Source organism: Phoca vitulina, unplaced genomic scaffold (genome assembly GCF_004348235.1).
Source record: "Phoca vitulina isolate PV1807 unplaced genomic scaffold, GSC_HSeal_1.0 scaffold19, whole genome shotgun sequence".
In the NCBI taxonomy this organism is placed as follows: domain Eukaryota; kingdom Metazoa; phylum Chordata; class Mammalia; order Carnivora; family Phocidae; genus Phoca; species Phoca vitulina.
In genome coordinates this window covers 25,712,150-25,773,750 of record NW_022589722.1, presented here as the reverse complement: position 1 = coordinate 25,773,750, position 61,601 = coordinate 25,712,150, and the positions used below count along the sequence as shown (strand labels likewise).

At 54.6% G+C, this 61,601-nt stretch overlaps 1 protein-coding gene across 1 annotated transcript; it reads right to left on the bottom strand.

Moving 5' to 3' along the window:
• Positions 1-23,088: 23,088 nt before the first annotated feature.
• On the bottom strand, positions 23,089-54,889 carry TAB1 (TGF-beta activated kinase 1 (MAP3K7) binding protein 1). The gene is made up of 11 exons (XM_032416328.1): positions 54,816-54,889; positions 41,113-41,249; positions 40,591-40,744; positions 34,148-34,234; positions 33,487-33,625; positions 32,423-32,536; positions 31,731-31,842; positions 29,572-29,716; positions 27,562-27,784; positions 26,330-26,492; positions 23,089-24,794 (listed from the first exon to the last, which is right to left on the bottom strand). Exons 1-11 carry the CDS (start codon positions 54,846-54,848, stop codon positions 24,587-24,589), a joined length of 1,515 nt encoding a protein of 504 aa, XP_032272219.1. The 5' UTR covers positions 54,849-54,889; the 3' UTR covers positions 23,089-24,586.
• Between the last annotated feature and the right edge of the window lie 6,712 nt (positions 54,890-61,601).

Here is a 61,601-nt window from a genome sequence, read left to right as displayed (position 1 = left end):
TAAAAATCATTCCCAGCTGGCATCACTCTAAGCACATCCCTGTTCCCTTTGTAACATCCTTATGACTCGCTTGCTTCAGGTATCCTGTCATTCCCTGCAAATCCCATCTATTCTACCCCAAAGGGTCAGCATCCTCTTCCCTACCTGCTCCTCCAGCTGACTCTCTGCCATTCTCTTTCCACTGTGGGAAAGGTTCCCAGTGGAACCCTCACACAGGCTCACCTCCGTCTCTCCCGCCTCTCCCCGTGCCTCTGCCTGGGTACTCTTGTCACCTGGAAAGGGCCATCTCAGAGACAGAGACACTTTCCTTGCCCCTGACTTCCCCAGGAGAATCTGCTCTTCCTCCCCTGGCCTCTCCTGCAGCAACTTGGGCATCCTTTGGCCCATGAGAAAGGCACTGTTTCAGGTCTGGCTTGCTCTGGGCGTCTTGGAAACCTCAAAGCTGGCCCATTAGCACCAAGCTGGGAACAAAATATTGTATCCGTCCATGTTCACAGCTCCCATCAAAGGGTGCCCAAGGTAACAAGACTGGGGGGCCCTGGAGCCTGGACTCAAACCTGGGTTTGCGGGACTCTCTCGAATTCATTCTCCATGCTGGGGTGCTCGCAGGGAGCAGCCAATGGCAGTCATCTCTCACCGAGTGTGTACTCTTTCTCCCTGTGACAATCTCCGGCTCCCAAGGCTATGAGCCAAGAAGGTCCAGATCAAGGCCTGAGCCACAAATATGCCTTTTTCATCCCTTGAAATTTTTTAATTGATTTGGGTGAACAGATAATAGCTACACACAGCACAAATTTGAAAATTATTGAAAGATGTCCAGTGGAAAGGAAGCTCCCAGCCCCAGCCCCAGCCACCCAATTTCCTTCATGACATCTTTTTTTTTTTTTTTTTGGATGCAGTTCATTTGATGTGAAGCCATTTTGTTGTGACCTAAAAACCAATCCATTACATTTATAGCTTGTCTCCCTTTTGGTTTTTTAAAATAAGGTGTGAGGGGTGCCTGGGTGGCTCAGTCGTTAGGCGTCTGCCTTCAGCTCAGGTCATGATCCCAGGGTCCTGGGATCGAGCCCCGCATCGGGCTCCCTGCTCCTCGGAAGGCCTGCTTCTCCCTCTCCCACTCCCCCTGCTTGTGTTCCCTCTCTCGCTGTGTCTCTCTCTGTCAAATAAATAAATAAAATCTTTTTTTTTTTTGTAAGATTTTATTTATTTATTTGAGAGAGAGAATGAGAGACAGAGAGCATGAGAGGGGGGAGGGTCAGAGGGAGAAGCAGACTCCCCGCCGAGCAGGGAGCCCGATGCGGGACTCGATCCCGGGACTCCAGGATCATGACCTGAGCCGAAGGCAGTCGCTTAACCAACTGAGCCACCCAGGCGCCCAAATAAATAAAATCTTAAAATAAATAAGTTAAATCTTAAAATAAATAAATTAATTAATTAATAAGTAATAAATAAAATAAATAAAATAAAATAAGGTTTGAAACCGATGTTTTCTCCTGTCCTTGAGCCTCCAGGCCCTGCCCGTGGTATGGACTGAAAAGTAAGGATCCGTGGGGAGGGTCCCACTGTTCGGGGATAAGCGGGTTCAGGAACCAGAGAGATCTGACTTGGGTCTGGGTCTTCATGTGAGTGGCTTAGCTCTTAGTTTCCTCATCTGTGAAATGGGGATAAGGAAGCCTCCCTCCTCAAGCGCCTCAGAGGGTGAAATGGGTCCCCGTACATAAGGCGCCCCCCTCAGGGCGTGCCAGCCAGATTGTCCAACTGGCACAGTGACCGCAGGGACACTGTCTCCCGAGCACCCTTAGCTGGGTCTGGGGGAGACACCCAGTAAGTATTTGCCAGGGGAAAAAAAATGATTAATGCCATTTGTGTGCATATTACCTGTCATTAAAAAAAGCAGTGATTGTTCATCTTGACCTGTCTGAAAATGGCCACTTGAGGAAAGCTGTGTTCCCAAGGCCCTGCTTCAGGAGGCTATACCCTGGATCCCTCACGAGAGCACCCGCACCCACATGTGGGTGCCCCTAAGACCATGCAGGGGTAAGGCACCCGCCAGGGCAGCTGGGTAGAGGAACAAGTGTGGGATTGCCCTGCCCTGCCTGGAGCTAGCTGGGTCAGACTCCGGGGGCCTGCTCACTGTGCTCCATCCTTCCCCCACCACTCCGGTCTTTGTTCTCCTGACCTTTCTGGATTCCAAGCTTCTTGTGAGGCCGCAAGGGAGTCAGCCTTGGTGGGGCCATACCCAAGTCAGCCTCCGCCTGCCCAGTGCACTCTGGCAGTCTCGACGAGTGGTGGGGGCTGTGTGTGGCCAGCCTGCCCTCCAGCCCCTCAGAGATGACTAGTGACTTGCTCAGTCACACGCAGAGCCAGCCCACCAGGCCCCACCTCTCTACCCTCCCAACCGCGGGAGCCCACCTCTGCGAGAGCTGGCCAGGAGAGGAGATAAGCCTATGTTTCTTCTCCAGCATTTAGAAAGGTCTGGCACACAGCAGGTGCTCAGCAGGTGGAGAAGCTGAACACTGGCGTGACTGATGAATCCAGCTCCCCTGTGTGTCCCAGTCACTTCGAGGCCCTAAGCCTCAGTTTCCTCATCCGTAAAATGGGAGTAATCACTGCCCAACATCACACTGGAATCTGGACCTTTCCAACTTCTCCCTCCTCACTCACTTCTTGTCCTACCTCTAAGCCACCAAAGAGGATGTAGGGGAGAGTTGGGGGCAGGGTGGGGGGGGGGCTTGGTAGGTGGCCCTCCTTCCCCGGCCCCTCCTCTAGGGCCTGACAAGGAAGCTGTGCAAGCCTGAAAGCTGAAAGAAGCCCAGATACAAGATTAGCCAGCCCAAGGCGGTGTCACCTTACAGCTCGGCAGTCCTCTTTCACCTGGGGCCCATTTGGCTCTGTGAACAATTGCTAGGTCTGTTGGCCCTTCCCGCAGCTGCCGCCTGGCCCGTGGGAGCCACATTCCTCCCGCCCTGGGTCATCTCCCTCCTGGCCCTGGGTCCCCGAGGTGAGGAGTCCCTGACCCCTGCCGAGGGCCAAGCTCCAGCCCTGCCAAGGCTCCTGGCAGGCAGGGAGCGCGGCGTGAGCTGGCTCCTAGCCTTCGGTGTCTTCATCTGCAGAATGGGCTCAAGGCTGGCTGCCTGACCGCATGTGGGTCGCTGGCAGGGCTATTCAGTAAACATCAGGTTCGCTTCCTTCTTTCTCCCCTGCTGGATGAAGTCACCAGACCGGCAGCCTGCCCTGCCCTCCCCCACCTGCACTCCCTCCACTCATCCATGAATGAGCCCTTCCCAGAAGCACACCGCAGGCAGCCCTCAGAAACGCTTGCCATTTCTCCAACATTTCTCAGCCCTGACCCTTGGCGTATCTTAGTCTTTCCGCCCAGAAAGCCTTTCTGGCAAATCTTCTACTCATCCTTCAAGACCCAACCCAGTGTGCCCTCCCCCCAGAGGCCACTGCGACTTCCGGTTCCCAGAGGGCTTGCTCACGCCCCATTGGGAGAGTACCCCCGTCAGGGCCTTTGCTGTCCCTGGACTCTGCCTGCAGTGCCCTTCCCAGCCCGTCCGCCCATCTCTAAGTACTCATTCCACCCATCCCAGCGTCCAGGGCAAACCCCATCTCATCCTGTGCCCAAGTGCTTCCAGAAAGGCCCCGAAGGGAGACCAGGATACCAGGCAGGAAGTGCTCAGGATCCCAGCCTCCCGGCCGGGCCTCTTTAACACAAGGATGAGATGGGGTTTGCCCTGACGCCTCGCTCAGTGCTGGGAGACAGAGGGCTCTAAGGCAGGGGTCCCTGATGGCTCCAGGTTTGTCTGGGCCAGGTCCCGTTGCCTGGGTGACCTTGGACAAGTCTTCTCTCTACAAGCCTCAGTTTCCACATGTGTTAAGTAGAGGGGATGGATTAGACAGGGGCCAGGAATCTCCTGAAATTCCCTGTCACATGGCATGTGCACGCGTGAGCATGTGGGAGTGCGCATCACACGTATAAACATGGGTGTTAGTCGGTGTACGCTTGGATGTGATCATGCACTTGCTTGTGTGAACGTGTGTGTGAGTGTGTGTGTGCGCGTGCATGCACATGCATGGTTCTCTGGGAGAGGGTCTCTGCTTGTTATTGGATTCTCAAAGGGTTCAAGCCCCGGGTGAAGGACTGCCAAGTTCTCCCGCACAATTCCTTGGTGTTCCTCCCTCAGTGGGGACTCCGGTCAGCCCTCCACGGCTCTGCCTCTGTCCTTGCAGTAGCTTCCCTGTTCCTGCTTCTGCTCCCTTCCCACAGAAGCGAACGGTCAGTGTGACTCTGGAAGGCACAAGTCAGATCACCTCCCACCTCCGCTCAAATCGCGCTGTGGCTCCCACTCAGCCAAAGTGAGGTCAGAGTGCTATGGGGGGGGTGTCACAAGTCCCCGCCTGGTCTAGGTTGGTGCCTCCCTGGCCCCCTTCCTTCACACTGTCCCCGTGCTCATCAACCTGCTATGTGGTGGCTGTTTCTTCCATCCAGACCTCTCTTCCCCCCAGGTACCCATGGGGCTCCTCCTTTTTCCAGTGTCAGTGCAAATGCAGGGCCTCCCCCAGCACCCTTTAGGGTACGGCTTTCCGATCCCTTTGTCTACTCTCTTTTCTCCATAACACTTTTTTTTTAAAAGATTTTATTTATTTATTTAACTGGCAGAGAGAGAGAGAGACAGAGAAAGAACACAAGCAGGGGGAGTGGGAGAGGGAGAAGCAGGCTTCCCGCCAAGCAGGGAGCCTGATGCGGGGCTCGATCCCAGGACCCTGGGATCATGACCTGAGCTGAAGGCAGCTGGTTAACCAACTGAGCCACCCAGGCGCCCCTCTCCATAACACTTTTGACCATCTAGCCTACAAGTTAACTTCCTATGCTTCTTGTTCTTTTGCTTGTCTCCCCCCACCCCTGCTCCCCAGAACATAACCCCTACCAGGACAGGGATCTGTCTGTCCTGCCCCCGCTGCTGTCACCCCAGCACCTGGCACAGCCTAGCACATAGTAGGTGCTCAATAAATACTGTTGCATAAGCTTCAGACCACCTCCTTCCCTGGCCCTCATGCGCAGCGTCTACTGTGGGGGGGCAGGGGATGGCGGGAACCCAGAGAGAACAGCACTGGCCTTCCAGGCAGGGGAGACCTTGAGACTGAAACAGTCCTCCTGTTAGGGCTGGGACCACTGCGTGGATGCAAATGGATGTGACCCAGGACGCCAGTCGCTCTTGGTACCATGAGCTGCACACTTAGCTGGGCCCTGGCAGCCACTCCTCGAAACTCGGGAGCCTGCTGTCTGCAAGCCCTCCTCCTTCCCCGGGCAGCCCCCACCAGCCCCACGTGCTGGATCCCCATGTGAGGAACAGAGCCCACCCGATGGCTGAGAGGCAGAGCCGGGACCTGGACCCCAGAGCCCAGTGCTCCGGCCAGCAGGCGCCCGATTCCCTCTGCGTCTTCTCCCTCACGGCAGCCAACCCCACAGAGAGAGGAAGGCGAGCACATGGTGGGGCGGGGTTATAGCCACTCACTGATTGGGAGCCCACTGTATGCCTGCCTCTGGGCTCCAGGCTGCCGCGAGCAGAGAGGAACCAGACTCTCTCCCCTGCCCCCAGGGGGACCCCGACCAGTGGATGAGCCGGAAAGACAGCAGGGAGGCGGCCACACGGTCCAGCTAGGGGGCTGGGAGGGTGGAGGCAGCATTGGCCGGGGCTCAGAGGCTGGGGCAGATTTGGAAACACAGCAAAAGAGGGGAAAGGGCATCCAGGCTGAGGATGGATGGGGAAGGAACTAGTCATAGCTAGAAAGTGGGGGCGCAGGGTGCGTGGAGGGAGTAATTCAGCCTAAGGAACCCCCGCAAACTCCAAGGACACCACAGGTGCTGAGGGAGGTCTTGGCAGTGACCCCCACCGCAGCCCACGGCCAGCCCAGGAGGGGGGCCTGCAGGAGTGAGGCTCGGGGGCTGGGTCACAACCAGAGGTCACACCAGGGGGAGAAGTAGACACACCCACACCCGTAGGTGTGTGCACACACCGACGCATGCATGGAGCAGGCCCCCATCTGCTGGTGAGAGCACCCGCTGGGAGACTCCCTCCCCTTGTGTCTCACGCACATGCACCCCGGAGCCTGGTGCACACAGACCCACAGACACACTCCCTGTGCACACACACAGAACGCGCATCTACACCCACAAGCTCTGCTGGGCACTCCCCATAAACTCACAGGAGAACATTCCACAGGGCCACCGCAGGGAGGGCAGGGCAAAGCATGGCCCCCCCCAGAACCGCCCTCCTGCCTCCCAGCACCCTGTTTCACCCGGCCAGCACCTGCCTTGGCGAAGGGGCCTCGAAACACCATCAACAGAGCTGAGGCACGAGCGGAGCGAGCAGGTTCTCTTGTCCCTGTGACGGCCAGGAATCGGAGTAACAGGGTGCTGCTGGGAGTCTTGCTCAGGGTCCAGGCTGTGCGCTGGAGCGGGGCTGATGGGCGGAACTAGAGGAAGGGAGAAGTTCACCCACGAAAGGGAGCTCCTGTCAAGGCCTGAGGCTGTCGGAACTGCCCCGATGGGGTAGATTGAGCCTCACGCCCGTGACCTGGGAGGGGCCCCAAGGGCATCTCCCGCGGCGCCCAGTGCGCTCACGCCTGTGGGGGGGGCCCTCGCGGCACCGCGGCAGCCGGGATCCCGGGACAGCTTCGGTGGCTGCGAGAGATCCGGGCGCTGGGCCGGAACCGGTCAGAACAAGCCAGTTTCTTCATCGGCACCGCGGCCCTGCCGTGGCTCTACCACTGCTCCCAGGTTCTTTAGCGACTCCTCCCAGGACGGACGTTCCAGACCTTTCCACGCCAGCCGCGCTCCCTTTGGCCCGCCGTCCGCCCCTCGCCGGGGCCTGATTAGCACACACTCCGGAGGCCTCTCGCGGCCCCCGACGGGCCGTCCTCCAGTTTATGCAACCGGCTTTTGCGGTGGGGCTTCTGGCGCTGTTGCTCGCTTCCTGTGAGCTGCTGTGCTCGCAGCTTGGAGAGGTTCAGGTGCTCAAAAAATTCTGGTGTGAAGAAAGCTCAGCCATGTTATGGGATAAGACCGTGGATTAGAACACGGATGAAGACGGCAGGGCTTGAGTTCTGCTATCATCGCTGCTTTGGGCCATTTTCATCTCCCTATGCCTCAATTTGTCCTTTTGTACCAGGGGAAGAAGAAGTGTATCTACTGCGTGGGATTACTGTCAGGAGTAAGTTCAGACATGTTCAGTGCTTGGGACATAGTGAGTGCCATTATTACCACATACCACTATTACTGCTGCTCATAGGTGGTCAGTGCTCAGAAACTGGCTGTTCAGAGTCGTCCCCCCCCCCCGCCCCCACCATGACTTCCTTCTGGAATCTTCTAGTTGGGAGGGGTCTTTGAAAGCCCTGGAGTTCCAGCCCAGTCCATTGCACCAGTGAGAAAACAGGGACCAGAGAGGGGCTGGGGCCTGCCCGGGGCCATAAGAAGCTAGCTGCTAGCAGAAGAGCCCATAACCATGGCCTTCAACCATGGCAGTGCACATGGCCCAAGGCCCTGAGGCCCAGACCACTTGCCTTGGCTGGGCACTGCCGTTCTTCAGGATGTTTGACCCCTGCCTCTGGCCGGGACTGGGGCCGAAGAGGTCTGGGCCCCATGATGTGAAGAGACCCTGCCAGGGCTGGGACCTGTGCAGAAGAGACACCCTGCTTCGGGTACCTTCTCTGGAGGTCAGAGCACCCACCCTCAGCTTAGGATCAGGATCTGCAATGAGTCTAGACTTTGTAGGGCCTGCTGGCTTTATACCTTCTCGGGGGGATGTTGGTGGCATGGGCAGGCTGTGCAGAGAGCTGGGGTGGGAGTCAGGAGCCAGGGTTCTAGAACAGTCCACACCCCTTGACTCACTGAGTCACTTGTACAATGAGGGGCTTGGCCTTGGGAATTCCTCAAAGTAGATGGGCACCTCTCCCAGGTCACAAAGCCGATTCTCTGAACTTGTCCCCACAAGGCATGTCACTCCTGGCAGAGGACGAGGTAACTCAGGCCAGAGAAGCGGGATCATCGGGTGGGGGATGGTAGAGGCCATGCAACAGGTCAGGAAGGGGCCCAGCTGAGCAGGGAGCCTCCTGCCCAAGGGTCTGACTCTCCTATGGCCTTAAGTCTGACAGTGCAGACACATGACCCACACTGGCCCCTTTCATCCCTTCTGCCCTAGGGTGGCGTGTCCTGGCAGAGGGTGGGTAAGGAAGGCCGGAGCCCAGGGACGGAGGCCAGGGCTCAGTGTCCATGGGAGGGGATGTGCGGGTCAGACTGTCTTGGTGCCCACCAGGATTCCCAGCACCACTGCCCTGCCCTGCATGCCCCCTAGGAACTGCCGGACCACCTCCAGCCCTGCCAGGCACCCACCAGGGCTGCCAATGCTCCCTGGGGCTTGGAGTTTCCCCGGGGTACAAGAAAGAATCAGGATCCCCTGTGCCTTGCCGGAGGGAAGGTAACAATAGTGCAGCCGCTGGGGAAAACAGTATGGCAGTTCCTCAAAAAATAAGACACGGACTTATCATGTGATTCAGCAATTCCACTTCTGGGTACATAGACCCCAAAACTGAAAGCAGGGACTTAAACAAATATTGATGCACCCATGTTCATAGTATTTTTATTCACAATAGCCAAAAGGTGGAAGCAGCCCAAGGGTCCACTGATGGATGAACGGTCTGTGCATACATCGGAATATTATTCAGCCTTCATAAGAACGGAAATGCTGGGTGAAACTTGAAGACGTTATACAAAGCGAAATGAGCCAGTCACAAAAGGACAAATACTGTATGACTCCACTTACACGAGGTACCTAGAGGAGTCAAGTTCATAGAGACAGGAAGAAGGGCGATTGCCAGGGAATGGGGAATTACCTTAAACGGAATAGTTTCAGGGACACTGGGTGGCTCCGTCGGTTGAGTATCGGACTCTTGATCTGAGCTTGAGTCATGATCTCGGGGTCCTGGGATCAAGTCCCACGTTGGGCTCCGTGCTCAGCAGGGAGTCTGCTTCTCCCTCCCTCTCCTTCTGCTCCTCCCCTCGTGCTCTCTCTCTCTCTTTCTCTCCCTAAAATAAATAAATAAATAAAATCTTAAAAAGAAATTCAGGGTACAGTTTCAGCCGGGGAAGATGGAGAGCTCTGGAGAGGGATGCTGGCGAAGAGAGCCTGACATGTGAAGGCACAGCGTGCCACAGAACTGCGCAAGGTCGAGTTCGTGTGATGTACATTTTACCATAATGATTAGGAAAAGGAATTAGGAGGTGGGGAGCAGGCCCCGGGGGATGGGTAGAGCATGGGCTCTGGAATGGTGATTAACTCTGTGACCCCAGGCAAGGCCCTTGACCTCTCTGTGCCTTCAACTCCTTCGCGAGTGAAAGAGGACAGGCGTGCGCACCCTGGCCCCGGGTTGTCAGGAGGGTTTTGTGTGAGGGGCTGGACGGAAAGCGCTTAGAGCACGGCCCGCGCAGAGCGGTCACGCCTGCCTTTCTCTTTCCCCATTTCTTAGATGAGCAAACTGAGGCACAGAGAGGTAAGGAACTTTCCCAAGCTCACACAGCTCATGAGGGGCAGGGCAAGGACTGAACTCCAGAGCCCGTGCTGGGTGGCCACTGTCCTGTTCCTGAAGACTTCGGAGGGTGGAGGGAAGGATTTGCATGGCTTCCTCCCCAACAACCAGTGAACCTTGCTATCTGGAGCCAACATTTTTTCAGAACCTGTGAGGCCAAGCTGGGGTAAGGCTGCTGGGAGGAAGTTTCTCGGCTTCAGGAAGGCCCAGGGCAGGGCAGGGCAGGGCCGGTGGGGGGCAAGGGCCAGGCATTGTTCACTGCCCGCCCAACACCTCAGCAAAGCCCGGGCAGGGCCTGTCGAGAGTTGTCACCAACAAGAGGAGCAGGCCCGGCCTCATTCCCCACTGGGGCTCAGCCACCTTATCCTCGGGGGCTGGGGAGCAGGGCAGCTGGGGCCGGGGAGGAAAAGACCCAGAGGCCTGGAGAGAGAGAGAGGGCTCTGAGGCCTTCGGGCCCCTGGGCCTGGCCAGGGCCAGCCTCGCCTTCCCATCCCCCTGCAGCCAGGCCCTGGAGCTTCCTGGTCCCTCCCTCCTCTGCATCCCCAGGGGTCACCATCAACTGTCCCACGCCTGTCACACAGGAGTCCGACGGCAGGCAGTGGCCCACTCTAAGGGCAGGATCCTTGGGTGGAAGAATGGCTGCCAACAATTCCTCCCATCCCGGTAACTCGGCCACACAGTCCACCGTCTTGCCTCCCTGGTGTCTGGGTAGCCTGCGTGTGGGATGTGCGTTGACCAACAGGATGACTTGGAAGTGACTGAGAGATTTCAGGCCTAGGCCTTAAAAGGCTTTACAGTATCCATTTCCTCCAGCTTCGAAGCCAGAGCCGCAGAAGGAAAGAGGAGGACCCCACTAGAGAAAGGCCATGTGGAAGAAGCCCTAGAAACCATGAAGGGAGGAGAGAGGCCCTGCCCACCCCTGGCTGCCCAGCCAGCCCTGCTGCAGCCCCAGACCCATGAGGGAGGCTGGTTGGGCGCCCCATAGGACAATGCACGCAGTAGAGAAGAGGGGTCCCTGCCCAGCCCTCCCCAAACTGCAGAATCGTGAGCAAATCCATGCTGGTAGTTGCTTTGAGGCACTGGGCTTGGGGGTTGTTTGTTACTCAGCAATAGTTACCTGATACACTTCAAGTCATGAAATCTTGTTTCTGAAATCTTAGGATCATGGAGCATGTCAGACCAGGTTCAAGTCTTGCTTCCACTGGTGGTCTGGGCAAGGAACATCGCTTCTCTGGGACTTGGTTTCCCCCCAGACAGGGATACCTACTTGCACGGAACGGGGAGAGGACGCAGAGGGAATGAGCGTGGAGAATGGAACACGGGTTGGCCCAGAGGTGTTGGTCCTTTCTGCTCTGGGACAATCTGACACAGATGAGTCGGTGGTGGCCACCAGCCGAGGCCGAGAGGCTAACTGGAGGGATGGCACAGGGCATCTGCTGCCACACCTCTGCCAGTGCCACCAAACCCCTGCTGCCCACCTGTCCCCAGCTGGGGTCACCCACTGGGGTCACCTTCTTGGGGCAAGGTGTGGGCAGGCTCCGTAAGCCCACAGAACCCAGGGTAGTGGGAGCCTGCCAGCCCAGAGCAGAGTGCTACCCAACCCCCAGCTCCCCCCCCTCACTGGGCTCTCCCCCTCCTCCCACCAGCCCATTTCTGGCTTTCCTATTGGAGAAACTGCCAGAAAGTGGGGTGTGCCGTCCACCCCCAGGGGACTGTGGGACCAAATTTCTACACAGGAAGGGCTTGTGCAGGGTGGGGTGATCTTAAGGAAGGGATGTCTTTTTCTTTTAAGTAAGCTCTACGTACCACGTGGGGCTTGAACTCATGACCCCGAGATCAAGAGTCCCATGTTCTACCAACTGAGCCAGCCAGGCGCCCCAGGAAGGGATGTTTCTTAAACTGCCCTCTGTAGCGAGCAGGTCTACTTGGGGCTGATGGAGACTGGGGCGTTACCAAGACCCCCGAAGACCACCCTGGAGCTGCCACCACTGCTGTTCACAGATGGTCTGTCCCCAGTGGGGGGCCCACATCAACCTGCGTGCCCAGCTTTGCCCTCCCCATCCCCCTCCCCTCCTTCCCGTTGGCCAGGACACGCGCGCTGCTCGCTGTCTCCTGGAAGCTTTGTCCCCACATGCTGGCCTCGCTTTATCTCGTTGGTCATCTCTGCACAGGAAGGAGCCTGGGTGGGTGCCAGGGCTGCCTAAGCAGATTATGTCATTCACCCCAGGGGGGTGGGTGGTTCAAAGCAACTGGGTCCTCAGGCTAGCCCCTAGGGGGCCCCGGGGCCCTGAGCTATCTTCACAACCAGACCCCAAAGAGGAAGCAGAGGCCCAGAGATGGGGAGTGGCCTCCCCACGCCACACAGGAGGGAAGAGATGGAGCTGAGCCTAGAATCCCCTTCCAGCTATCCCCCCCCCCCCCCCCCCCCCGCCCCCAGAGCTGCTTCCTGATCACATTCTCGGCAGCTCACAGGAAATGGCTTCTCTGGAGCTTAAGGGAGGATGTGACATGGTCCCAACTCCCCACACCCCATTTCCAGGGGCCACTTCTCCTCTGCCACCGAGATTATCACCAACTTAAAAAACACTCATACCCATGGAGGACAGGTTCCCCACCACGATCTGCTCCTCCTAACACCTTGGGAGGGACCATCTCCACTTCATAGGTGTGGAAACTGAGGCACAGAGAGGTTCGGAGGACCCGGAGCTGGCGCGTACGGAGCCAGCCCTGATCTTCATATTGCCTGCTTTCTTTCTTCCTTTCTCTCTCTCTCTTTTTTTTTTAAAGATTTTATTTATTTATTTGAGAGAGAGAGCACGAGCAGTGGGGAGGGGCAGAGGGAGAGGGAGAAGCAGGCTCCCCGCCAAGCAGGGAACCCGATGCGGGGCTCCATCCCAGGACCCTGGGATCATGACCTGAGCCGAAGGCAGGCACTTAACCGACTGAGCCACCCAGGCGCCCCAGATCTCCTGCTTTCCTGCCCCATTCCCTCCAGCACCCAGCTCAGAGCAGGGAGTTTCTGCGAGCCACGAAGCCAGCCTTGTCTGTCCCCTCCACCTCCAGTCCTCCAGGCGCTAGGCCCCGGCCCCGGGGGCAGGAGGAGGCACCGAGGGTCACATGGCAGACCCTGAGGCCACAGAGGAACTGTTACGTGGACCCCTGGCGCACAGGGAGGTGGGCACGGGCCAGGCCTCCTACCTTTGGGTTTGCAAACACCTGTGAGATTTGGGTCTCCGGGGCTGGAGCTGGGATGACAGCCGCCTCGTTCCAGCTGCCCCAGGGGATTCTGGGCCCCGCTGATCCCTGCAGTGTTCTCTCCCATAACCTTGAGCCCATCCTGCAGGAGGAGACGCTGAGGCTCCGAAGCCACACCGTGTAATGTGACGACCAAGTGGGGACAGAGACCCGGGCACACGCCCCACGAACACCCCTCCAAGCTGCATAACCCTTGCCCTCCCTGAGGCTCCCTTCCCCTGCGGCCACACTGAGCGTGGCTTTCTTCTCACCCGGGCTGCCGGGTGGGCGAGGTACGAGGCTCATGGCAGGCCCGACCAGGCCCTCCTGAAGCGGGGCAGCCATCCCGGGAGGGGCCTGGATTGTGGACTTAGCTGAGGGCCCAGAGAAGGTGGCACAAGGACCCCTCCCCTGATTTCTTTTGTTTTCCGCCCGTCGCTTACTGCTGCTTGCTGTCATATGGTATACTCACTATTTCCTCGTTTGCTGTCTATCTCTCCCGGGGCAGGGCCGCAGCTTTGGTCCTCCACTGTGCGGTCCTAATGAGGAACCCGATGCACAGTTACTGAGTGAATGAGTGGCCATGGAGTAGGGCAGCGGGAGGCCAGTCCCAGAGGTGATGGAGGCAGGGCCAGGTGGAGTGGGGCTGGAAGAGGACGGATTCTGTCCAGGTGTGGGGGAGGAGGAAGGAGCTGGGGGGCCAACTCCCTGGTGGAATGTTTGATGGGGAAGGCGGTCCCCTTGGCCCACCACCCCTGACAGCTGGGCTCAGGCTGGGTCCCAGGTGTGACATCGCCGCTGGGGCCATGTCTCATCCCCTCAATATCCTCTGGGGCCAAGGCTGGTGCTTAGCCCCGAGATATGCCTGCCCCGCCCCATCTTCCACTCCTCAAACTCCAATCCCCCTTCCCCCTCCTCCTGGACGACTTCCTCGATTCTCCTGCTCCCCGCAACCTCCTGCCCACGAATTCCTCCTTCCTCTGTGCTTGTATGCACTCACTCGCTCACTCAGTTCTGAGACTGGCCCAGGTGATGGCCCCATGGGGATGCAAAGATGACCTCAAGAGACACAAACCTAGAAGCCAAGTCACAGCATTACTCAAAACCAGGCAATGCGTGAACGCTCTTTTAAAGTATTTCTCATGGATCCTGGGGTTGTCTTCAATCACTTTTATTAGAATATTTCTTAGTTATGCATAGACACAGAACCAGAAAGGCTCTCATGCTCATTTTGGCCTCCAACAGGAAACCAAAGGAAAGTTATAGAACCGAATATAAAGAAGAGTAGCAGAAGCAACACAAATTCAAATTGACAACAGGAAAGGACCCTGCTGGCTTTCAGCACAGATGGGGCTGGTTCTCGGGGCGGGGGGGGGGGGGGGGCCCCCCCCCCCCCGGCCCCCCCGGGGGCCCCCCCGTCCCCCCCCCTGCAGGGCCCCAGCTGGGTCAGCGCCTGCGCAGTCCCCTCAGCTGCGCACCGTCCCCCCCCTTCCCCCCCCCCAGTGACTACAGTGTCAACCACCCTGGTCAACAGGAACCCAAACACATTGGGGGGGGTGGCGGGATGTATTTGTTTTAATTATGGTAGAATATACGCAAGATAAAATTTACCATTTTAACCATTTCTACGGGTACAGTTCAGCAGCGTCAAGTACACGACAGCGCTGTGCGACCAGCACCGCCACCCGTCCCCAAAACTTGTCCATCCCAGTCACTCCCCGGCCCCTCCCCCAGCTCCAGGCGACCACCATTCTACTTCCTGTTTCCGTGAACTTGACTCCTCAGGTTCTGCATATGAGGGAACCATACAGTATTTGTCCTTTTGCAACGGGCTTATTTCGTTTACTCTAATACCCTCAAAGTTCGCATGTTGTAGCGAGGTCAGAGTTTCCTGCCTTTTATTTTACTTTTTTTAAACTATACTCCTAATGTGGGGCTCAAATCCACGACTTCAAGATCAAGAGTCGCGTGCTCCACCCACTGAGCCAGCCCGGTGCCCCTGGATTTCCTTCCTTTTTAAGGCTGAATAACATCCTATAGTATGTGTACACCACGTTTTGCTCTTCCATTCATTCATTCCTCCACGGGCATCAGTGAGTGGTTGCTTCCATCTTTCCGCTATTGTGAATAATGCTGCTGTGAACATTAGTGTATGAATATCTTTTCTGTTCTTACTTTTGGGTGTATACGCAGATATGCAATTGCTGAATCACACTGTAATTGTGTGTTTGATTTAGGACTTATTTCTAATGTGATTGTTCAGATGACCCTAAATAGGATTATAGCCAATTTATTTTTAATTCATAGATTCAACACCCACAAAATTTTATTTTTTAAAGATTTTATTTATTTATTTGACAGAGAGAGAAAGAGAACACAAGCAGGGAGAGCAGCAGAGAGAGAGGGAGAAGCAGACTCCCCACTGAGCAGGGAGCCCGATGCGTGTCTCCATCCCAGGACCCCGGGATCATGAGCCGAAGGCAGATGCTTAACTGACTGAGCCACCCAGGTGCCCCGACACCCACAAAATTTTAAAAGCTCATACTCTGCAGTTTCTGTCCCGAGACTCCAGTATGAGACACCCTAGAGCTGCCCCATCCAGTGGGGTGAGCACGAGCCATGAGTCCCGGGACGGGGCTGGCTGCGTTCCGATGTCCCACACGGGGGAAATACACCCGTATTTCAAAGACTTAATATGAAGGAGAGATCTTGTTAGTAGTATCCATGTTGATTACATGTTGAAATGATAATGTTTTGGCTATACCGGGTTCATGAAACAATAGCATTAAAATTAATTTCACTTGTTCCTTTTTCTTTTTTAAAATGTGACTGCTGGAGAATCTAACTTGGCATTTCTGGCTCGCATTGTCTTTGTGTTGGATGCTTAACCTAGCAGGTTAATCCAGGTGCTTTCCAAGCCTAGAGGAGCCGCCTAGAGCTTGGAAGCCTTGGCTTTCTCATATTTATTTTTAATTGAGGTGAAGCTCACATAACATACAATTACCCATTTCTAAGTGTACAGTTCCAAGGGGCACTGAGTGCTTTCACAGTGCTGCGCACCCACCACCTCCGTCTAGATTCCGAGCCTCTCATCGCCCCAGAAACACGCGCCCATTAAGTAATCACTCGTAACTGCCCCCTCCCCTGCCCCTGGCAACCACTGATCTGCTTCCTGTCTCTATGGATTTGCCTATTCCAGACATTTCATTTAAAAGGAATAATACAATATGTGACCTTGGACGTCTGCCTTCTCTCACTGAACACAATGTCCTCAAGGCTCATCCCTGTTGTGACAGGTGTCAGGGCCTCATTTGTTTTATGGTCGAAGACGACCCCGTCGTGTGGGTACCCTGCCACTTGCTGACCCCATGGACGGACAGCTGGGTCGTCTCCGCCTTGGCTCCCTGCGTGACGCCGCCGCCGCCATTTGTGTATACGTTCTGTGTGGTTGTATGTTTTCATTTCCTGGGACTGGAACTGCTGAGTCACATGGTAATGGCTGGTTCTTTTCGTCGTTTTAACATTCGCCTTACTCATGTCTCAGAGTTCTGGACACACATCGTTACAGAGTCACCTGGGTCCTCAAGGTGCGTTAGGATAGAGACCTGAGCGCCACTGAAGGGAGCTCGGGGTAGGGGGGGACTTGTTGGGGACCCTCCATGTCAGTATTTTTTTTAAAGATTTTATTCATTTATTTGAGGGGGCGGGGGCGGGGAGGAGCAGAGGGAGAGGGACAAGCAGACTCCATGCTGAGTGCAGAGCCCCACGTGGAGCTTGATCCCACAACCCTGAGATCATGACCCCAGCTGAAATCAAGAGTCAGAGGCTCAACTGACTGAGCCACCCGGGAAGCCCAGCATGTCAGTATTTTTAAGACTTTATTCTTGGGAGGACCTGACTCTCTGGAGAGGACCTTCAGTGTTCTGCCTGGGGGGTAAAGGCCTGGCTGCCGCTGGGAGTAGGGCAGGGGACAGGGGGAAGGGGACAGGGTCCCCAGCACGCAGAAGGCCCTGGCACTTGGCTCCCTGTTTTCAGAATGATGCCCCACCCCCAGGCCAGGGACAGCTGGTTTACCATCAGCAGACATAACTCCAGTTTTCTGCTGGGGTTGGGGTGGGTGACCACTTAGCCGTCACCTTCTGGAAGGGGATTGGGGAGTCTGACTGCTCCTTACTTTGCCCCCACCCAATATCCCCACCTGGGGCTGAGTCCTTGCTGGCTGTGTGGGGTCCTCACGCTGGGGCTGAGCCCCGCCTGCCCCAACTGGCTTGGGACATGGCTCTTCTGAGCCCCTAACTCAGCCCCCTCTACACTCACTTCACTCCCCAGCTTCAGGGCTGCACAGTTATGGCCTCTGTCCGGCCGGCCTCACCCTTGTGTCTATACCTTAGCACAAAAGGAAAAGGACACCCTCTCTGTAGTCTTCCTGGGGTTTGGGGAGGGGGGAGATTTAGCGAGGGTGTTCAATCTGCCATCCTTAGGCAAGCTGTCGGGCTAAGACTAGCCTGGCCGTCCCAAGAACCCCGTGTCCTTTGGAAAGATTCCAGCCCCCACTTTGGAGAAGCTTCCTGGAAGCCAGCTCCAGGAGGGTCCCGGCTCAGCCCGGGTCTCAGGACTCACTCTGGCCACAGCTCAAGGCTGCCTGGTCGTGCCCAGAGACTATGAGCTCCTCCAGGGCAGGAGTGTCAGCTACGTCACTTCTGGTCACCTTCTTTCTCTCCCCCTCCCCGCCCCCGCCACAGCCCCCCAACACGGTGCACGTGGCCGCTGCCCAGCCCACTTAGTAGCTGGAGAAGAAAGGGACGGACACACAGGGAAGGAGATGGAGACTGGGGCGAGGCGGGGAGATGAGGAGCAGGGAGTGTGAGGGGACATCCTCCGCTTTGGTCCCCATGTCTCCTTTACCTGCTCTTGGGCCCTTCTCTGATCCTTGTCCTGGGTCTTTGCCCCCAGAGGTGCTCAGAAACTCCGCAAGGCTGGGACAGGGACTCAGTCGCAGGCCACCCCACTGAGGGCAACGTGGCTGAGCCCTGCTGGCCCCACATGGCTCTGTGCTGATTTCATTTCACGGCAGACAGCGCTTCAGGCCCACCATCCTTTTAGGGGCCCGCGGAAATTGTATACTTTCTTTCGAATCAGAAGAGAAAAATTAACTTTGGGTTCAAAGAACATGTTTTACTATATAATAATTAATCCATGTGTCTTGATACCACTGCAGTTGTAAAGTACAATGTCTAATACTTTTTGGGAGGAAGAGACCCACTTAAGTCACAATGTGTCTTTGCCCCAGCCCGGGGTCACCCACCTGCTTGAGTTCCTGGCCGCTCCGAGTGGGTCCTGCTCCTTCCCTCAGGACAGCTGGGTCCAGCTCCCTCCAGTGTCACAAACAGCCCTGTGCAGATTGCTGGGACCCCGAGACCAGTGTCCATGGGTCCGTACCTCAGCCCCAGGTTCCCTGCGGCCCCTGGGCAGGGATGCCGGGGAGAGGGTGAGCGGGGGAAGGCATGCCTGGAGAGGGAGCTGATCCTAGTCAGGCCCTGAAGAATGAATAGTTCTCACTCTGGGGAACCGGCCTCCCGGGCAGCAGGGGAAGCATTGGCAACGATGTGCCTCAAGGGGTCTGGCCCATTCACAGGAGGGTGGGGAAAGCTGATCTGGCTCTGGGACAGTGCGGGTTGGGGGCTGGGGTCCTTTGGGGGTTGGGGCCCCAGCGCTTCTTCCTGGTGCCTGAAATGCCCGTCATCTTCATAGTCCTTCCTCAAAGTCATAGAAGCTTCTGGTGTGTGCATCACTTCCCAGGTCCTGTTGGGGCTCAGCCCGAAGGGTCTGTCTTCTCCGAAGGGACTGGAAACCCACCTCTGCTATTATTGCATGGCCTGACTCCCCTCCCAGGCCCCTCCCACCTGCCCTGTCAGCCCAGCCTGACGCTGCCCACGAAAGTGCACTGTTTCCCCTCGGGCCTCTGGAGAAAGGACGGCCTGAACCCCATGGCCCCTCCAGCCCCCCTCCCTGCCACCCACAGGCCCTTCACCCAAGCCCAGCACGATCTCAGATCGCAGAGGGCCCTTGGCACGAGAGCTTCCCTCCTACACTGGGGGCGTCAGGATGTTCCATCAGGTTAAAGTGGCACGGAGACCTCCCCGTCAAAGCCCGGGAAGGGCCTTTGAAAATCATGAGGAAGCATCATGGTGCCGACAGAAAAGTCCTGGGCTCAGATCCCCGCTCCTGTGTGATCTTGGGCAGCTTGCTTGTCCCAAGTCCGGGTTTCCTTCTCTCTCGGGCGGGGCCTCTGGGATCTGCTCCTTGCTGAGTCCGTAACTGTGACAGGAGATACTGCACGTCAGGCGTATGCCTGGCACGTAGTGAGAACTCGTTAAACGGCAGTTGTCATGGTCTTGTTTTTACAAAAAGCTGAGCTGTATTTGGAGAAGAGACTGGGATCAAAGAGTTTCCGGTCCTCGTCCAAGGTCACCCAGGGGCACACAGAGGCGGGACTTCCAGAAGCCCCAAACCATGAAAGGCCACATGGAGGAGGCAGGATGGCAGAAGGTGGCCAGCCCGGCCTCCCCGGTCAAGAACCTCCAGTCTTGTCAGATCCCAAACTCACGGGCCTCCCTCGGGAGGTTCTGATTTGGGAGGCGAGGGCGGGGCCCAGGAATCTGTCCTTGTAATAAGCACTGGTCTTTGTGGCCCCATGGGCCTGATGTGCAGCCAGGCTGGGGCCTGCGGCTCAGTCCTCCCCCAGCCCCCCAGTGCCAGGCGGGCGTAGCCTCTCTCACACACCCGTGCTGACGGGAAGCTCCTCACCTCCCACAGGCAGCCAGCAAGACGACATCCACCTCGGACGCCGTTGGAAAGTTCTTTCTGAGCTTGAGCAGACATCTGTCTCCCCAGATCTCTGCCCAGACTCCCTAACCTGTCTGTATTTTATCTCCACATCTGTACGGGGGGGCTAATGATAGGACCCAGAAGACCTTCAGACACAAATCCTGCCTGGTGGCTCTGGGTGTGGGGGGCAGCCCACAAGGGCCCCCTGGGGAATGAAGGCCTCGCAAGTCCCCACCTGGCCCTCAGCAATGGGCGAGTCTTAAGAGGGCCACCTGAGCCCCTCAGCCTGGCCGCCGCTGGGTTCCCCGGGGTGTGCCGAGCTCTATAGATCCGCGCAGCTGACGTGGTGCACTTCTTAAAATGACTTGATAATAAGTCATTTTAAATGCTATTTCTGAAAAAAAAAAAAAGTTGCTTTTGTACTAAAGAAAACCATTTGATATTATGAATTTGACTGCAGAATTCACCTCGATATTCAAAATAAATGGGAGACATCTAATTGCTTAGAAACCCCCAAACTCTGGGGGTGCCAGGGTAGTAGTTTTCTTTAAGGTAATGGTATTTCCTGCAGAAAAGTTCCAGCTCTTCTCTAGGCAATTCATTTATCCGCCCAAGTTCCTCTGACACTTCTTAGACGCTTCTTAGACTAGCCCCCGGCCACTGAGGTGCCTGGACAAGAGTCTAGGGTGGAGGGGGCTCAGGGGAGGTCTCAGGGCTGGGGGAGAGGACGGAGCAAGCTCACGAGTGACCAGCACAGCAGGTGCTGGGAGCAGGAGGCTGGAACTATGGAAGGTTCTTGAGCTCAGCCCTGTCTGGACCACAGGATGGCTTTGCTGAGGTAGCAAGCATAGGAGCTTGATCATGGAAGGTGTGGAGACAGTCTGGGGCTCTGGCCTTGAGGGAGTGGCCTGTCCCTGTCCCTGCTCTAGCCCACCGTGTGACCTGAGAGAACGAAGGCAAGAAGGTGCTGGACCAAACAACTGATCCACACAGTCTGGGGTCCTCTGACCTCTCTGGGGGTCTCGAATGCAGGAATGGAGTCTGTGAACTGCTGTCCATGTTCCTCAAGGCCAGCTGCCAGACACTGTGTCTGTCCTGGGGGAGGCCGCCCAGGCTCGTGGAAATGTCAAGTGCCCATCTTTGCTCGGGGCTGACATCACCTCTCTGTGGGAACAAAGCGCATGCTCATGCCGAGCCTGTCTGGATTGGCAGTGATCTGTGTCCTTGTTTGGTTTCAAAATAGGGGGCCCAGAAGGAAAAATCATGAAAGATGCCCTTGTTGGAAGAAACGTCGAGGAGCCCAGCGGATCGCCTCCCTCTGGGCTTTGGCTGAGACGAGGCAAGAAGCACACACCCACTCCCGTGTCTGGGTTCCTAGGGGAAGCTGCCAGTACACCTGCTCCATGGGAGGCCCCGGGGGGGAACCTTCATTATACAGGACTTTAGAGTCCGTGGGGGACGTGGGGGGAAAGGGGAGGAAATCTTGTCCATTTCCACATTGTAGGGCATTCTTACCTCTCAGAGGTATGGCGACTCAGGCCTGTCTGGCAATCTTATCAACAAGTTGGTTGTTTCCTCATTTTAGAGATGAAGAAACAGAGGCTCAGCGTGGTCAAGTAACTTGTCCAAGGTCACACAGCTCATCACTTTCATTTAACATGTATGTGAGGGCTATTACGTGGCTGGCACTGACCTTGGGGCTGGGACCGGATGGAGTAAGGAAGACAAAGTCCCCCCCTCACAGAGGGGTCATCTTAGTGAGTGAGAGAGGCAACACAGATAAACAAGAAAAAATGTCAGGCAGTTTCTGTGAAGCAGATTCCACAGGGAGACAGGGCGGGATGTGGCTGGGGTGGGACCAGGGCAGGCCTGCGTCAGGATGTAGCATTTGTGCGGAGGCCTGAACGACAGGAAGGAGGCAGCCGTGTAAAGAGCCCGATCAGGTGCCTTTCCCTAGGACGTTCCAGTGGCCTGAGTGGCCCCTGACAGGTCTCACTGCCGGTGCTCAGCTGCAGGGTCAGTTTGTGAGAATTGGAGGACCAGATGAAGGCTGGACACACAAGAGAACAAATCCTCGTGAAGCTGGCCCAAGAGCGTCCATGGGGCTCCTGGTGCTGCCGGATGTCCCTGTGGCCCGCCCCGTCGCCTGCGGCCCTGGGTTAACAGCGGCTCACGAAGGCCTGCCTCATCCAGTCTGACCCAGGCCAGGTCGTCGATCAAGGCGGTGACTGAATCCCATCCTGTGAGGGGACCGGATGTCTTCGAGGGACAAGTGGACACAGGCAGCACGTGGTGGGCGGGCTTCTCAGGGAAACTGAGTGCTCTCCCCATAAGGCGGTGGGGGGGTGGCTCGGCCCAGCGTGCGCGTTGGCAGCCGGCCCGCCTTGTACGTAAGGGCGGGCTTGCGGGTTTTGCAGCCATGCCTGGCTGCCCTGTTCTCTTCTTGGCCTGACTCTTGCCATTTCTGAGATCCTAAGACAGACTCCTCAACTAGCTCTCTCTGCCTCACAGCTTAATCCGCCAAAGGGAACCAGGAAGCCAAACCGGTGCCCCTCTCAGCCCCAGGAGGCCGGCCCAAGTGGAGCTGCGTGACACAAAGCCAGCTGGGCAGGGCCCTGCCCCCCCACGCCTGGGGCAAAGCAGGTGCTAGGGGAGGCCGGGGGGGGGGGGGGGAGGCTGGACGGGGCCATTTGTGACAGGGAGCACGCCCACCTGTCTGCGCCTCAGTCACTCACCTGAGAGACGGTGCACCCACCGCCTCCCTCTCAGGGTGCTGGGCGGACACCAGGACTCCAGGTCTCGGGCCAGCAGTGCTCCCAAGGGCCTCCTGAGGGACAGCTGAGGCGGGCTCCACCGTTCTGCAGGTGGGGCCCTGTGCCTCGAGCCCCTTCCGAGCAGAGGGGCAGGGGCATCTGGGAGCCTCAGACGCCACCACCAAACACTGAGCTGTGCTTTGTTAGTTCCAAGCAGACGCCCTTGTTAGTTCTGTAGAGCAGGAAGAGGCCAGTATTTGTGGACTAGTATTTATAGAAAGTCCTCCACCCAAACAAAACCGAAATAAAGCAAAGGAACTGCCTGAATGTCCACTATCTGGTGACGGGGGAGGGTGCCGTCCCGGTGACCCGGAGCTGTCGGCCACAGCGCTGCTCACACACTGAGAGCCGGGCGCCCCGTCAGGAAAAGCGAGAGCTGCCCACGGCCCCGCCGCTGCTCACAGGGCCCGGAGGACTTGGTCTGTGGCGGAACGGTCCCCTCTCCAGATGTGCGGGGACCGGGGGGCGCGGGGGTGCCGGACACCCAGCGCTGTCCCGCCGGGACGCAGGTCCCGTCAGAAGGCTGGTGCCGCCGGCTGCTGAGCGGGACCGGAGGAGGCATCCAGCCCCCCAGGCCGCTGCGACGTACCCGAGACCTGAGTAACAGCACTCTTAACACCCGATCTGTAAGACCACCTATTACTCTTTCTTTATTGCGGTAAAAAAGTGGTTCTATTTCTAGAGACCAAACAGCATCACAGAGCCATTCTCGGCAGAGAATTCTCTCTGTCCGCAAGCCCTCGCGACAGACTTTCAGTCTGCTCCCCTGCGGAACGGAGCTGGCCTCCAAGTGCAGGGCGGGAGACGCGGTCCTGCCCCGCACAGCGCCCGGGGCCTTGGAGCTGGCCTCCGACTGTCCAGAGGCCGGGCGCCCCAGAGGCCGCACATGGCAGCCAGTCCCTGGGGCGTCGCGGGGCAGGAGCCTGGGGGCTGGGGAGCTGGGGAGCTGGGGAGCTGGGGAGGGATCCAGGGCGGCCTCCTGACTTCCGCTGCACCACTGACGGTGGGAGCCGGCACGTGTGAGTGCCCTGGGCCTGCCTCGTCCTGGGCCTGCAGGAATGGCCCTGCCAGTCTCTGCCCTCCAAAGGCGCAGAAGGCGTGCTCTCGGGGCCTGGGCTGGCCCGGTCCCGTCCCCAAATGTCTGCAAGAGTGGGGCGTGTCTCTGAAGCCCCTGATCACCCAGGGCACCTGGTATCCAAGAACCTCCTCCCCACTGTTCTTTCAAATGCGCCCCCCACCCCGACTCTTGACCTGTTTTTTCCTTAAAGCCGGCAGACTCATCGTCAGGGGTAAAGACGACTCCTTGTAGTGGCTCCCTAGCCTGTGGTGGTGAAGGGAAAACAACGCAGCACCAGCTCCCCCCGATCCGGGGCCTCCCCGCTCCTGGGGGAGCCTGACAAGAGCGTCCACGTCCTCACCTCTCCTGCACCCCCGTGTCTGGGGAGGCCCAGCCACACCCAGCCTACCCCCTCCGGTGGGCTCCAGGACCAGTGCTCCCCTTGGACCGGTCTCCTCTCGGTCCTCTTCACTTGACCTGCCCATGTAGCCACCCAGGCTCCCCACGCCTCCCTTGGCCTTCCTGAACACTGACCACTGGCAACAACCTGGGGAGGCCCAGGGATGGGCGCAGGCTTCGAAGGTGCAGGTGCCACCGGGGGCTCCACTCTGGAGGCTGAGGAAGGAAGGGGGGAACCCCCACCCAGGGCTGCAGGGGCAGAGAAAGCGGCGGCTGCCGGACCCATGGCATGCTGGGCCGCAGAACACCTCGCGCTGTGCCCCACACGGCAGGCCCCCCCCGGCCCCCCGGCCAGCACGGCTTCTGCCCTGAGCCGTCTGTCTGAGAAACAGCAACGGTCCTGGCTGAGTCTGCCTGAGGGAGGGGCCTCCAGCCCCCCGTTGCCGGTGCCAGGGGCCAGGGCCGGTGTGCAGGGCTGCTCTCCAAGAGAACGTTCTCTGCAGCACCGAGGACGGCGGGGTGCGAGCGTGGTGCAGGCTGAGGACTGGGCACTCCCTGGGCCCGCACGGCAAAGGCAGACCACAGGAAAAGGCCCATCCGGCCCCGGAGCTCTGGGCCCCATTGTCCCCAGGCTTGGTCCTGCTCGGGCCACATCCCCCAGCTGGGGCTATGGTGCTGTCATCACACTCTGCTCGCCATGGTCCACGCTCCAGAGGCGGTAAAACTCAGCAAAGTCCACGTAAGGCTCCACACGGCCGCCCTCACCAGGCGGGAGGGAGTGCGCGGGCCGGGAGCGGAAGAGGCCTCCGTCCGAGCTGGAACTGCTGCTGTGCGTGTGCGTGGTGGTGGACTGCAGCGTCAGGGTCGGGCTCTGGCTGTGGGGACCACAGGGGACAGTCAGTCAGGGACAGAGAGGCCCCTCAGGCCACGAGAGCCAGCCCGGTCGGATGTTCTCAAGGGCAGATGAAAACTCAAACGTATTTTCCAAGCTCTAGCTCTATATGGCTCCTTAAGTTAACTAGAATTTAATAGAACGGATCACTCGGTTCAAGGGCTTGATCACCACGCATCCCAGCGGCTACGGTATCGGACACAGAACATCCATCTCCCTCAGAGCAGTGCTGAGCTAGAGGTGGTCCACTCCAGCCTCTCCAAATCCCACTGACCACAGGCAGGCAAGGGCTCTTCTCCCCGAAAACTGGCTGGGTGGGACAGGCCCCTGTTGTCAGAGCTCCCTGGGCACCCGGCTCTGTCACAAAGCACCTCACAGCCGGACAGCACCTGCTAGCCGGCCGCCCCACACCCAACACTGCCCAGCACCCAGCCCTGGCCCACCCACAGCGGGGCCCACCTAACACCCAGACACAGGCCGAAGGGAAGGGCCGTTTAGGGGCCCCAGGAGCAGAGGTGCGGCAGGATGGCTGGTTCTCCCGCCTGGCCTGGGACCCCTGCTGTCCCGCTCTGCCTCTGTGGACACTGCTGGTGGTTTCCTCCGGGCAGCCCTGCACTCGGGATGCCCACCGCTCGGCTGCCTGGCAGGCCCCGCTGGCCCCCAGCAGCAGCAGCTCTGGTGGCAATGGGGGCAGGGAGCCGGAAGGCCCCCTGGGAGGCAGAGGCCGAGAGCACCACTCCCTCCTGGGCGGCCCTTCCAATCGGCCACATCCTCTGAGTGGGCTGGGTGTGGCATCCCTATTATTCTGCGCAGGGCTGGAATGTGGAAACCAGATCCCCGTCCCCTGGCGTGGTGGGGTTGGGGGGGTGGACATTCCACAGAAGGGAAGGGGCTGGAGGGACACAGACCTGTGAGGCAGGTCTGCAGTGAGGAGGGGGGCCAGTCGGCTCACCCCTAGGCTCTGGGCCTCCTGCTGCCTCCGCCCCTCCCCCCTGCCTTAAACTAGACGACTCACTGTAAAGCTAAACTGGGACGCTTTAGTCAGAGCACCCACAGGCCAAACAATGTCCGCCAAGCGTGGATGCCACCGGGGAGGCTCCGAGATGGGGAGAAGATGGGAAAAGAGAAAAGAACAGGAGAACCTTCCCATTAAAGGAAAACGAATCTGTGGGACCCACGGGAAAGCACGAACAGCAGGCTGTCTGCATTAGAGGCCTATCTCCTCCCAGCCTGCCTCGCCCACTCTGCCCCCGAACCTCCACCCCTCCCAGGTCTGGGTTCAGTGAGCTGCTGGAACCTGCAGGGCTGCCTCCTCCTGCCTCCGGGTCTGGGGAGGACCCCCAGGGATGGAGCTGGGGGATGTGAGAGGCACAGGACCCCAGCGCACCTCACCCAACATCACTCGACCCCAGGACTCGGCCCGTGGCCACTGCTGTCCAGGTACTGAGGGCTGTCCCAGGAGGCAGGCTGTCCCAGGAGGCAGGCCTGCGGGAGGCTGGGGGCGGGGTGAGGGCTTACTTGGTGAGGGTGGGAGTGGCTTCGTCCAGGGTGGAGGCGCTGTGGGCCCCATTGAGCAGCTGGCCCTGGGAGGGCATGACGAGGGAGAGGGTCACGCTGGTCTTGCTGGTGCTCTGGGCGCTGGAGTACGGCACGGAGACGGGGTACACACGTCCTCCTGCAGCTTGGGGAGGAAGAGAGCAGTGGGCCGCAGGGAGTGGCTGAGGGGGGATCCCTGGGGTGCTGGGAACAGGGCTGCCGTGGGGCCTGCTGGGGGCAGTGTCTGAGGGGCCGAGTAGGTGGGCAGCGGCCAGGCCTGGCTCCCAACACCGCCCCTTGGGACAGTGAAGGGGTGTCTGTCTCAGGGCAGACTCTTCCAGGTGGCAGCTGGGGGAGGGGGGCTCATCTCAGCAACAAAGCACCAGTGGTACTTAAAGCAGGAGGAGAGTATGCGCTGAGCTGCCTCTAGGAAAGGGTTACTGCCAGGCTTCCCACGGTGCTCTCAGCCCAGGGGTAAGCTGAGGTTGGCCCAGCAAAAATCTGGTTGCAAAAACAAGTTAGAGAAAATCGGGTGACCCTGGTGTCCGTGGGGAAACAAATCCATTGCTTGTGTGCTAAGCCCTGCTTGTCTGAAAAAAGAAAAGGAAACACAGCCCCTAGGAATTGATGGTCTCGACACTGAGCGGCCCTGGGAGAGAAACAGAAAAGGACCAGCACCTCTCTTCCTGAGCAACCTGATCACAGAATTACAAAGGCAGAAAACAAAGCATCTCGGCCTCACCCCCGACAAGGCCCAGGGACAGAGCCAGGCTTCGGGGGACCCTCTGTCCACATGTGTAACCTCGCCTCCCTCTCTTCCTTCCAGAGCCTCAGCTCCTCAGTAAAAGGGGGAGCCACCTGCACCTAGGGTTTTCAGGAGGCCTCAGGGAACTCCGTGGACCCAGCAGACACCCAAGCAGTGGCGGCTACCATCCCTATTATGTGGCCTTGTGGCTTGGCAAAGCGCTTGTTCACGCACTCAGGCCTTTAGGAGGTCTGCCGGGCAGCTGCTAGGATCCTCATTTCACAGGCAAAAGGAAAAAAAAAAAACAACAACAAACTCAGATCAGAAAGCTTAAAAGTCAGAGAGACCAGATTAGAACGGTTCCAAGCCAGGCCTCTGGCTCCACGTCTACTCCAGGCAGCAAGGCCCACCCCAACCCCGGTCCCAGCCGGCCTCCTCAGGTGGCTCCCCGTCTACACTGCGCACGTACCTGGGGCCGGGGACGGTGTGGGCTGGCTCATCTCGCCCAGCGGGTAGCCAAAGTTCCTCACCAGCAGGGTCATGTCCTCGTGCCTCGGGCAGAACTTGGCACGCTCGCCGCCGCTGGCAAAGGTGTCCCCGTGGATGCGCTTCACCCGGTCCACCACGGCCTGGGCCACGGCATCCAGGGAAGTCTGCTTGGCGAACTCGGTGTCGATCATGGCGGCGATCTCCTGGGGGTAAGGGGGAGCAAAACCTGGTGAGGAACAGGGAGGGGGCGCCCAGGACTGCGGCCCATGACTTCAGAGCTGAATCCAGATGCTTGGGGGGCATCAGCCAAGCAGGTGAAGGAAGTCTTCACCAGCCAAGCCTGTAATCTGAGCTTTTCAAGGTATTCAGGATAGGGCGCCTGGGTGGCTCAGTTGGTTAAGCGACTGCCTTCAGCTCAGGTCGTGATCCTGGAGTCCCGGGATCGAGTCCCACATCGGGCTCCCTGCTCAGCAGGGGGTCTGCTTCTCCCTCTGACCCTCTTCCCTCTCGTGCTCTCTGTCTCTCATTCTCTCTCAAATAAATAAATAAAAAATCTTTAAAAAAAAAAAAAAAAAAACAAGGTATTCAGGATAATTCTTCTGGAACTTTCTCATTAGAAAAGGTGTGACCTTGTGATCTCTCCAATTGTTGGCTTCCACACCAATAAAATGGGGGATAATATCCACCTCGCTGGGTTATGAGGAGGATTAAATTGCACAGTGGGAGGGCACTCTGGAGACCACGAAAAAGCCTGGTACGAATTGCTGTTATTATCAAGTTTCCTTTCCTGGAACAAACCTACTGTAGGCTACATTACACCATTTTTGTTAGAAATAGGGAATATAGAATGAAGACAGGCCTCAGAGAAGTCCACTATCCAGTTTACTCTAGAACCCAGCAAAAGCCACTGGATAATTCTTTGGCAAAGACCAAAAACAAGGAAAAGAAAAAAAAAAAATCACACTGACAGTAAGTTCACAAACACAAACACAAAATCCTCCACATGACGGCTGGCCTGAGTCTCTTGGAGGTAGGAGAGCTGGGGCAGGTCACAGGAGATGACCCGAGCCCGTCTGGGGTGGGCTCAGGTCCATCACTGACCGGCCGTCACCTCAGAACCTCAGGCAAGCCCCTGAACTCCATGAGCCCCAAGTTCCCTAACTTGACGTGGCAGTGAGCCCCTGCCTCTTGGGTTACACGGCTACTGGCAGGAACGATAAGACAAAATGGATGAAAAACCTTGAACAGGGGTTATCAGGAGTCAGGCACATGAAACATTTTCTTCCTAATTTTTAATTAAAAAGAGAACAAAGCAGAAAAAGTTACTTTCCTACAGGAAGCACAAATGAAAGGAGACACACAACCTGAATTCACTATCCAAGGTCAGGAAAAGGTAGCTTCCCTTCAAAATTATCCTTGAGGTGACTGTCTCGAAGCTACAGCGTTAGGGACAATTGTCTGACACGTGTGCTCTCAGCATTGGAAAAATAAGCGGCTCCCACTGGCAGGGGACCCAGGCTTATCACACCTCGTCCTCACCACAATCCCAAAAAGGTAGATGTTATCACCTCCTGTGTCAGAGAGGAGGAGCAAGCTGTGAGCAAGTGCAGCTCAGAGGGGAGGGGAGGGGAGGCGGAGGGAAGCTGAGGCTCAGGCCATACCCTCTGGGCTCTCCTCCTTGGACCAGGGCCCTTCTCAGACACACTCCAGAGCAATGTGCCCCTGGAAATTCACTTCCTAGGGTCCTGGGGACAGAGCCTGCTTCAAGCCCAGAACAAGCACAGCTTTTGGGTGGGATGGGTATTCCCGGAGCGCTGGACATTTTCTTCCCCCAGCTTTGAACGCACAGAAGCTGTCTGGTGAGGGCATTTGAGAACCGGAGCTCTGGGTCCCTGAGCACCGTGGAGCGAGCAGGAGGGCTGGCTGGGTCCCCAGGGGAGCACACCGCGCTGCGGGCTGGCTGGCGGCGCTCTGCCCGGGCCGGGCTCACCTGGTTGGCCTGCCCGGGCCCGTGGGCGGCCTCCAGAGCCTTGTAGAGCCCCTCCGACATCAGCACCAGGAAGCCAGTCACCCCATCCAGGGGCTGCGCACCGTGGATCTCGGGCTCCGCGATAATCGGCTTGGACTTGGCGGCACTGTGGGAAGAGAGCGTGGGGAGAGCTGTGCTTGGAAGGGCCCCAGGGGACATTTCTTCTGCTGAAGGCAAGAATCCACCCAGGATGTAAAGTAAAATGCACATGTGACAAGAGGAAAAGAAACAGAGGAAAGAGAAGACCAGAAAAACAGACCTGTCTTCTGAGGGTAGTTCCTAACGTAAAGCTCTGAGGGCCCGGAGAGCCAGTGGGGCCGCTGGGGTCAGGACGGTGAGGGTCGGTGCCTGATGCTGGCCCCGGGCCCCATCCCCTGTCCACAGCCCCCGTGCGGTGGCAGGAGGGACAGCACGAGGGTGGGGATCACTTTTAGAAGCCCACTTCTCCCAGGCTCCTCCAGAACGAGTACCCACGCATACCCCACGGCCACTCCCCGGGGGCGCGGGGACCCTTCACCGAGGGGCTAGCAGAGCCAGAACGTCACAAAGTGCCAACAGGTGCGCACGCGGAGGCAAGTCTAAGACGTTCCTGGCAACAGCACTTGGAAGAGCAGAGTCTGGAAATATCCTGGGAGCCCATGAGTAGGGGCCGGCGAGCGCCGCTGCAGGCCTGCTCCGGGCCCCCGGGAGCCGTTTCAGAGAGCGCCACCAGCCTACCCTGCGCCGCGCAGGGGGGAGGACAGCATCCATCCGGAATCGAGGGGGGTGCAGGGCGCTGGAAAGGGTAGGCCAGCCCCAGTGGGCGTTTTGGGAAGAGGGCTTCCCCCCGCAAACACCCCCCCCACACATGCGCACAGGAGCTCCGGGGCAGGATGCGGGAGAGACCAGCAGCTTCTGGGGAAGGAGTCCAGGCTTGGGGTGGGAGGAAAACTTACTTTTCACTGTGTATCCTTGGCACTATTTGAATTGTTTTGAACCACATATGTACTTTCCAATTAAGCACACAGAACCCCACAAATTAGAGACAAAAGTTTCCAAACTCAACTGCCTAAATCTTGTGAGAGTAAGGAGTGGTAACCATGCTTTCTAGGCCATGAGGAGTCTGGCTCCGATGCTGGGGACTCTGGTATGACCCCCCATAGCTCTCTCTGGTTGTGACGGCAACACACACCTCCCGGTCCCCCCCAACACCCCATACACCCAAACCACACCCCCACACACATACCACAACCCCCCACACCGCATACACCCACCACACACACCACACCCACACATACATGCCACACCCCTCCACATACCACAGACATACACACGCCCCCCACCCCTCCCACACCCTCCCACACACCCCACATATATCCCACACCCTCCCACACACCACACACACCACACACACCACACCACATACTGCACACACACACACGAACCCCCCCCCATGTCTATTTTCCCAATCGATATTAAGGACGTTGCTCTGGATTCAGGATGCCTGGGTTCCAGTCCTGCCTCAGCCCCTGCCAGCCCTGTGACCAGGCAGGCTCCCTGATGTCCCTGCATCTGTTTCCTCAGATGAACATACCTTTGGGGCAACAACAGTACCTACCTCACAGGGCCCGAGTGAGGACTGAGTAAGACTGTGTGTAAAGAGCTGGGCACAGGCTTGGTACAATAACGGCCCACAATCATCACTGCTGCCCATTTGCTGCCCTGAGCCCTGGGTGGCACCCGGAAGGGAAGTGTCCTCGGAGGGCCGTGTCCACTTCGTCCTGCCCTCTGCCCCGGGCCCAGCCACAGGCAGCACGGATGAGCAGGCCTGCGGGCCGTCCCTATCCACACCTGGCGGCCCGTGCCGACGCTGGTCACTCCTGTCAGGCCCTGTGGCACTGGCTGCTGCCCTCGGCTTTGACTCAGCTCCCCAACCTGACCCCTTGCCAGCCCAGCTCTACGGAACGCCCGCTCCCGGCCTGTTGGGTCTAGGGCCACACACCAACCTCTCTGGAGGAAGGAAAGTCTTCTTGGGCTCTCAACTACCTCAACTGCATCTTTTTGTCCCTAGAGCCTAAAATCTGCTTCTGCCCAGACCCTCTTGGCCTTACAAACAGGGGGCAGCGAGGCCGGCTGCCTACCTGAGTAGGTCGACGTCAGTGTAGCCATATTTGACCTTGTAATCCCCGATGCGTCTGGTGCTCTCCTGCCCACAGATGATCCCCACTTGCTTGATCTTTCCTGCATCCAAACCTGCCAGAGGGAGAACAGGACAATCCCAGATCCTGTTCATCATGAAGAACGAAAAGAACCACATACAGACATAGCCCCCAAAACAAGGCAAAGAAGACCCTCTGAACGGAAAATGAAGTCACATCAGGGCACCCTAGGGAGCAGCTCACACGGAGCGCCCCAGCGTCCTCAGTGCCCAGCCCCATCAGAACGCCCCCTCCCTCAGGGCCCTGGGCAGGGAGGGAACGGCTACGCCGTGGTGGCTGTGACCTTGGGACTTCTCTGGCCTCTTAGTCTCTAGCAATCATAGTACCTACTACTCGGTACTCTTAGAAGCACTTTACATATAAGGACTCTTAACCCTCACGATGCCCTGCGGCAGGTGTTACTACGATCCTCATTACAGATGGGGAAACTGAGGCACAAAAAACTTCCAAAATTCTGAACATCACCAGCTAGTAAGGGGCAGAGCTGGGATCCAACCCCAGGCAGGCTGGTCCCAGGCCCAAGGTCACAGCCTGAGCACTTCACTCCTCTCCCTACACGGCCCCCAGAAGAGGACAGAGGGTGAGCCATGGGGGTCGGCCCCACCCTGACTCACCCAGCTGAGAGAGGCGGAAGAGCTCGTCCTCGTTCTCTGTGGTGTGGTCCACGTTCAGCTGGGTCACCTGCAGCCCGTCCACCGTGGATTTGCATAAAAGGGCACGATTTGTACCTGCAGGAGAATTTGAGAAGCTGAGCCAAGTCTGCATAAGGGGAGGATACGGGGAGGAACAGACGTGTTGAGCGAAGAGAGAGAGAGAGAGAGAGGAGGCAGGCATCTCACACAGGGAAATCTTGAAACGAGCAAAGAAAATAGGCTTAGACCACTGGGGTGAGTCACCAGTCAGGGCATGCTGATGATATTAAGGAATTAGGTTAAACTTTCCCGGTGTCATCCTAGGATAATTATGATTTTTACTAGGAGACCTTTTCTCTAGAGAGACGTACTAAACTATTTACAAAGAGATAACATGACATGATGTCTGGGGTTCACGGGGACAAAGGGCTGGAGAAGAAATGAGACTGGTCTCGAGGAGGTGACCGTTGGGGCTGGGGGATGGGCACACGGGTGTTCACTCTCTGCTTTTCACCCTATCTTTTCACATTTTTGAGTTCTGTCCACAATGAAATCTTAAGGAAAAGAGGGACATTATCAGTGGGGTCTCTACACCACTCCTACAGTAATCTGCACCCTGTGGGTAAGACCTTGGGTTCCCAGATGGCCTCTTCTTTGCCCACAAATCCAAATATCCTTATGGCCCCTCACCCAGCCCATCTCGCCACCCCTCCTGGGATGCCGAGTGGGTCTTCCACAGCCAGGCAACCTCTTCCAGGAGAGGAAGCCACTGAGGTGACCCAGAGAGGGGACACAACTCGCCCATAGCCAGTTGGGGCAGAGTGGGGACGACAGCCGGGAGGCCTGCCTCCTAGCCAGTACCGCTAACTCCCCGCACTGGGACTGGGGCATTCCTGTGCAGAAATAGGGAAACGGACCCCATGGCCTCAGGAGACACGGGCTGGAGGGCTTACATGTCTGGGAAGCAGACTGCCCAAAGAACACACAGGCCTTGAGGCTGATCTCTCGCCCAGCACTCCCCGCCCTGGGACAGGTAGGTGGCTCACCGACATTGGCGACGTAGAGCTTGTTGTTGAGCAGGACCGCCACGACAGCCATGGCTCCTCCCGAAATCTCCCTCTCCAGTACCTTGAGTCTTTCGAGGATCTTCTGATACTGAGGAGGCAGCTGGTGCTGAGGGACACCCTACAGGCCATCATCAGGGGGTCAGAGCAGGCTGGGTCCTCGGAGACCATCTCACCAGCTGTCCCTCCCTTAAAAGGCAAGGATCCGAGGGCCTGGCCGGGATGAAGCCGCACCGCAGCTCAAGGGCAGGCTTCTCGCACGAAGGCCAGACATGACCTTACTCGTCCTGTCGGTTCTGGAAGCGCTGGTGGCTGATGTGGGGGGTGGGTGATGAGGGCTATGGACAGGTTCAGGTCGAGGACTGAGCTGGAAGGGCCTTTTCTCACATCCTTCACTGCCCACCCCCATGCCGAGCCCGAGTGAAGCTGCCCACAGTGGGCCAGGGAGGCCCCTCGGCGGGGGGGGCGGGGGCTCTGCAAACGCACTGTTGCCCAGTCCCTCAGTCAGGAACTGTCCCCCTAATTCCTGCCTCTCTGGCCCAGTCATGTCAATGGCTGGGGAGTGACATGGCAGCTAAGTCCCTGCTCCTCGCAAAGCTGGGCCCTGGGGTGCTTCCCTGGGGGAGCAGGCTGGGGAGATTACCTCTGGCAGCTGGGACTGGAGGCTCGCCTTCTCGGCCAACGCGTCATCGATGGACTCCAGGAAGCTCCTTTCCACCACATCGAAGGCCTGGAGGCACAGAGGACAGGGAGGGGTGTCAGGGAAAAGGCCAGTTCAAAATACCATTGTCACCAGATACTGAAATGTCTATTAATAGTAACAAATTCTGGGGGTGCCTGGGTGGCTCAGGTGGTTGAGCATCTGCCTTTGGCTCAGGTCATGATCCCAGGGTCCCAGGATCGAGCCCCACGTCTCCCTGCTCAGCGGGGAGCCTGCTTCTCTCTCTGCCCCTCCCTCCTACTCTGCTCTCTCTTGCTATCTCTCTCTCTCAAATAAATAAAATCTTAAAAAAAATAGTGACAAATTCTGTACGAACTACAGGTCATCAGGTGGTAGGGGCTTCACACGTGGTACTGCGAGGCCTGTGGTTCCCACAGAGCCGTGCTGGACAGAGACGTCAGCCCCATGGGGCTGGAGCCCTCTAGGTAGCACTGCAGAGACCAGAGAGGCAGGAGCCTGCGGAGAGGTTCCGAGCAAGGCTTGGAATCAGGCCACCTGGGGTGAATCCCAGCTCTGCCACTTGTCCGCCGGGCAGTCTCCATCTCATCCACGAAGGAGACCAGCGCTGCTCTGGGGGGGGGACTGAGATAATCCACCCTGCGCACCCAGCACCTGGCTCAGCGGGAGCCAAGGGCAATGACACCTCGTATCATCACTACATCCTGCCGGTCAATTGCCCGTCAGCCGGTCACACTGCTGCCTTTCAGGGGGTAGAGGGGTGGGGGAAATAGCCGAGAATCACTGGCGCGGGGCCCTGAGGCCACGGAGGCCCTCTGGCCCAGGTGCTAAGGCTGGAAAACGGCCGGGAACACTGTTTTCGAGGAATAGGAATCCATCCTTCTCATCGAAAACTAAGTGCCTCTGGACGTGCTTCCAAAAAGAGATGCCAGGAGGAAAACCTCCAGAACATCAGCAAGCAGAAAGCAGAACTGGCCAGTTGAGTCCCAGCAAACCCGAAGTGAGGAGGCAAGGCCCAGGGCTGCCTGCAGCCCCAAGAGGCTGAGAACCTAAGCCTCACCTGGATGAAAGGGATCACCCTAAATTACCGTTCCTACCAGAGCTCAGCCCTCTCCCACCACACCCCTTTGTCCAAGGTACATCCCTGACGCCCCTCTCCCCAGGAGGATCCCTCCAGAGCCCACCCTGCCACTCATGGGGAAGGACTGCAGCTGGCTGCCTGGTCCTGGACTCTGGGGATGTGGAGAGCCCCTGTGTGACGGGAACAACTTTTGAGAAAAACAACTTTGCCTTTGAGTGGCTGCCTACATGTCTGACAGGGTGACAGCCCTGCTCCTAACCAGAGTCTGGACACTTAGATAATGGCCCGAGCTCAGGAGTCCCACCAAAAATTCCTGCTTCGCAGTTCCTGGGGCACCTTTTAAAATAACCACGTAGAGTTAAGGCTATGAAAAGTAGTGACCTCCACCCCAACCACCTTGTTAGTAACAGGTGCTTGCCACCCTGCTCTTTATCTCGTGCTGGCTCCTGACCTGGGAGGGAGGACTGTCCACCCACCCACCCCCGCTCAATGGCGCCCTCTTGCTTCTGGGATCTGTAAGTAATAATAAATCTGTGGCAGGTGGGATTGCACCTTCGGTCAGAGCAGTCCTGTGGGTCTCCCGTCCCCAGAGGGGGTGCCTGGAGGCTGAGGGGGCTACCTGCCAACCTCATGACATCATCTTTATACAATATACCTGCTCTGGCTTCTCAGCGCAACTGGTGACAAGGATGGGCTTGGGGGTGGGGGCAGTCTGTCCTACATGATGCCTGGGAGCTGCGAACGGCTTGCTAACTTGCTCCCCCAGACTGATCCGGTTCTCCGGGAAGGGACCACTGCTTGCTGGCCGTCCGCGGTGTCGCCTGGCACCACGCCGGGTGCTGCTACAAATGCCCACCCTAAACTGTTCGTGCTGTGAAAGGTCAGGCTCCCCCGCAGAGACCGGCCAGCAAGCCCCGATCTGAGGCAGATGTTTCCTATTCGTCTCTGAATGAGACCCCACTGGGTGTCTGGTCTGGAGGTGACTGGTTATAATCGCAGGTGAAAGCCGAGCCCCAGTGAGCTAACTAGGACAGTAGGGTTCTGCCTCCTTCCCAGCAGGGGCGCAGGCTACACGGCCCCTGGGAGCCGAGGAGAGTTCCCCTAGATTAGTGCCGGAAAAGGAGGCTGGCTGCTGGGCCCGCTGAGCTTGGGCGGCCCGCCCTAACCGGTGGCACAGACAACTCCACCAGGGGCATCCCGGCACCCCGGGTCAGCGCCTTCTCTGTTGTGTTCCCTGCTGTCACAAATCATCCCCCATCCCCAGGGGATGCTGGGAGTCCCGCCCCTGGCGTGCTACACCAGAACGAACCCTCACTAAAAGCAGGGCCCCTGAGCACACGCTACCAGCTCCTCCCCAGTCCCCAGAGGCTGCAAAACTACTAGGCTCTTGGAAAGCTCTGCTGAAACGGCCCGGGCCTCCCTGAGCGCCGCGGTGTAACAGGCCCAGCTGTTGCTGCTACGTTCTCGGGGCCGCGGGGCCCTCCCGGACACACTGGTGAGCGCTGCACCGGAGGAACCGCCTCCCCGGACGTATACCAGGCCACCCCAGAGCCGGAGGCGGCGGCACGGGTCGGGAAGGAGACAACCTCCATCCCAGGTGTTCCTGGCTACCTTCCATCGCACCACAATGTCCAATGATGACCAGCGTGGCCCGGAAATGGAGGCCGGTAACTATACCAGGCTGGCAATGCAAGATCTTCTAGAAACATTTGTTCAAAGTGGGGAGAAGGGTGCTGACTGACTCTTACGGGACTTTGAACTGGCTCCGAGCCGCTCTTTGCAGCGGCTGAGATGGGTCAGTCTGGCTAGCCTGGCCAACAGCTCTAAAATTCATAATTGGTTAAAAAAACAAAACAAACCACCCAAGGTACTAAGGACCCATTTTATTAGAGACACCCTAGAGGACCCCCGGACTTGGTGCCACAGGGCCTCCAAAGGTGTCAAGCCACAGAGGCAGGAGACAGACAAAATCAAAAAGGCGGTGGGCTCTGAGGAAGAGATCCCCTAAGCCTCGGGAGCCCTCGGAGATAAGGAGGAAGATGCTCCGCCTCTCCTGACTCAGATTTAAGCCCAAATCTTGTTTGCCCCTATAGCCAGGAACCCAATGGAGGGGCCCTAGGGGATACGGAGGCTTCTGGGCCCCTTCTGGGTACCCACGGAGGGGTGGCCTGCAACCCTCCTGAGATGACCCATAGGCCTCTCTGGGTAGCTCCGGAGGTCAAGGACCCTTCATGACTTGCTCTCAAGATGGCCAGGACCCAAGTTAGAGGTCTTGGCTCAGGTGCTGTGGATGCTGTCACCTCCTGGCATGCCCCAGCCCCAACAGCAGGATCTGGATCCTGGGCCCTGACCTCTGAGAGGGGCAGCTGCCCAAGCCCCTGCCCCAGGGACCCAGCCGTCCCCTGGGGCCTGTCCCTCCTCCAGGAGACAACCATCCGTATACTTCTCTAATTACCCACTGGGACACATAAAGACATAAAGACATTTTACTGCTCTTGTGGACACTTCCTGGGAACCCCTCCCCACATCAGTGAGGGGCACCCTTTAAAAGACAAGGCGTAACAGGCAAGATATAGAAGGCGTTCAACCTCCATGGGATGGGATCCACCTGCAACACAGAGGTGGGGCTATTGTCCCACATAAAATTCAAGGGCCTTAACTGGTCCTGTAAAGGCTGGGAAATTCCACTCGAGGTTAAACACCAACTGTGAACTATTCAGCCTCCCACCACACTAGGGCAAGCCCGCCACGCCTTGTGTCTCCTCACACTTCGGAGGCAACACACACCACACTCTCCTCCATTCTCGATCCAGGCACCAGCAAAGCAGGGAGAAGCTCCACAGCGAGCTCGAGCTTGAAAGCCTGCTGGCTCGGGGCACCTGGGTGGCTCAGGCAGTTAAACGTCTGCCTTCGGCTCAGGTCATGATCCCGGGGTCCTGGGATCGAGCCCCACGTCGGGCTCCCTGCTCGGCAGGAGCCTGCTTCTCCCTCTCCCTCTGCCGCTCCCCCTGCTTGTGCTCGCTCTCTCTCTGTCTCTCGCTCTCTTGGTCAAATAAAGGAAATAAAATCTTAAAAAAAAAAAAAAAAAGCAAGCAAGCCCGCTGGCTCAAAAGTCAACTCATCAAGCCCACTCCCTTGTTCCCTCGGCTCCTTCTTCCAGGTGGCCTAGGCGTCCTGGGGACGACGGACTAACCACGGCCCCTCCTGGCTGCCTGTGGGCTTCAGGCCAAGACGGCTGCACGCCCTCAGAACCTCGGATTCTGGCTCCTTCATGGGCTGTTAGCAACCGAGGCCCTCACGGACTGGGGCTGCCCTACTCACTTTCCTCATGATATCAGAGATCAGGGACGGCTCCCGGCAGTGGCTCAACACCGCTACGGAGGGCAATTTGCCACAGCGGAAAGGGTCCGTTGGGGAACGGGCTAAACTCAGCAGGGCAGGTCTTTCCCAACTGCAGGAGGATGCGGCTTCCGCGCTCCTCAGCCACCTGCCCACGGACCTTGGGGAAGCGGTGACAGAGCCACCACTGCCTGAGGCCCCGGCGAGCTGGGACAGCGAAGGGGGTCCGTGCACCTCATGGATGGCAGCACCCCCGACTGTGGCATGGCGGGGTCGGCTCGGCCTGCTCAGGACAAATGGCTGCACCGTGCACGGCTGCCCACGACAAGCCTCTCGTCCATAGTTTTACTGACTCACGGGCAGCTGCTCACAGGCTGGCGGTCTGGTCAGGCCAATGGCAGTGGGGTGACTTTCACAGGCAAGGCCGACCCATCTGGGCTGTTCCAGTTTGGAGGGCACCAGGGTGACGAAGGTCACCCGCACTCGAGCACACACAAACGCTAGCACACCAGGGGCCGTCTCTAACCTCCAGGTGGATTCCCTTGCCTGAATCCCAGTCACCACATATTTGGGGCTCCCAAGCACAACCCTCCACTCTGAGGACAACTCCACCAGCTCTCCGACCCTCTGCTCCACTGTTCCATACTCCTTCTTCCCTGGCTTAATGGGCCCCTCTGGTCCGCTATCCCTTCCAGTCTTGGGGGAGCTGTGACCACAAGGGCCTGAGCTCCAGAAGGGGCATTGTGCCCCTGCAGTGCTTGCAAAATGCACTGTTTTGAATTGCAAATTATGCTCCCAAACCAAAGGCCGGAAACTGCCATTCTTTGGGCCTGTGAGGGGACAAACCTCTTAGCTGCTGGCCAGTTGAATTCACTGGGCCACTTCCTCCATCGGTGGGCACGACTCACTGCACTGTTACAAGTGTGGTACGGGACCGGCTTATGGCCCGTACACCCACCTGGAACACCTCTGTGGGGCAGCAGTCTTTCTAAGTGCAACCTACCCCCGGCAAGGCCTCCTGACGCCATGACTCAGATCCTCAGATCCAGGATCTCCTGTTACTGTCCATGTAACATAGCACTGGGCTCTCCAACAGGGCCTCCATGAACTTTCACCTCGATCACAGGCCTCTGGCATTGCTGAATGCCACAGTGGGCTTTTAGAATCTTTGCTCCTTAGGACGCCACCTGGCTCAGTCAGAAGAGCATGTGACTCTTGATCATGGGGTTGTAAGTTCGAGCCTCACGCCCCACGTTGGGTGTAGAGATTACTTAAAAAAAAAAATAAAATCGGGGCGCCTGGGTGGCTCAGTTGTTGGGCGTCTGCCTTCAGCTCGGGTCATGATCCCAGGGTCCTGGGATCGAGCCCCACCATCGGGCTCCCTGCTCAGCGGGAAGCCTGCTTCTCCTCCCACTCCCCTTGCTTATGTTCCCTCTCTCGTTGTGTGCCTCTCTCTGTCAAATAAATAAATAAAATCTTTTAAAATAAATAAATAAATAAATAAAATAAAATCTTTTGGGGCGCCTGGGTGGCTCAATCAGTTAAACATCTGCCCTTGGCTCAGGTCATGATCTCAGGGTCCTGGGATTGAGTCCCGCACTGGACTCTCTGCTCAGCAGGGAGTCTGTTTCTCCCTCTCCCTCTGTGCCCTCTCTCTCAAATAAATAAATAAAATCTTTAAAAATAAATAAAATAAAATCTTTAAATAAATAAAATAAAATAAAAATAAGATCCTTGCTCCTTAAGTTACAGGGCAGTAAATAGCTCCTAAACTTCCTCACTGCCCGGGGCCCTTACCACTTTAAATTCTAGGCCCCACAGCCATCACGCTCCTCACACCCTGCCACCGGGAAAGGCTCCCAGAGCGGGTTCCTCTGCAGGAGAAGGAGCCGGCAGCATCTTCAGACCAAGCCTAGCTAACCTAGCACTTTGCAGTTGCCAGGCTGAGCTCCCGGGGGACCCGCTCAGCCAGGCCGAGCATCATTACCTGCAGCAGCACGCGCCGCACGTCCGCCTCGGTGTGCTCGGCGCTGAGCTGGCCCAGCAGGAGCTCGGCAGACAGCCGCTGGGCCACGAAGCTGGTCACTCGGTTGCCATCATAGCCATTGAAGACCCCGTACAGGAAGCAGTTGTTCTCACTCCTGCCAGAGAGAGGGGGAGCAGCTTGAGACTGGGGGCTTACAGACGAGTGACACCAGTTCCCCAAGTGGAGGGGAGGAGGGCCAGGATTGTGGGAGACCAAAGACACAGCAGCGGTGGCTTCAGCTGCCCACCTGAGTCTCCCCACATTGACCTTCCTTCCCCGCGGGCATGGCCTTCTGGGACACTTCCCGCCCCCACGGTAGCAGGCCCTGGCTGGGTGTGAGGTCCAGCTGTGCAAGGGCCAGCAGCAGGTGCCACCTCCCACATCTCAGTGGCAAGCCCCATTTGAGAGAGGTGTAAAACTGTGGCTTTTTCTTGCCCACAAACCTGCTTCCAATGCCCAGGGGGACACTGCCGGCATGCTCACCTGAACTTGAGCCAGCTGTCCTCCGGTGGGTGGCTTTCGGTGCCCTTGCCATCGGCAGAGTAGCTGCGGTTGGAGGCCGAACCAACGCCAGAGAGGTGGCAGAGCGGCAGGTCATCTGTCCAGCTTGGTTGCTGTTCCTGAGAAGGACACCAGGAGACCGAGAAGTGTCACCTTCTCCCCCAGGACAGAGCCCTCACCTTCTTCCCCAACAAAAACTAGTAGCCCCAGAGCCCCGTGGACAAGGTTCCACTTCCTCCTGGAAAACAATGCTTGTACGAACAAACACCTACAGAAGGGTCTGCATGTTTTTATGGGTAGTCCACAATGTCTTTCTCCAGGAAACGTAGAAAAGCCTAGAGCTCCCAAATTCAAGGCCCAGCAGTGGTTTCCAAGCATGAGCTGGGTTACAAAACATGAGTGAGACACACGGGTGCAGCAAACTCTTGGTAGAAAGCTCTTTGGTAGCTCCCCACCTCTCGCCGCTGTGGCTCTTACACCAGCCCCTCGGGCACTGGTTCTAACTGGAGGTCTCCAGGCCCAGCCCCCAGAGTGGCTGATTCTGGTGGGGCCCCGGATACCAGCAACAGCAGATCCTCCAGGTGACTGATTCAGGCGGCCCGGATGGCACTGGAGAAACGGCCTTTGCGAGCAAGCCTCCGTCATGCCGCATGCCGCTGGGGCCTCTGCCCCTGCTCCCTGCTCTGCTCCGGTGACCTCTTCCATCTGTTCCGTGCCACATCCTTCTCCACCAATACAAGGCCCCCAGCACCGCACTCTTTTCCCTCTGCACGAACAGACTCCTTATCCTTGTCTAGCAATTCTCCATGCCTTCGGGACTCTGGCTCAGCAGTCACCGCCTCCAGGAAGTCTTCCTTCAGGAAGACCACCCCACCCCCAGCCAGGGCTTGACTGACAGCCCTCCCATGCACTCCTACTACACCCAGCTCCCTCACTCCGGCCTGCCTCTGTCTGACTGCCATTCTACCCCATGGATCTCAAACCAGACTGTTCAGTATCATCACCATGGAGCTTAGAACCTTACACATGTGCAGGCGCACACACACAGCTGTCCAGGCCTGGCCCAAACACAGATTCTGAACTGCCTAAATCTCCTCGCAGTTCATTCGGAGCGTCTGCATCTTTTAAGCCCCAGAAACAACTCTGACACAGGGCCCAGGTGCAATCCACTGCTTCTCACTGAGAGCCTCCCCAGAGCCGCCCCTACCCAAGTGTCAGCCCAGTTCACAGGGGCATTCCCAGGACCCCCGGGCTGAACTACAGGAAACCGAAACAACTGGGAGAATCAAAAGTCACCTGCAAGGAGGACAAAGTTTGCATCGGATGCTGTACTGAAATATTAAACAGGCATGGCCATTGTGCGCGATTGCTCGCAAGGTAGCAGAGCCTTCTAAGAAGGCTGTGAAACCACTTCGATGGGCTTTTGCAGTCAGGTATGCAAAAGGCCTGTGGTTAGCTTGTGACCCTTGTGTCACCCCTTTGTAGCCACACCCTCCCCTAGCCCTGTGCTAGGCCACTACGTTGTCTTCTCAGTAACATCTTTGGTGAGGGGCACCTGGGTGGCTCAGTCGTTAAGCGTCTGCCTTCAGCTCAGGTCATGATCCCAGGGTCCTGGGATCGAGCCCCGCATCGGGCTCCCTGCTCGGCAGGAAGCCTGCTTCTCCCTCTCCCACTCCCCCTGCTTGTGTTCCCTCTCTGGCTGTCTGTCAAATAAATAAATAAAATCTTAAAAAAAAAAATATCTTCGGTGAAATTAGGCAGTACATGACTTTTTTTCTTTTTATTGTGAGAAAACACATATAGCAAAATTCACCATCTTAACCGTTTTTAAGGGTATAGTTCAGGGGTACTAAATATTCAGTGTTGTGCAGCCAGCCCCACCATCCATCCCCATGGCTCTTTCCATCTTGTAAAACTGAAACTCTGTCCCCATTGAACACTAACTCCCCCTCCCCAGCCCCTGGCACCCACCACTCCGCTCCAGGTCTCGAAGGGCATAACCTTTTGAGATGGGCTCCTCTCACTCAGCACCATGCCTCAAAGCTACCCGCCACAAGTTGCTGTGGCAGCAAGTTTGTCCCTTCATCACAGAGTTTTCCATCAGATGGATGCAGAAGCCCATCCGCTCATCCACTCAAGGGCATCTGGGCTGTTTCCAGTTTGGGGCAATTATGGAGAGCCGGTATGAACAGTCATGGGCAGGTTTTCATGTGAACATGACCTTTCACATCTCTAGAGGAGGGATGAGATGGCTGTCTAATTTTGTAAGAAATTGCCAACTGTTTCCCAAAGTGGTGTACCATTTGCGCTCCTGCCAATAAATGCACAAGGAGAGTTCCAGGGGCTCCGCATCCTCACCACTGTAGGGTCTCCTTTGTTAAATGGAGACATTCCAGGAAGTAGGTAGTGCTAGCTCATCAGGGCTTTGATCTGCATTTCCCTGGTGGCTAATAATGGTGTTAAGCATCTTTTCATGTGCTTCTTTGCCATCGCCACATCTTTGATGAAGTGTCTGTTTTAAGTCTTATGCCCATTTTTTTTTCTTATGTCCATTTTTTAATTGGGTTGTTTTTTCACCTGTCGAGTTCTGAGAGCTCTTTATGTTTTTTGGATAAAGTCCTTTGTTGGACATGTGATTTGCAAATATTTTTTCCCAGTCCGTACCTTGTTATTTCTTTTTTTTTTTTTTTTGCAAGATTTATTTACTCTGAGAGAGAGAGAGAACAAGCAGGGGAGGGGCAGAGGGAGAGAATCTTTTAAGCAGACTCCCCACTGAGTGGGGAGCCCGACTCAGGGCTCGATCCCACAACCCATGAGATCATGACCTGAGCTGAAACCAAGAGTCAGAGCTTAACCGACCGAGCCACCCAGGTGCCCCTGTAGCTTGTTATTTTATTTGCTTTTTGGTATCTTTTGCAGGCCAAGAGTTTTTAGTTTTGATGAAATCCATTTTATCAGGTTTTTCTCTCACAGTGCATGCTTTCGTGTTCTGACAACTGTCTGCCTGGCCCCAGCCACAGAGACCTAAGTTTTTCTTCTGATAGTTTCACAGTTTCACATTTAGACCTGTGATCCATTTGGGGTTAATCTCTGTATAAGGCAGGAAGTTTAGGTCTAAGGTTTTTTTTTGTTTCACATATGGATATCCAATTGTTCCAACACCATTTGTTGAAAAGACTGCCCTTTCTCCATTAAATTATCTCTGCACCTCTTTCAAAAAAAATTAACTGGCCGTCCTTGTGTGGGTCTATCTCTGTCCTCCACTCTGTTCCATGGATCCATGTGTCCATCCCTCCACCAATTCCATGCTCTTGATTACCATAGCTTTATAAATCTATATTTAAAATCTCTATTATCAAATCTACATTTTATTTATAATCTATATTATACAATTGGGTAGTGGGTTGCCTCTAACTTCATTCTTTTTCAAAATTATTTCAGTCATCCTAGTTCCTTTGCTTTCTCTATAAATTTTAAAATTAGCTTGTCTGTATCTACAAGAAAATCTTGCTGGGATTTTGACTGGAACTGTTTACAGATCAATTTGAGATCTGACATCTTCACCGTGCTGAATCTTGCAATTCATCAACATGGTGTGTCTTTAATCTTACTTACGTCTTTTTTTTTTTTTTTAAGATTTTATTTATTTATCTGACAGAGAGAGAGACAGCGAGAGAGGGAACACAAGCAGGGGGACTGGGAGAGGGAGAAGCAGGCTTCCCACCGAGCAGAGCGCCCGATGTGGGGCCCAATCCCAGGACCCTGGGATCATGACCTGAGCCGACGGCAGACGGTTAATGACTGAGCCACCCAGGTGCCCCTAATCTTACTTACTTCTTTATAAGACTTATTCACAAGATGTCACCACAAGGTCTGAAAAACCACTAATGCCTATTAGTAGCCTTCGAAAACAGAAAATGTGACCGAAACCTAGCCGTGGAAAAGAAACAGCAACAAGAGCTGAAATTCTGCTCAGCTTCTGAGGACACCAGGTATGTAGGGCATGTGTTTCCTCTCTCGCTGTGTCTGCCAAATAAATAAATAAAATCTTAAAAAAAAAAAAAGATTTTATTTATTTATTTGAGAGAGAGAGTGAGCGAGAGAGAGAGAGAGCACATGAGCAGCAGGCAGAGGGAGAGGGAGAAGCAGGCTCCCCGCTAAGCAAGGAGCCTGATGTAGGGTTCGATACCAGGACCCTGGGATCATGACCTGAGCTGAAGGCAGACGCTCAACGGACTGAGCCACGCAGGCGCCCCTCTAGCTGGAATCCTGACCTGTCTCATTTGAAAGCAGTATAAATGTCTCTCTTAATATAAATGCGAACTACCTTAATTAAGTCTTTGGAATTCACATGACATTATGCAATTAGAGTACATTCAACTAATACAAACACGTATTCAATAAACATTTACTGGGCATTTACAAAAGGCTGGCATTATTCTAGGTGCTGGAGCCACAGCGCAGAAAACGACTGAGGGTCCTTGTCTGAAGCCTCCTTTCTAGTCAAAGAGAAACCTCAAACATGTAATACTATAAATAAAGCTATTTCAGACAGGGATATGTGCCATATAATATATATAATTAGGGTAAGGGGACAGACAGTGATGGTGAGGGCTCTTTTAGATGAAATGGTCAGAAGAGGCGACCTCTGAGCCAGACCCAAATGATTATGGAGCAGTGACCATTTCAGAAAAGTGGAAAGGAGCCTTCTAGGCAGAGGAAAACAGCATGTGCAAAGACCCTGAAGTGGAAAAGTAAGTGTGTGAGGTTTAAGGAGGTCCAAGAAGGCCAGCGTGACCTCTGCAGTAACCAGAGGGGAAAGTGGCTTGCTACGGTGTTCATACATGTGTGCCTGGGTGGGAACAGGGTAAGGCTTTCCATGCCACTGAAAAGAGTTCACTGCCAAGGAATTAATTATTTTTCAATGAACTGCTTTGTGCCAATTATCCCTTAGGTCTTAGATCTGATTAATGTACCACCATTGTCAGAGACCTCACAAAGGCAACCTGGCAAATAAGTTTCTAAAAGAAGTTCTTTTTTCTAGGGTCTGTCTCTTGCCTCCAACTCAAATGAGATTAAGCATGACATTAAGCACAAAAGCATCTCCCTAGTCAGGTGTGTCCCACGTCCTCCTCCTGAAAAGATGGGTCAAGAGACCAATATTCAGCACCCCAAAGTATCACAGCTATTTTAAAGCACTGCAGAAGGGGCACCTGGGTGGCTCAGTCGGTTACGCGGTTAAGGGTCCTGGGATCGAGCCCCGCATCGGGCTCCCTGCTCAGTGGAGAGCCTGCTTCTCCCTCTCCCTCTACTGCTCCCCCTGCTTGTGTGCTCTCTCTCTGTCAAATAAATAAATAAATCTTTTAAAATAAAGCACAGCAACAGATGTTTACACTTTCTAAAGTATAGAAAGTGATTAACTTAATCACTGTCTGTGATTAAAGATGAGATTAAGATGGATTGAACTTGTCCTCGAATAGAAGATGAACAATACAAATGTGTCGTCCTGGATGCAAAACCTGCATCGGCGCTGCAACCGTGGTGCTTCCTCTGCCATTCCCTACCTCCCACAAGGGACAGGGACAGGCTTCCAGGGACTCGAATCTTTCCAACAAATTCATACTTTCCAGCAAAAAATAAATATTACCCAAGCAACTTATGGGCCCACTTGACATTGAGATAGGCTACAAAAAACACTAAGGAAAGAGTCTTTTACAAGGAAGGAAGGAAACAAACCGGAACAGATGACCGAGGAACTGGCCGCGTCCGCATTTCAGGGCACAGGGACAACTCATCTGAAAGCATTTCCCGATGGCGCCCATGACATTGCTACCAGGAGTGATGCTGCCCGGACCGCTGCAGCCACACTCAGCTCGTGTGGGAAGAGCAAGCCCTCCCAAATCCGAAAAACTATATGACAGTGGTCAATCTACTTACAACCATCTTGTTCTTCCATATTTATGACTAGTGTCTGGCCACCTCTACAATGGTAAGCGCTCTTTTTGAAATCTGATTTTCATAATGTTGAGCTAGCAATATTTTGGAAATATAGTTGACTCTTGAACAACGCTGGGGTTGGGGCACCAACCTCCTGCACAGTCTAAAGTCCACATGCAACTTCTGACTCCCCAAAAACTTAACTATTGACATAGGCTACTGGTGACTGGAAGCCTTACCAATAACATAAACAATTAATTGACATGTTTTGTATGTCATATGTATTATATAACGAATTCTTACAATAAAGTTAGCTAGAAAAAGGAAAATATTAAGAAAATCATAAGGAGGGGCGCCTGGGTGGCTCAGTCGTTAAGCGTCTGCCTTCAGCTCAGGTCATGATCCCAGCGTCCTGGGATCGAGCCCCGCATCGGGCTCCCTGCTCAGCAGGGGGCCTGCTTCTCCCTCTCCCACTCCCCCTGTTTGTGTTCCCTCTCTCTCTGTGTTTCTGTCAAATAAATAAATAAAATCTTAAAAAAAAAAAAAGAAAGAAAATCATAAGGAATGGGGCCCCTGGGTGGCACAGTCGGTTAAGCATCCGACTCTTGGTTTCGGCTCAGATCATGATCTCAGGGTCCTGGGATCAAGCCCTGTGTTGGGCTCCATGCTCAGTGTGGAGTCTGCTCAAAATTCTCTTTCTGCTCTCCCTCTGCCCCTCCCTCCATACACCTGCTCACGCACTCGCTCCCTCTCTCTTGAATAAATAAATCTTAAAAAAAAGAGAAAATTCTGAAGAAAACAACATACACAATACAGTACTGTATTCATAGAAAAAATCTGCATATGAGTAAATCTGCACAGTTCAAACCCATGTTGTTCAAGGGTCAACTGTATAATATTTGATTAACTAGCAACTGGTTTTCAGATCAACAGGTATGGACTCCAGTGCTGTTTATTTAAGGACAGTCTCTGTCCATTGCCAATAGTAACACTCAAGAAAACAGTAGTCGATGGATAGTTAACATGCCATTATATGTACTTCAGTCGGCACTAATGCCAGCATCTTAGTGGGGAAACACCAGAGGCATTCTCATTAAGATCAGAAACACAGCAAGGATGCCCACCTTCTCCATTACCGAACATTGAACTAGAGATGTCAACCCACACAATTAGGTAAGAGAAAAGAAGCTGAGCTTAAGAATTGGAGAAGTACAATTATCTCTATTTGCAGTTGACAGGATAGTAAACCTCAAGAATTAATGTTAAAATTAACTCAAATAAATCGGTAGGGTGGTAGGATAGAAAAATCAAGACACAAAAACCAAGAGTCTTTATACACTTAAAGAAAAGATCGGCATCCAGCCTCCACATGAAAATCCCCACTTGCTGTCAACTAAAATCACAAAGTCTTTGTCCTCTGAGGTTCTCTCCAGTCAGTCTCCCCCAACCACACTCCCATAGAAGATTTCTTTAAACCTAAATTTACATTAGCTGGATTATATCTTAATGCTTTCATCTCAGCCTTCCAGCCTGTTGACATAATTTTGAATCTTACCCTTTGAAGATTAACAATCTCACTCAGCTGTCTGTCTTGGGCAGCTAAGGCCTTCTCTACAGTGTTCCAAATGGTTTCTAAAAAACTGTGACCAGAACAAACAAGCGTGGGAAGCTAACCTACTTCTGGCAGGAGGAGTCCACACCAGCACAGGGGGGAAGTAACACCTCTACCAAAGGTTTGCTCTACTTGAAAGGCCAAATGTATTTTGGGGACCTCAAATAAGGAGGCTACTCACCCCACAGGTGCAGCCACAGGAACAGGCACACATTTTAAATCAACTATTTATATACATTAAACTTGCTGAGCAAAGTCCTACTTATTTCACACTGACACTCTTTAAACTTAAAGTTCCTAGCCAATTGGACTTGACTGGCTCTTAAGATAAAGGAGAAATAAGAAAAAATTACCCAAAATCATATTAAAAAGTATCCATGGTGAGATAAGGCCTCCCTCCCCTTTCCTTGTCTTTCCGAGTCCTGTCCACCTCCAAAGGCCCTGCTCAGATCCAACCAGCGCCAGAGGCCCATGTTTCCCAAACCTCAACCAGCTGTTCACTATCTTCAAGGAATTACCCCCTTCATATTTTTTCTTTACACTGCCACATTTTCTTTTACTCAAACGACTTCATTTTGAATGTAAACATTTTCGGTATTATAAGTAGAAAACCAGCATCACTTGCTGTATCTTGAAGATAATAAAAAATGAAAACAAGATTATTAAATTCTAGCTGAACCTACTGCCTGCATTAGACTCTGAGCCAGAGCCCTGTTCTCTCTGTTAAAAAAAAAGCGGGGTTAGGACACCTGGCTGGCTCAGTGGGTGGAGCATGTATGTGACTCTTGATCTCAGGGTTGTGAGTTCAAGCTCCACACTGGGGGTAGAGATTACTTAAAAATAAAATCTTAAAAACAAAAACAGGGAGGAGACTAGCAAGAATCAGAAAGGTGTTAAGGACATACCAGGACCAAACCAAGTCTTTCTCTCTTGATCTCATCAGAGTTTGAAAGAGAGCTGAAAAGCAAATAACCTGTGTGATATATAACAATGAGTTTTATGCCAGCACACACCAAACCCTCTCACTGTACGTGTCCCACACTCTGGGAAAATAACGACCCAAGCCTGCAGGGCCTCTTCCCTGAGAAATCCATCCTAGTGGTTCACGAGACATACTGGTCATTAACCATCTGGTGTTTTGGCAACTTTCATGGTATAGTTTGGTATTGGTTTCTTGGTTTTTGTTCTTTAAGTTTATTCATTTAAGCAATCTCTACACCCAACGTGGGGCTTAAACTCACGACCCTGAAATCAAGAGTCACACGCTCTTCTGACTGAGCCAGCCAGGGGTCCCTGTTTTGTTGTTGTGTTGTTGTTCTTTTATAGCCTAGTACTGTTAATTAGCTACTTATTTTGCTGATTCCAAGACGTGTATTCTCAATCTTTTAATATCTGAAGTTGATGTGTTACACATTAATTAGCAAAGTGTTTTTTCTTAGTAGTATATAAAATAATGACGGGTCCTTATAATTAATGGTGTCTTGGATCCAAAGATATATGGACAATTTCTCATATAGTTATGAGTGCTCCTTCAGTGGGAGGCCCTGCCTAGAATGCAGTCCCCACAGCACCTCAGACGTTCAATGGCAAGTGGCCAGAGAATTCCAGGAGGTTCTGCCCAGGCGGGAGTGGGAGAGTCCTCGGTCTTTCCTGACGTCAGCAATGGCCCCGAAATCGCTCTGACGCTGCTGTGACTGGGTGAGCAGCCATCCTGCTGCCCCAGCTCTCTCGCCTCCATTGGGGATTAGCCACACCAACCCTCCCCCGCTGATTCCACCCCACTGCCAAGTCTCTTGCTTCCTTCCTCCACATTTCTGGAACAATTTTCAGAAAGGTCACGTATTTCCTATTCACACAAGCCACCCCCTTCCTCACCCCTGCACTCACTGATGCATACTTCCTCCCACGCCCACAAATGCCAGGCCTGCCAGCAGCAGTGGCGATGGGCGCCTCAGCACCCGCACCCGGAGCCGAGAAGGGGGTGCCTCGCGCTCACATAGCCTCGTCACAGAGCTGCAGAAATACACTCCACAGTGAGCCTGCACCACTTTCTCTGATGAGTTCCAAATTATTTCTCCGAAATTGAACACAAAATAGGGTAAGCAAGAAGGCTGTTTCAAAATGCCGAATTTGGGGGCGCCTGGGCGGCCAAGTCGGTTGAGTGTCTGCCTTCTTCGGCTCGGGTCATGATCTCAGGGTCCTGGGATCGAGCCCCGCGTGGGGCTCCCTGCTCCGCGGGAAGCTTTCTTCTCCCTCTCCATCTGCCCCTCTCCCCTGCTTTGCTCTCTCTCTCACTCACTCTCTGAAATAAATAAATAAAATCTTAAAAAAAAAAAAAAAAAGCCTAATTTTGACTTGATTGTGTGAGGGAGCTCCCAAAATTCATATTTTGGTATGAAAAGTATTGATAGTGATCCAATTGCAACCTAAGTGGTGAACGGTGTTACAACCTCCGTATGCACATACCCTTTAGCAACCTCATACACATTATGTGACCATGTCACAGAATAACAGTCTATAACAGTCCCCACAGAGATTCATCTCAAACTCCTGGGCAGCAAAAGTGGACAAAGCATGGTTCCAAGTTCAGGCCACAGCTTGAATATCAAATTATAGTATGAAAAGGCTGAGTGTTTTTGTGCTGAAAGCACCCGAATTCCTTGGAGGCAAAAAGGAAGCTCAGAATGAGAGAATAATGCCCCCAGGAAGATGGCTCAGGGTGGGGGTGGGGGGGCAGCTGTTCTTTCTCTCCAAAAAGCTTAAAATACCCAGTGCCTCCCGCCATCTCTGTCCTTCTGAATGACCCCCTTTTCCTTCCCCACTCCTCTGGGACCAGCTCAACTCCTGGCCCCCACCTCTCCCAGCAGGGTTTTCATCAAAGGCTCTCTATGTTTTCATCACAAATATAGTCCTAATACATTCTTAAAGGGGCTACTAATAATTGTGGAGCACTTACTGTGGCTGAAGCAGCTGGGCCACATTCTGACGGCGGATGAGATGGTTGTACGTGATGGCCTCATGGATGGTTTTATTTTAATGGAGGCATTTATTACATATATTAGAAAAAATACAGAGCCAGCACCTGTGATCTTGCAGATGTAGTTGCTCAAGATTTCTAAGTTAAAAAATTTAATTTCAAGTTGATTTTCTTTTTATAATTAAGTACAGAAGAGCATAGGCAACACCAAACTCTTGATTCTCTCAGCCCCAAATGTGTTCCTCTTCCAGAGATCCTAATCTCAGTAAAGGGCACTGCTGTTGTTCCAACTGAAAACCTTGCAGTCCTTCTTGACTCTTCTTCCTCAGTCATGCACCCCACATCTGATCCACCCGCAAATCCTACCAGCTCTTCCTCCAAAATACAGCCCTTCCTAAAAACCACTGAGTTTCACAGCACACAGAATAGAATCCAAAGTCCACGCCAGGGTCCACAAAGGTCCCTTGGACCTTGGCTACCCCCACTCCCCCCAATGCACTCCACTCCAGCCACGCTGGCCTCCTTGGTGCTCCCCAGACACAAAAGCCTTTGCATCCCTATTCCCTCAAGCAGAATACTCCCTCCCAAATCCCCGACTTCATCCCATCAAATGTTGAGAGGTCGTCCCCTACCACTCTAAAACGGCCCCTCCGCCATTCTATGAATCCAGACTGTTCTTCCTCACGGCACCAACTGATGCTACAGATATTTTATTGTTTACAATCTGTATTTACCCATTGTGACTGTCTCCCTTATTAGAACAGAGGCTTCATGAGGAAAGTGTCCCCTGTACCTACCCAGCATCTGCCACATAGCAAGTGCTCAGTGACACCTGAATGCTCAGAACTGAAGGTGGAACTTCATGGCTGGACCGTGACCATGCTGGGTTAGGACAGTAACGTGTTAGTTTATTTAATCCTAACAACACTCCTGGGAGTCCTTTCTGTTGGGAACCAAGGTTCAGGGATGTTAAGTGACTTGCCCAAGTCCATATGGGACTTGTACTTTTTGTTAGGCTGCGAAGGGCCCAAGTTCCCTTGAACACATCAAGCTACCTTCAAAAGCTCTTCTTTTCTTCAAAAGACCTTTTAAGGTACCATGCTGGCTAGGGACCAAAGGTGAAACTCCTCAGTGCTCTGCCATCTGGCCCCAGCACACCCTCCTAGCACCATGTTGTCAGCAAATCCCCATCCCTTCTGCAGGCCTCCACTGTCCCAGTCAAATGAGGCCACCCACGGCCCCTCAACACTGACGACAGAGTGCCTCACGCATTGTGTTAGTGGTCGATGGCTCCTTCCCCCATGCTGCACATGCAGTGAGGGTGCGCACCCACCCTCTTTATCTTTGTATCCCCAGGCCCTGCAACCACAGACTAGGGACCCTCATGACCATCTGCTCAATGCTGATATTTGAGCTGCTCTTACCAGACTCAGGACAGTGGAGAGCAGGTCAGTGAGCTACACACGCTGCCTGGACACTCAGACACCCTGTGGGCAGAGACGTCTGGTCATCCTTAGGGTGGGAGGGGCCTTGTGTGGACATCACTGCCATCCCCTTGCCTTTCGTCATGATGCTATGCGCCTAAAGCTAATTGTCCTGTCTTGAAAAGATTCCATTTCCACCCAGGAACACATTCTGGAGCTAGCAAAGCTTCTGTCTAACCCGAGTCCCCTGGGCTCCATCACTTCCAGAAGAGACGGACGCTGGAAGCCACTCCCCTCAGCAAGCCGAGTCGGCCCACAGCAGTTACCACTTCCAGCATTCACTACAGTCCAGCCTGTACTTCTGGAATTTTTACAATGAGTAAATTTATACAGGGGCCCTGCCCTTTGGAAGCTTACAAAGCAAAGGGCCGGCCCTACCTAACTCGATGACAAGGCTGACCTGCAGAGCACTAGTAAAATAAAAGGGCAGCTAAAGGTGTGGAGGGGAAGAGAGCAATCCCCGCTGGGGAAACCTGGGAATTGCTGTCGTGGAAGAGCAATTTCAGAAGAAAGTCTACACGAAGCTTGTCATCACTATACAGCACTGACGGTCATCCCTGCCTCCAATTCTGATGCTTTAAGGCCCTCGAGGGCAGGAGGGCCAGTGTCTGCTGTATCTTTAAGGCCAAGGCCAAGCCCTGGACATGTCTACAAATGCTTTTTTACAAATATTTATTGAGTGCCTGGCACCTAATGGTGGTAAGTGCTGGCGATACTGTTCATTGTAGATCACAAGTACAGGAGGCACACAAGTGCATAGGCAAGCACAACAGACTGCCCCATCTGGGGAGGACCCAGGGGTCCCACACCCTACACTGGCAGGTCAGAACAGGCTCACGGCGCCAAGATGTGTGCGCATCCATGTGCACGTGTGTCAGGAGGATGCAGAGGCTGTAAGACACCAGCGACAAACCCATGAGGGTCCAGACTAGGGGGTAAGAGTGAGTGAGTCTCAGGACAATCCTCCTACTGCCTGCTCTCACCTTAGAGTCAAGGAAACTGAGGCACAGTGCGTTAGAGCCGGGACGAGAACCCGGGCCGCCACTCCGGTCACGCCTTCCGTAGCGCCAAGAGGTTAACAGGGCTTCTGGAATCAGACTGCCTGACGTTAATCCTGACTCTGCCACTTACTAGCTGTGTGGCCTCGGGCAAATGACCACCCCTCCGTGCCTCAGTTTCTCACCCGTCCAACAGGAATAATTGTAGACCCTACCTCCCGGGGCTGTTATATAAATTAAGCTTACAACGTAAGGCAATTGGCAGAAAACCTGGGAGATGACAAGCGGCTGCCGCGGCTGTCACTGTTATTATGCCACGGCCGCTCGCTGCCCGGGGTGGCCTCACCACCCCGGCCAGCTCCGCCGCAGCGCGCCACCTTCCCTTCCGGCTCCAGGACGCTCCCCACTCTCGACGCGCCCTTGACGCTCGGGGTCGCTGGACCGCGAATCCCAGCCCCCGACGACCGGGCGGCAGCGCGCACGCGCGGACCTCGCGCGGTCGCACGCGCCCCCGGCCTCGGGAGTGAGGGGGGCCGGCCCGGGAGAGGGGAGGGCGGCGGCCACACCTCGCCAGGGAGAAGGAGGCGGCCCAACGGCGGAGAGGGAGCCGCGCCTGCACCCGACAGGCCCCCCTCGGGCTCCCAACCCCCAGCCCGGAGAGCGGGTCGGTTCCTCACACTCTGCAGCAGGCTCCTCCTCTGCGCCGCCATCTTGGAGGGACCCCCCGCGGGTGCGCCCGCCTCCCAGCAGAGCAGGCGAGAAGGGCGGCTAGAGCGGTCTGAAGCCGGCCGGGAGGTTCAGGCGCCAGGGAGCGCGCATACAGCGCCACCCCACGGCCAAAGTGGGATGGGGGCCGTAGAGGAGTGTTGCGCAGGCGCTGTCTTCCGCAGTTTTCTCTGGTGGGAGGAAAAGGGAGGGCCTCCCTAAATGATTGCTTCTCGCTCATTTTATTTGCGCATTTTCTCCAGGATGCTTTTCAGGTGGGGCTCCTAAGACACCGGATTTGTGTTCTTTATGGACACTTTGGGCGTGGGGTCCGGTGAATTATTCATTCACTCGATAAATATTCATTGGGTGGCCATGCCTGGCCCTATGGGGTGAAGCAGCAAGCAAGACACCCTCAGAAAGCTCATGTTTTAATTGGGGAGGACATCGTTTACATACATAAATCATTTCGAGATGGGCTAAATGCTAGGAAGAGAAGTTTATGGATGTGGCATGGGAGTGGAGGGCACGCCAGGCCGAGGGGGACAGCTAGTGCCCAGGCACGAGAAAAGGGAGCGTGAGTGTGGGTTCAAGAAGCATGCGTGTCACAGAAGGCTGGAACAGAGGTGGAGGGAAGTGAGATAAAGGGCTGTGGGCTGAGTTCTGACCTTGCCTGCTCCAGGCTGGAGTTGAGCAATTCATGTGGTGGACAAAGGAAAGTTGTTGACTTCTGAGCAAGCCAGCGACATGATCCCACTGGTAAAAGATGCCTTTGACTTCTATGTCCAAAACAGATGTTTAGGAGTATTGGAGTGAAGATCAATTAAGGGACTGTTGTGTTAGCTCAAGGCAAGAGATGATAGTAGTTTGAGTCTGCTGCCACTGCCAAGTCGATGGATTTTATTTAGGAGATGAAATTGTCAGAGCTTGATTCATGGATTGGTTGGGATTGATGATGGAAAGAGATTTGTCAAAGCTTCTCCTAGATTTCTGGAAAGAACAGCTAGAAAATCTTGGGGGGAGGGAGAAGGGAATGAATGACCTTGAGTTCAGCTTGGACATGTTGAGTTTAGGTGCTTTTAACACATGCAAGAAAAAGATCAGTCCTGAGATGGAGCGGAAGAGAGAAGAACACAGTGAAGGAGCAGAAGGGGCTGGAGAGGCCGGGGAGCAGAGGCACGTGGAACCCAGGGTGGCTCAGTCGTTAAGCGTCTGCCTTCGGCTCAGGTCATGATCCCAGTGTCCTGGGATCGAGTCCAACATCGGGCTCCCTGCTCCGCGGGGAAGCCTGCTTCTCCCTTTCCCACTCCCTCTGCTTGTGTTCTTGCTCTCGCTACGTCTTTCTCTGTCAAATAAATAAATAAAATATTAAAAAAAAAAAAAAAAGAACCCAGGGTGAGGAAGACAATGGCAACAGTTTCAGCTCTAGGTAGAAGATTACTGAACAAAGTCCACTAGGTTTAGCTATCCAGAGGTCCCTGGCCCAGGCAATTCAGGTAGGAAGGTAGCACAGAAACCCAGATGCAGTGAGTTGAGGAACGGTTGGGATATGGGGACATGGAGACCTTGAGAATCGGCAGTTATTCCCGGCTGGTGGGCTGTGAAGAGGAAGAGAGAGGGAAGGGAACATGAGATTTAAGTGTGTTTTCTTTTAGGTTGGGAGAAACTTGAGCTTGTTTAAATGCTGAAGAAAAGACTTACCAGAGAAGAGCTGACAATTTGGAAGAGGGAAGGGGAGGCCATCTAGGTCTGGGATGGTAACTCACCATCTTGTCCTACCAGCATAGCTCCACGTGGCCCAGGATGACTGCTTGAACTCCAGCTATTTTGTCTGAGTTCAGCCAGCAGGAAGGAAGGAGGAAGGGAAGAAGATGGCACTTCTCTTCCTCTTTTTTTTTTTTTTTTAATTAAACATTTACTTGCAAGCAATCTTTCCTTTTAAGGAGACTTCCAGAAGTTCCACCTGATGTTTCTCCTTACATCTCATTGGCTATAAACTAGCCCTATGGCCACATTTAGCTGTAGGGAGGTAAGGAAATGCAGGCTTTGGACTAAGCTCCAGTGTGCCCAGCTATAGTTTCCGTCACTAAAGAAGGATTGAGACTTGGATACTAGGAGGTTATGAAAAGTCAGTGCCACAAAGGGGACTGGGAGGGGCCAGACAGTTTTTTGAGGAAGAAGAGTCTGGAAGGATTCAAGATTTGGAGCCCAACCCACTCCATTCTAATCCCAACCCCATATACTTTCACCTCTGTGACCTTGAACAAGCCACCTGAGCCTCAGTGTCCTCTGTAAAATGGGGGTGACAATCTACTTGGCAGACTGCAAGGATTAAATAAGATGCCATGGAAAGACCTGCCCTGTGGTAAGTGCTGATGTTTGTTACATTCAAATTACAATTTCATTTTTTTTAAAAGATTTTATTTATTTATTTGACAGAGACATGGTGAGAGAGGGAACACAAGCAGGGGGAGTGGGAGAGGGAGAAGCAGGCTTCCCATGGAGCAGGGAGCCCGATGTGGGGCTCGATCCCAGGACCCCGGGATCATGACCTGAGCCGAAGGCAGACACTTAACGACTGAGCCACCCAGGCGCCCCACAATTTCATTTTTTTTTAAAGATAATAAACGCACCCTGAGTGCCTCTGTATGCCAGACACTTGCCAGATGTTTTTTCATCATAGTTATTTTCTCACTCCAACCTGGTATTACAATCATCCTTAATTTTATAAAACAGGAAACTCCAGTTCAGCGAGTCACCCAACAGGTAGATGTTGGGATTCGAATCCAGGTCCAGTGACTCTGTGATGTTGTGATATAATGAGAAATATACATCTGGTCTTCATCTCTGGTTCTTGGCTTCCAAATCCTTGAATGATAGGGGTTCCACCAGCATCCTTGGTTATAATATTTGGTCATCCTCATAGCTTCTGGCAAGGCTTTGGAACTTTCCAAGTTATGGAAGTGATAGGGGCATCTTTTGTTATTCACTGAAAGCCCCTTCAGCCATCCTGGAGTTTATGAGATGACTGGTGGCTGGAAGACCCTAGGTAACTTCAGGTGGGACGGGTTGCTAGAGGATCCAGTCATGGGATTAGAGGGTTAGAACTTTCAGCCACTCCCGCCCCCACTTCCTTGGCGGGGCGGCGGGGGGGGGGGGGGGGGGGAGGGTGTCGGATTGAGTCAATCACCAATTGCCAATGATTTAATCTATCATGCCTGTGTAATGGAACCTCCACAAAACCCTGAACAAAGGGGTTTGGAGAGCTTCTGGGGTGCTGAATGCATCCACAGACTGGGATGGTAGCACACCCCAAACTCCATGGGCCCAGAAGCTCCTACGCTCTGTGGACCCTTCCAGATCTCCCCCTATGTACCTATTCATCTGGCAGTTCATTTGTATCTTTTATAATAGCCTTTTTAAATAAATCAGCAAAGTAACTTTCCCTGAGTTCTGTGAGCTGTTTATACAAAAAAATCATGGACTCTGAGGAGGGGGTCATGAGGATCCCTGATTTGTAGTCAAATCAGACAGAAGTGGGGGTGGCCTGGGGACCCACCACATACGACAGACTTCTGAAATAGGGAGCAGTCTCATGAGACTCAGCCCTTAACCTGGGGGGTCTGGTGCTACCTCCGGGTGCCGTTAGAATGGAATGAATTACAGGGCACCCGGTTGCTATCCACGGAGAATGGAGAATGGAAGAAATGCACACACATTTGTGGTCACAAGTCTTCCACTCTTGTAGATAAAAACACCCTGGTGATAGACTCCAAGGCCTTTGCTGGCAGCCCTGCGAGGTCAGCAGATCCTCCAACACCCTTCACTGCCCAGCCTGGGCTAACTGCTTGAAGGCCCCCAGACAACCTCGTGGTTCCCTTCCCCCATCTTTGCAGCTCCTTTCCCACTTGACTACCTGCTGAACTTCTCTTCATGATTCCTATCAAATCAAAGTCCTTCCCGGAAACTGTTTTTTTTTGTGTTTTTTTTTTTTTATTCACACCCCAAGAATTGCTCCTGCAGTCAGTTTAAAATCACACTTATAGGGGCACCTGGGTGGCTCAGTCATTAAGCATCTGCCGTCAGCTCCGTCATGATCCCGGGGTCCTGGGATTGAGCCCAACGTCGCCCAGCCTGCTTCTCCCTCTCCCTCTGCCCCTCCCCCTGCTTGTGCTTTCTCCCTCTCTCTCAAATAAATAAATAAAACCTTTTAAAAAAATTTAAAAAGGGGCGCCTGGGGGGCTCAGTCGTTAAGCGTCTGCCTTTGGCTCGGGTCATGATCCCAGGGTCCTGGGATCGAGTTCCACGTCGGGCTCCCTGCTCAGCGGAGAGCCTGCTTCTCCCTCTCCCACTCCCCCTGCTTGTGTTCCCTCTCTCGCTGTCTCTCTCTCTGTCAAATAAATAAAATCTTAATCTAAATAAATAAAGTCATATTTGTTGTTTGCAGAGGCCTTCCTGAGGGTAGGAACTGTGGCAGTTCAGCTCTTGGTCTCCTCACAGGCTCCAGAGGAACAGCTCAGCAAATGTGTGTGGCACCTAATTGGTTGAAGAGGCAGAGCTGAATAGATAAGTTGGTAGACGAGGCAGCTGGGGGACAGGCCATCTGTCCCCAGGTCCCCAAGTGACTAGAGGGGAGCTGGGACTATGACTTGGGGCTTCCGCTCCCCACCCCAACTCCTCTTTCCACACCTGACCACCTAAATAATCCACTGTGGTGGGTCCTCCTTCCAAAATTCCTCTGGTCTGGTTTTCCGGGTGATGTAGTTTTGGAATGTTGCTGTATTGGAGGGGTCTGGAGCCGATGGCCAAGAAAGAATTCTTGAGACATCTTTGGTGCAAAAAAGATGGTTTTATGAAAGCATGGGGACAGGACCTGGGGGCAGAAAGAGCCGCACTGGGGTCATGAGGAGTGGCCCATTATAGACTTTCAAGTTGGGAGGAGGGGGTTAGGGATAGCGTAAATCTCTAAGGAATTTGGAAGCAAGGTTTTCAGGACCTTGAGGGGCTAGCTGTTGTTAGGAAAAGGTCATTTACTACTGTCTAGTAAAACCTTACTCATGAGACCCTTCAGATGTGTATCAGGGAGCCATATGCTTGGAGGATGATCGGTAACGTCTATCTTGGGGGGGGGGGGGGTGTTGAAAGAAAGGAAGTTTCCAAGGGGATTTTTACAGGGTCCTGGAGATTGGGCTAATGTCCAGCTAAGGTGGCCTTTTGCCTCCAGCAGAGTATTTACAGGAGGCAGCTAAAGAAGGTCACTCTGTCTGTCCCAAGTACTTGTCAATGGGCTGCAAAGGAAATTTAATTTTTTCTATATTCCTTTTGCCTTTGTTCTCCACATCAGTGAGACAGGGAAATCTGCTATGGACAGTTCCCCTTCTCCTCTGGGGACAGAGTGCCGGGGCACCAGGTTGTGACGTGGATCCTGCTTTCCCCAGGACAGCCCTGTGGTTCACACTGGGGCTTTGCAGTCAATCTGACAAGCCAGAGGAGGAGCAAAGATACCACAGCTACTGACCTTGATAACCACTTAAACAGCCAGAGAGAGCTCCAGGCCCTCTCACCAGAGCCCAGATGGAAGGGCTGACCTGCAGGGACCAGGGTCCCAGTGCGCTGTGCAGTGTATACATGGCCCAGAACATCAGATCATTCTGTGCCCCTGCACCATGACCCTTCCAAACCCCAGAATGCAGAGGAAAACCCAGCCGCGCAGCACGGAGGCCGAGAGGGCTGGGCACGGAAGGTCGCAGAGGCCCCGTGTCATAGGGTCTGCAGCGAGGCTTTCTCTTTTTGCGCTCCAGCCAGCTCCATCGGTCCCTCGTGCGGCTTCTCGGTGGCTGCCGGGACCCTGGTTTGCAGATCGCAGCTTGGAAAGATGACGCTAAGGACGCTGAAGAATGTTTTGAAGGGTATCCCACCATCTGCACGCCCACCTTCCTTTTCACCTTCTCTGTTCTGGCTGGGACCCCAGGCCGGTGAACCCTGGCTGCCAAAGGAGAGCGCAGAGACCACCTGGCACCCGGCTCTTTGCCTTTCTGGATTTTTCCTGGTGCAAGTGTTTTGCCATGTGGCTGCGTGGTCTTCATATTGATCATCTTAATGGAGGTGTTATAGTCCTTTGACTGGATACACTCTCGTTTCCAAATGTTCGCTAATGTAAGCTTGTTTCCACTGGGGGGCTGTTACAAATAGCTCTGCAACAAACAGTCATTTATGGGTTTAAAAACTATTTATTGAATTTCGTAGAGAAGCACAATGAAGTATATAGGGGGAGGGGAATTATTTGCTTTATTTTAGCAAATAGAAAAAAGAAAACGGGAGAGCTGGGGCCAGTGGGACAAAATCTGTGTAACCTGGGCTGATGGACTTACAGGGTTTCTTGGTGCTGCTGTGTCCTTTTTCTGTATATGTTTGAGATCTTTCATAATAAAAAATTTAAAAATGCAAACATGGTCCCTGTCCTCAGCTCACAGATCAAACAGACGAGAAACCAGGATCTAGCAGAGCAGTGTGACAAGTGCCAGGATGGGACTAGGGGACCCAGACGAGGGCCACTTACCTCAGACTTAGGAAATCAGGGAGGGCTTCCTGGAAGAAGTGACCCCTGATGCCTGAAAGATGTGGAGGAGGTGGTCACATGACACTGAAGGGAAGGGTGTTCCAGGCAGAGGTCCTGTCAGGAGCAAAGAGCCGGTAGAGAAAGAAGGTGGCCCAGATAAAGCCTGGTGCGATGGTCCATCTGGCCCAAGTGTTGGTGA

Excerpts from the sequence above, each read along its gene's own strand:
- TAB1 (XM_032416328.1), bottom strand. The coding sequence starts at position 54,848 with ATGGCGGCGCAGAGGAGGAGCCTGCTGCAGAGT. Across the intron at positions 41,250-54,815 it reads GGAGGAGCCTGCTGCAGAGT|GAACAGCAACCAAGCTGGAC; the intron begins GTGAGGAACCGA and ends TGTCCTTCTCAG. Across the intron at positions 26,493-27,561 it reads CACACCGTCCCCGGCCCCAG|CTGCAGGAGGACGTGTGTAC; the intron begins GTACGTGCGCAG and ends TTCCTCCCCAAG.